Here is a 72,089-nt window from a genome sequence, read left to right as displayed (position 1 = left end):
GAAAAAAGAGAAATAGCGAATGTACATCTTATCAGCCCAGAGCCAAAAAAGCCTTTTCATATTCAAATGTATTGACATGAGAACAAGCTGAGATTTGACCATGCGTTGTTGTTCCAGAGACTCTTCAGAGACCGAAAACAAAATAATTTGACTTGTATTGTTAAAGAATATAATTATATTATAACTTGAATTATAATAAACATTATATTACACTCGCAGAGCATAATAATAATTGGAGAAGTGTGACTTTCGTCATTAAAATTGAATTTCTGAAACAGAATTTTATTTGTGTGCTACCCAGTGCCAAAAAAGCGGAGGGGTATGCCTTTATTTTTCACCGTTAGAAAACACGGCTAGAATTGTGGCACAGGTAATAGCAAACCAAATTGTGCAACAACTAAAATGTAATCTAATCAGAGAACTAAATTTACAAGGAGGGTGTGAAATGCTAAACAGGAGACAGAAGTACCACAGTTTTTTGCAGATCAAAAAATATCTGCACTAACTAAAATGTGTGAACGACACCATAAACAGGAAAATGCTAACCAGACAACCCAGAGATCTGGCTGTAATGAGAGAAAGCAATGAGCATTGCACATGCAGCAGACTGAAGGCTGAACTGAAAAAGTAGCTTCAGGTGTCACAACACACTGAGACAACAGCAACAATTCAGACGTGGTCAATGAAACTCGGTTTCATGTGACATCTGGAATTAAAATTGCAATTGACATGATAATGGAACAAGTAAAAGAATTCCACACGTCTGAATTTAATGTTTGTGAAATATTGGAATTGTCTGTGGTTCGCTCTTCTCTGTTTTTTGTCTCAGGCCTACTCCTGCAAATTCCTCAGAAGAAGGATGCCAGGAGGGGCAGGAGCCCACCTGGAGCAAATCCAGGGCAGCGGAATTGATAGAACATAACCTGAAACTCGGGAGATGGGTGAAAAGACACTTCAAGAGGCCATTCTTCTCACAATAGTACATCACTGCGTAAATATGGCCTCCCAGTTTAGAACTGGAACTAAATTTGCAACACAATGGTTATAGATTAGATTCCACCCATCTCCTAGAAGTGAACACTGAACACACACCTCCATCACTATACCCTCACAACTAAACACTACACAACATACGAAGACGTATCATCTTCACACAAACAGATCCAGATAGCTTCACACACATAGGTTGGTCATGACAGTCTAAAAGAGACACACATAGCATACACTATTCACAACACACTGCCAACTCATTGGACAACACTGAAATATACATATGAATGACTACAGTCACAAGTCAATGATGCAAAGCATAAAGCAGAGACAGACCTGCTATAAAATTTCAAAATGTTCAAACTTTCTGATTGTTATTAAGGTGGTTGGAAAATCAGAGGGCCCCTGATTTCTCAACTTACCACTAATAACAGAAATATCATAAAAACGGATAGATCTGAAGTGTGAGCACTTCAATCAATTACAAAATTTACAATTTAACCCTGTCATCGACTGTGACTTAGCCAGCTCTCTCTCTCTCACACACACACAAACACACTCTCTTTCTCACCAACACAAACACACATACACACACACACAACACTGTTGCTGAAACTTATGTTTATTTTAATTTCTGAAACTTATTTTGATTTCCTTTAAATAGTTCAGAAAAACATTTCTGAAACTTATTTTGATTTCTGCATTTCCATTGACTAATTCAATGAATGAACAATCTCCATTCTTATATGCTTAAACATGTTCCAAGTCACTTCTTAGATCTGCATAGGTGGCTTGCATTGGAGGATTCATAAACAAAGTGATTATTATATTGAATATTATTATTGCTGTTATTTATTTAGGTTACACCGACCTCTTGCTGCATTTCCTTTGAATAATTCAGATCAAGAATATTTAAATTCCACTACCATTTAACATCACAGTGGTAGTGAAGAATTGGATATTTAAAAATGAGACCATCCTACATGACCCTGAGAAACATTTGAGACCAGATGTACCATTCGCACTTGCTGACATGAACATGATATTTTATATTAGGCATGACATGATTTTGTTTTGTTGCATTATGTGTTCCCATGCATTTCCATACGACTTCAAGTTCATAAGTGCTCAATCGTGAAGTGGACATTTAAGATGCTTTTCAGGTGTCTCAAGCTTTTCACACAAAGCAGTGTGAACTAAGGAGAAGCCCTTTATCCACTGAGGTCTGCTCAGACAACCGCACCGCTGGAGGTGACAGGATTGGTCAAGAAGGGTCAGATCATCATCGTGGAGAAGGTGCCAGAGAAGCAGAAGTTTCTCCATGGAGGAATGACACATCAACTGAACAAGTTACAAAGGTCCAGATTGACTCTACGAACTTTGCTCGCATCACAGGAAGAGAACCTGAAAGCTTTCATCCACCTGCTGGACTCAAGCAACATACACCTGGTGAGACCAGGTGTTCTGCAGGTGAACACAGCCCTCTGCAAGCTTCTACAGATGCTAACATTGAAAAGACAATTTTTGGGTGACATCTCAAGAATGACAACAGACGTTTATCAGTGACTCCATAGGAGCTCATTTGAATTTGACCCACGGAGTCAAGGAGGGAAAACTGTAAGAATTGATAAAATTAGGAAATTCCAAACAGTCTGTTTTGGGGGTGACCAGGCCCTGAGAGGACAAAAGGACCTCTCTGGAGATTAGCATTTGAACTGGCTCTCATGCACCATCGAGACGAAAGTCTCACCTCCGAGTCATCTAATCTACATCTCTGTCCCTCTCCCCTCACCCCTCTCTCATGCTCAGATAACCAGCTGAAATCACCCAAGAAAATGTATAGTTTAATGTGAATGATTATCACAGAGTATTTTCATGTTTGGTATCATTTAAAATGTCACAGTGCGACTGGTACAGATATCTCATATCCAGATAGATAAAACAAAAGGTAATAGGGTTTTTAAGAGCTTATGGATAACTGATTTACAAAGGAAGGTGGTCTCTAAGCAAATGGTCCCACACCCACATGAAGATGTGACCACTGCATGCAAATTTCTATTGTTACATGTTTCCAGGTAAAAGGTTTGTCTATTTAAGGAATTGCAGCAGGGAGATCGGGGCCTTTTCTGTATTTCAGATCGGTCCGTTAGGCTGAGAGATATAAATCTCTCAGCCTAATGTATTTCTTAAATGTTGGGTATGCATCTCTTTTCTTTATTCCAGAGAATTTGATGTTTTGTATCGATTATCTTTGAATTGATTATGAAATTGGCATGATACATTTACCTGACATAATAAATTGTTACATTTGATTATTCTAACTGACTTTGATATTATTTCCATTGAAGAGATAAACGGAATAGTCAAATGTTCACTCACTTTTAGTGAGGCACAGATATTATTAAAACCTTTTCATTTATGGAGTCAGATGAATTAACGAGAGAATACATAACTAAATGTATTGTAAATTTAACCAACCAATACTTTGAATGAGTAAGGACAGAACACGTGATAACCTTCCCTGTGTTATTGGAAAACCTCCATTGGACCAATTTCACGGGCCTTACACTGGTGTTAATTGTATACTGCTCTGTTTCTGTATGTACAGTATATCGTTTGCATATTTATGCAATATCAATTATTTGTATTGCAATGTCTATTTCTAATATTCTTTCACAAGTGGGATAGCTTTATTTATTCTATTGAAATAAAAAAAAAAGGGATTTGAGGATTTTGGGTTAGGCTGGTTAGTGTTCAATCCTGGTGTTTGGAGTGAGAGACAAAGGTACTGACAACTAAATGTTGAAAGACTAAAACACACAGGAGTCATGTGTGGAGTAGGTTTAAAAGTATTTACTGATTAAAACTGTTACATTAAGTAGCAATTTGTACCAAAAAAAAAACAACAAAAAAAAACGAAACAGACAAACAGATTAAAATTCAGGGTGATAACTAATTTCTGTAATAATGTTTATACAATTTGTTTAGCTGTTTTCAGAGTCACTGCTGCTGTCGCTGCTCTCTAGTGTTTCAGCATGCTGTATCCTACTACATTTGGTTGCCAACCCCTAGCAACGGCATCCTATGTAGCATGAAGCAGTTCTTCTGACAACCTTTAACCAGAGATGGGCACAAATACATCAAAAAGTGTTTAATTAAAATACAAGTAATTTGTAATTTGAAAATACAAAAATATATTTTTTTACAGTCTTCTGTAGTGTAAGTGTGGCGTTAGGTACATGTAAGAGTCTAGAATATTGCAATATTATTGTTTAGTGCAGAAGATGCGCTTTTAACGTACATGTTGCCACATACTGTCATAATAAAAGATAATTGTGCATATAACACTATATTTGTATTACACAAAAACTAGTTTACGCTGCTGTGAGGGTGTTTCTAATAGCGCGGCTGTGACAAAGTTGACAACTTTCTTTCTTCCGACTGCCATTATCAATTTTTTTACTCTTTTTGAAAGTTGTGAAAATGCTGTTGTGGCGTTTTTCTTTTGCTATTTGAGCAAATTGGAACACAAAAAATATATTTAATGTAGTCTTTCATTCACTGCTATAGAAGTTAACCCAACTATGATGCCTTACACTTCTGAGAAACCCAGAAATGTGAACAGGGTCAATAGGATGTGTCACATCACGTGATTTACTTGCCAAAAACTGTGATAGGCAATTTGGTAGTCCTATTTGTATTTTATGTCTATGGTCCTAGGGATAGTTCACCCAAAAAGGAAAATTAGCCCATGATTTACTCACCCTGACGTCATCCTAGGTGTATATTACTTTCTTCTTTCAGAAGAATACAATCAGAGTTATATTAAAAAGTGTCCTGGCTCTTCCAAGCTTTATAATGACAGTCAATGGGTATATTTTTCATCAAAGTGCATCTATCCATCATAAAAGTGCATCTGTCCATCATAAAAGTGCATCTATCCATCATAAAAGTGCATCTGTCCATCATAAAAGTGCATCTGTCCATCATAAAAGTGCATCTGTCCATCATAAAAGTGCATCCATCCATCATAAAAGTGCATCTATCCATCATAAAAGTGCATCCATCCATCATAAAAGTGCATCTGTCCATCATAAAAGTGCATCTGTCCATCATAAAAGTGCATCTATCCATCATAAAAGTGCATCCATCCATCATAAAAGTGCATCTGTCCATCATAAAAGTGCATCTGTCCATCATAAAAGTGCATCTATCCATCATAAAAGTGCATCTGTCCATCATAAAAGTGCATCTGTCCATCATAAAAGTGCATCCATCCATCATAAAAGTGCATCTATCCATCATAAAAGTGCATCCATCCATCATAAAAGTGCATCCATCCATCATAAAAGTGCATCTGTCCATCATAAAAGTGCATCTATCCATCATAAAAGTGCATCTGTCCATCATAAAAGTGCATCTGTCCATCATAAAAGTGCATCTGTCCATCATAAAAGTGCATCTATCCATCATAAAAGTGCATCTGTCCATCATAAAAGGGCATCTGTCCATCATAAAAGGGCATCTGTCCATCATAAAAGTGCATCCATCCATCATAAAAGTGCATCTATCCATCATAAAAGTGCATCCATCCATCATAAAAGTGCATCTGTCCATGATAAAAGTGCATCTGTCCATCATAAAAGTGCATCTGTCCATCATAAAAGTGCGTCTATCCATCATAAAAGTGCATCTGTCCATCATAAAAGTGCATCTGTCCATCATAAAAGTGCATCTATCCATCATAAAAGTGCATCCATCCATCATAAAAGATGCACTTTTATGATGGACAGATGCACTTTTATGATGGACAGATGCACTTTTATGATGGATAGATGCACTTTTATGATGGACAGATGCACTTTTATGATGGATAGATGCACTTTGATGAAAAATATACCCATTGACTGTCATTATAAAGCTTGGAAGAGCCAGGACACTTTTTAATATAACTCTGATTGTATTCTTCTGAAAGAAGAAAGTAATATACACCTAGGATGACGTCAGGGTGAGTAAATCATGGGCTAATTTTCCTTTTTGGGTGAACTATCCCTAGGACCATAGACATAAAATACAAATAGGACTACCAAATTGCCTATCACAGTTTTTGGCAAGTAAATCACGTGATGTGACACATCCTATTGACCCTGTTCACATTTCTGGGTTTCTCAGAAGTGTAAGGCATCATAGTTGGGTTAACTTCTATAGCAGTGAATGAAAGACTACATTAAATATATTTTTTGTGTTCCAATTTGCTCAAATAGCAAAAGAAAAACGCCACAACAGCATTTTCACAACTTTCAAAAAGAGTAAAAAAATTGATAATGGCAGTCGGAAGAAAGAAAGTTGTCAACTTTGTCACAGCCGCGCTATTAGAAACACCCTCACAGCAGCGTAAACTAGTTTTTGTGTAATACAAATATAGTGTTATATGCACAATTATCTTTTATTATGACAGTATGTGGCAACATGTACGTTAAAAGCGCATCTTCTGCACTAAACAATAATATTGCAATATTCTAGACTCTTACATGTACCTAACGCCACACTTACACTACAGAAGACTGTAAAAAAATATATTTTTGTATTTTCAAATTACAAATTACTTGTATTTTAATTAAACACTTTTTGATGTATTTGTGCCCATCTCTGGTTAAAGGTTGTCAGAAGAACTGCTTCATGCTACATAGGATGCCGTTGCTAGGGGTTGGCAACCAAATGTAGTAGGACACAGCATGCTGAAACACTAGAGAGCAGCGAAAGCAGCAGTGACTCTGAAAACAGCTAAACAAATTGTATAAACATTATTACAGAAATTAGTTATCACCCTGAATTTTAATCTGTTTGTCTGTTTCGTTTTTTTTGTTGTTTTTTTTTTTGGTACAAATTGCTACTTAATGTAACAGTTTTAATCAGTAAATACTTTTAAACCTACTCCACACATGACTCCTGTGTGTTTTAGTCTTTCAACATTTAGTTGTCAGTACCTTTGTCTCTCACTCCAAACACCAGGATTGAACACTAACCAGCCTAACCCAAAATCCTCAAATCCCTTTTTTTTTATTTCAATAGAATAAATAAAGCTATCCCACTTGTGAAAGAATATTAGAAATAGACATTGCAATACAAATAATTGATATTGCATAAATATGCAAACGATATACTGTACATACAGAAACAGAGCAGTATACAATTAACACCAGTTAATGGCAAACTTCTTTCTTGGATCTTGTTTGAATTGACAGGCTATTATAGGCTTGAAATTGAATTCCCTCTAAATGTGTTATGGGCCATGAGGACTGTCTGGTTAGTAAAAAAAAAATCAAAATATGATTTCATCCAGGAAAAGTTAACTTTACATGGTAATTTGTTCATTGTAACAACAACAAAGGGAAAAGAATGCTACCGATTACAAATGGAATGTTCAATTTTTTTTTTTTTGCCTACCTATGAATGAAGAGGCATTGTTAACTCTTACATACTAATTACATGTACAATCAAGGCATCAGATGAAAGCTTATCTTCCACTCTTTCTAAAGGTGTGCTCAGTTTGTTTCTAGCATAAAGTATCAGGGAGATATGGCTCACGATTCATGAATATAATTAAACCGTTTTAGCATGTTTGGGTGATTCTGGGAGTTAAAGACGAATTTGAGGTAACATTGTTTTGACCCTAATTACAAGTTTCCAGCAGCTTGTTGACCGGGTTGGCCACCCAGGTTGTGATCCTCAGACATCATAGATTTCATTTTTATATGACAACCTTTTACAGCAGCCCATGTCTACTAAACCCCCTTTGCCCCCTAGGTATTAGTGGTGCTTTTCAAAGCAACACTATTGTTATTGCTCATACTAATTCCACACAAAGTTTGGCGCGTAACTCACCCCGCACCGTTTGTCACAGACCCCTGAGTGAGGTGTCAAATCGACCGGCTCATTGAGGAGAGGTGTGCTATGACTTTTCTAAGCGATCGGGTGTACGATGTTCGCACAGCGGACGAAAAAGCGGCCAAAAAAGTCCCATTGACTTTACATTGGAAGTTCTAAAAATATTTGAATCCCAACCGACGTTTTCACACACACAGACTCCAAAGGGCCTGACACCCCTGCGTCTCTCCCTCTCTCTCTCCCTCAGAGGATTTATATTATCAAGCAGCCAATAAGTTATGGCCTAAAATCTTCATAGCCACACCCTAGCAACCAGTTTCAGCACCCTAGCAACCACTAAGAGCTCCCTAGCAACCACCCTAAACCAAAAAAAAACATTTTTTTATTTTTTTAATATTTTTTAAAGCAATTTTACTCTCGTGGCCTTGCGATATCGCTCCATGCTTGTGCCTATTCGGCCATAGGCACGAGGCCGCAGGCCGAGTGCCGTACAGAAGGCACTCGTTATTAAAGATTTTAAGAACTCTATAAAAACTCCATAGTAACCATATTTGACAACTACCAACCACCTAGTAACACCATAGCAACTAACAAAAACAACTTAGCAACCACCCTGAACACCCTAGCAACGTCTAGAAATGCTCTAGTAACCACAAAAAACTCTAGCAAGCACCCAGAACACCCTAGCAACTGCCTAGCAACCACCTAGAACACCTAGCAACTGCCTAGCAACCACCCTGAACACCCTAGCAACTGCCTAGCAATGCCCTAGCATCCACCCAGAATACCATAGCAACTGCCTAGCAACACCATAGCAACCACCCAGAACACCCTAGCAACCACCTAGCAACGCCCTAGAAACCACCAAGAATACCCTAGCAACTGCCTAGCAACCACCAAGAATACCCTAGCAACTGCCTAGCAACCAACCAGAACACCTTAGCAACTGCCTAGCAACACCATAGCAACCACCCAGAACACCCTAGCAACCACCTGGCAAAAGCATCTTGCTAAAAACATGCTGGCAACATGCTAATCGAGCTAGCATCATGCTAGCAACATGCTAATCATGCTAGCAACATGCTAATCATGCTAGCATCATGCTAATCAAGCTAGCATCATGCTAGCAACATGCTAATCATGCTAGCATTATGCTAACAACATGCTAATAAAGCTAGCATCATGCTAACAACATGCTAATCAAGCTAGTATAATGTTAGCATCATGCTAATCAAGCTAGCATCATGCTAGCAACATGCTAATCATGCTAGCATTATGCTAGCAACATGCTAATCAAGCTAGCATCATGCTAGCAACATGCTAATCAAGCTAGCATAATGCTAACAACATGCTAATCATGTTAGCATCTAGCTAAAAACATGCTAGCAAAATGCTAATCATGCTAGCATCTTGTTAAAAGCATGCTAGCAACATGCTAATAATGCTAGCATCATCCAATCAACATGCTAATCATGCTAACAACATGCTAATCCTGCTAGCATCATTCTAACAACATGTTATTCATAGTAAATCATGCTGGAATGTGGTAAATCGTAATAAATCATCTTAGAAACATGGTAAATCGTGGTAAATAATGTTAAAATGTGGTATATCATGGTATCACAACATGTTAATTGTGTTAGCATCTGCCCAGTGGTGAATTTTGCCACTGTAAGCACCACTTCACATTTTCTTCAGGAAATGTACATTCTAGTTATTATTCTTATTTTTATTCTGGACAAAGTTTGGCGCGTAACTCGTCCCGCACCGTTTGTCTCAGACCCCTGAGTGAGGTGTCAAATCGACCGGCTCATTGAGGAGAGGTGTGCTATGACTTTTATAAGCGATCGGGGGTGCGATGTTTGCCCCAGGGGCGAAAAAGCGGCCAAAAAAGTCCCATAGACTTAACATTGCGACAAACTTTGACGACTCCTAGCTCAGAGCGAGGATTTCACATAAACTTGTGATTTGCCACATTTGAAGAGGCTGACAGGCTCTGTAAGAACATACCTCACAATGGGGTAAAAGTTGTAGCCCTGGGGGGCAGAAGCTGCCCAAAGTTGCCCCATTGACTTACTATGGGGAAGGAACGTCCTGTGAAACTCACATGCTTTTCCTACTATGGTAAATTGCATAGGGATTTTGTATTGAACATAGCTCCTGATCACAGTGTCATAGAGACAAGGGGGCGGGCTCATTTTACTCAGACGACCAATCAGTCTCTCAGGATCATTGTGAAGCTATCAAGCCACGCCCTAGCAACCATTTAGAGCCCCTTAGCAACAAGTTCCATAGACTTCCATTGAAAGAGTTCAAAGAGATATCTCCGGACTGAATTGTCATAGAAACATGGGGGTGGTCTCATTTGACTCGGGGCAGCAAACAGCCAATCATGAATCACCTCAACACTTCCTAGCCCCTCCCTAGCAACCATTGTCGAACACCTTAGCAACCAAAATCCAAAGAGGGATATCTTCCATTATGAATATCACAGAGGCATGGGAGTTGGTTTATATCATTCATAGTGACAAGAAGCTTTTGCAGTTTCATAATTGGCATCTGCCAAGCCACTCTATAGCAACCAAACAGAGTACCTTAGCAACCAAAATACAAAGAGGAATATCTGCCATTCTGAATGTCACAGAGAAATGGGAGATGGTTTATATCATTCATAGTGACAAGAAGCCTTTGCAGATTCATCATTGGCAACTGCCAAGCCACTCCCTAGCAACCAAACAGAGTACCCTAGCAACCGTTTAGCAAAACGAATATCTCTGTATCAGAACATCGTATAGAGATTGGAGTTGGTTTATATCATTCATACTGACAAGCAGCCTTTGAAGTTTCATGATTGGCAGCTGCCAAGCCACTCCCTAGCAACCAACAGAGTACCCTAGCAACCAAAATACAAAGAGGGATATCTTCCATTCTGAATGTCACAGAGGCATGGGAGTTGGTTTATATAATTCATAATGACAAGAAGCCTTTGCAGTTTCATCAGTGGCAGCTGCCAAGCCACTCCCTAGCAACCAAACAGAGTATCCTAGCAACCAAAATCCAAAGAGGGATATCTTCCATTCTGAATGTCACAGAGGCATGGGAGTTGGTTTATATCATTCATAGTGACAAGAAGCCTTTGGAATTGCATCATTGGCAGCTGCCAAGTAACTCCATAGCAACCAAACAGAGTACCCTAGCAACCAAAATCCAAAGAGGCATATCTTCCATCCTGAATGTCGCAGAGGCATGGGAGTTGGTTTATATCATTCATACTGACAAGCAGCCTTTGGAGTTTCATGATTGGCAGCTGACAAGCCACTCCCTAGCAACCAAACAGAGTACCCTAGCAACCAATATCCAAAGAGGGATATCTTCCATTCTGTATGTCGCAGAGGCATGAGAGTTGGATTATATCATTCATACTGACAAGCAGCCTTTGGAGTTTCATGATTGGCAGCTGCCACGCTACTCCCTAGTAACCAAACAGAGTACCCTAGCAACCGTTTAGCAAAACATATATCTCTGCATCAGAACATCGTATAGAGATGGGAGTTGGTTTATATCATTCATACTGACAAGAAGCCTTTGCAGTTTCATCATCAGCAGCTGCCAAGCAACTCCATAGCAACCAAACAGAGTACCCTAGCAACCATTTTACAAGACCTACATCTCTGCATCAGAATATTGTATAGAGATGGGGGTTGGCTCATTAGTTTCAGTTGTAAAACAGTCTGTAAATATCACCATGGTAACTGTGTATTCACACCCTAGCAACCATATTGCAACATATAGAAGCCATATTTCAGCTCCACAACATCGTACAGACATGGTTGTTGGCTCGTATGCAATCATGTACAACACCCTAGCAACCGAGTGGAGAGTTTTGCCACTGCAAGCACCATTTCACATTTTCTTCAGGAAATGTACATTCTAGTTCTTCTTATTATTATTCCGGACAAAAGTTTGGCGCGTAACTTGCCCCGCACCGTTTGTCACAGACCCCTGAGTGAGGTGTCAAATCGACTGGCTCATTGAGGAGAGGTGTGCTATGACTTTTATAAGCAATCGGGGGTGCGGTGTTCGCCCCAGGGGCGAAAAAGCGGCCGAAAAATCCCATTGACTTAACATTGCGCCGAACTTTGACCACTCGTAGCTCTGAGCGAGGATTTCGCAGAAACGTGTGATTTGCCACATTTGAAGAGGCTGACAGGCTCTGTAAGAACATACCTCACAATGGGGTAAAAGTTGCACCCCTGGGGGGCAGGAGATGCCCAAAGTTGCCCCATTGACTTACTATGGGGAAGGAACGTCCCGTGAAACACACATGCTTTTCCTACTATGGTAAATTGCATAGGGACTTTGTATTGAACGTAGCTCTGGATCACAGTGTCATAGAGACCAGGGGGAGGGCTCATTTTACTCAGACAACCAATCAGTCTCTCAGGATCATTGTGAAGCTATCAAGCCACGCCCTAGCAACCATTTAGAGCCCCTTAGCAACAACTTCCATAGACTTCCATTGAAAGAGTTCAAAGAGATATCTCCAGACTGAATTGTCATAGAAACGTGGGGGTCGTCTCATTTGACTCGGGGCAGCAAACAGCCAATCATGAATCACCTCAACACTTTCAAGCCCCTCCCTAGCAACCATTGTCGAGCACCTTAGCAACCAAAATCCAAAGAGGGATATCTTCCATTCTGAATGTCACAGAGGCATGGGAGTTGGTTTATATCATTCATAGTGACAAGAAGCCTTTGGAGTTTTATGATTGGCAGCTGACAAGCCACTCCCTAGCAACCAAACAGAGCACCCTAGCAACCGTCTGTCTGTCTGTCTGTCTGTCTGTCTGTCTGTCTGTCTATCTATCTATCTATCTATCTATCTATCTATCTATCTATCTATCTATCTATCTATCTATCTTCAAACCTTTTCTATCTATCTATCTATCTATCTATCTATCTATCTATCTATCTATCTATCTATCTATCTATCTTCAAACCTTTTCTATCTATCTATCTATCTATCTATCTATCTATCTATCTATCTATCTATCTATCTATCTATCTATCTATCTATCTATCTATCTATCTATCTATCTATCTTCAAACCTTTTCTATCTATCTATCTATCTATCTATCTATCTATCTATCTATCTATCTATCTATCTATCTATCTATCTATCTATCTATCTATCTATCTATCTATCTATCTATCTATCTATCTATCTATCTATCTATCTTCAAACCTTATCTATCTATCTATCTATCTATCTATCTATCTATCTATCTATCTATCTATCTATCTATCTATCTATCTATCTATCTATCTATCTATCTATCTATCTATCTTCAAACCTTATCTATCTATCTATGCTAGAATCAGTAAATCATACTTGAACATGGTAAATCATGGTATACTATAGTAAATCATAGTAAACTATGGTAAATCGTGGTAAATCATGGTAAACTATGGTAAATCATGCTAGAATCAGTAAATCATACTTGAACATGGTAAATCATGGTATACTATAGTAAATCATGGTAAACTATGGTAAATCGTGGTAAATCATGGTAAACTATGGTAAATCATGGTAAACTATGATAAATCATGCTAGAATCAGTAAATCATATTTGAACATGGTAAATCATGGTATATTATAGTAAATCATGGTAAACTATGGTAAATCGTGGTAAATCATGGTAAACTATGCTAAATTATGCTAGAATCAGTAAATCATACTTGAACATGGTAAATCATGGTATACTATAGTAAATCATGGTAAACTGTGGTAAATCGTGGTAAATCATGGTATACTATAGTAAATCATGGTAAACTATGGTAAATCGTGGTAAATCATGGTAAACTATGGTAAATCATGGTAAACCATGCTAGCAACATGGTAAAAAAAATTCTAGCATCATGCTAGCAACATGATAATCATGCTAGCATGGTAAACTATGGTAAATCATGGTAAACTATGGTAAATCGTGGTAAACTATGGTAAATCATGCTAGAATCATAGTAAATCATACTTGAACATGGTAAATCATGGTATACTATAGTAAATAATGGTAAACTATGGTAAATCATGGTAAACTATGGTAAATCATGCTAAACTATGGTAAATCATGCTAGAATCAGTAAATTATACTTGAACATGGCAAATCGTGGTATACTATAGTAAATCATGGTAAACTATAGTAAATCGTGGTAAATCATGGTAAACTATGGTAAATCATGCTAGAATCAATAAATCATACTTGAACATGGTAAATCATGGTATACTATAGTAAATCATGGTAAACTATGGTAAATCGTGGTAAATCATGGTAAACTATGGTAAATCATGCTAGAATCAGTAAATTATACTTGTACATGGTAAATCGTGGTATACTATAGTAAATCATGGTAAACTATGGTAAATCATGGTAAACTATGATAAATCATGCTAGAATCAGTAAATCATACTTGAACATGGTAAATCATGGTATACTATAGTAAATCATGGTAAACTATGGTAAATCGTGGTAAATAATGGTAAACTATGATAAATCATGCTAGAATCAGTAAATCATACTTGAACATGGTAAATCATGGTATACTATAGTAAATCATGGTAAACTATGGTAAATCGTAGTAAATCATGGTAAACTATGGTAAATCATGCTAGAATCAGTAAATTATACTTGAACATGGTAAATTGTGGTATACTATAGTAAATCATGGTAAACTATGGTAAACCGTGGTAAATCATGGTAAACTATGCTAAATCATGCTAGAATCAGTAAATCATACTTGAACATGGTAAATCATGGTATACTATAGTAAATCATGGTAAACTATGGTAAATCGTGGTAAATCATGGTATACTATAGTAAATCATGGTAAACTATGGTAAATCGTGGTAAATCATGGTAAACTATGGTAAATCATGGTAAACCATGCTAGAAACATGGTAAAAAAAATTCTAGCATCATGCTAGCAACATGATAATCATGCTAGCATGGTAAACTATGGTAAATCATGGTAAACTATGGTAAATCGTGGTAAACTATGGTAAATCATGCTAGAATCATAGTAAATCATACTTGAACATGGTAAATCATGGTATACTATAGTAAATAATGGTAAACTATGGTAAATCATGGTAAATCATGGTAAACTATGGTAAATCATGCTAAACTATGGTAAATCATGCTAGAATCAATAAATCATACTTGAACATGGTAAATCATGGTATACTATAGTAAATCATGGTAAACTATGGTAAATCGTGGTAAATCATGGTAAACTATGGTAAATCATGCTAGAATCAGTAAATTATACTTGAACATGGTAAATCGTGGTATACTATAGTAAATCATGGTAAACTATGGTAAATCGTGGTAAATCATGGTAAACTATGCTAAATCATGCTAGAATCAGTAAATATACTTGAATATGGTAAATCGATGTATACTATAGTAAATCATGGTAAACTATGGTAAATCGTGGTAAATCATGGTAAATTATGGTAAATCATGGTAATCTATGACAAATCATGCTAGAATCAGTAAATCATACTTGAACATGGTAAATCATGGTATACTATAGTAAATTATGGTAAACTATGGTAAACTATGGTAAATCGTGGTAAATCATGGTAAACTATGGTAAATCATGGTAAACTATGGTAAATCATGCTTGAATCAGTAAATCATACTTGAACATGGTAAATCATGGTATACTATAGTAAATCATGGTAAACTATGGTAAATCATGGTAAACTATATTTGGCTAAATCTATATTTTGAACTTATCTATCTATCTATCTATCTATCTATCTATCTATCTATCTATCTATCTATCTATCTATCTAACTTCAAACCTTTTCTATCTATCTATCTATCTATCTATCTATCTATCTATCTATCTATCTATCTATCTATCTTTTTAACTAACTAATCTATCTTTCTTTTTAACTAAATAATCCATCATTCTTTCTTTTTAACGAACTAATCCATCTTTCTTTCTAACTAATATATTTTTCTTTCTTTCATTCTAACCAATCTATCTTTCTTTCTTTCTAACTAATCTATATATCTTTCTTTCTAACTAATCTATCTTTCTATCTTTCTTTCTAACTAATCCATCTTTCTTTCTTTCTTTCTTTCTTTCTTTCTTTCTTTCTTTCTTTCTTTCTTTCTTTCTTTCTTTCTTAACTAATCAATCTTTTTTCTTTCTCTCTCACTAATCTATCTTTCTTTCTAACTAATTAGTCTTTCTTTCTTTCTTTCTTTCTTTCTTTCTTTCTTTCTTTCTTTCTTTCTTTCTTTCTTTCTTTCTTTCTTTCTTTCTTTCTAACTAATCCACCATTCATTCATTCTTTCTTTCTAACTAATATTTCTTCTTTCTTTCTAACTAATCAATCAATCTATCTTTCTTTCTAACTAATCTTTCTTTCTTTCTTTTTCTAACTAATCTTTCTTTCTAACTTATCTTTCTATCTAATCTTTCTAACTAATCTTTCTTTCCTTTCTAACAAATCTTTTTTTTCTTTCTTTCTAACTAATCTTTCTTTCTTTTTTCTTTCTTTCTTTCTAGCCAATCTTTCTTCTTTCTTTCTAGCTAATATTTCTTTTTTCTTTTTCTTTCTTTCTAACTAATCTTTCTTTTCTTTCTTGCTTACTTTTCTTTCTTTCTTTCTAACTTATCTTTCTTTCTTTCTACCTAATCTTTCTTTCTTTCTTTCTTTCTTTCTTTCTTTCTTTCTTTCTTTCTTTCTTTTTTCTTTCTTTCATTTTTTCGTTCTACCTAATCTTTTTCTTTTTCTTTCTTTCTTTCTTTCTTTCTTTCTTTCTTTCTTTCTTTCTTTCTTTCTTTCTTTCTTTCTTTCTACCTAATCTTTCTTTCTTTCTTTCTTTCTTTCTTTCTTTCTTTCTTTCTTTCTTTCTTTCTTTCTTGTTCTTTCTACCTAATCTTTCTTTCTTTCTGCCTAATCTTTCTTTCTTTCTGCCTAATCTTTCTTTCTTTCTTTCTACCTAATCTTTCTTTATTTTTTCTTTCTTTCTTTCTTTCTTTCTTTCTTTCTTTCTTTCTTTCTTTCTTTCTTTCTTTCTTTCTTTTTTTCTACCTAATCTTTCTTTATTTTTTCTTTCTTTCTTTCTTTCTACCTAATCTTTCTTTATTTTTTCTTTCATTCTTTCTTTCTACCTAATCTTTCTACCTAATCTTTCTTTCTTTCTTTCTTTCTTTCTTTCTTTCTTTCTTTCTTTCTTTCTTTCTTTCTTTCTTTCTTTCTTTCTTTCTTTCTAACTATTCTTTCTTTCTAACTAATTTATCAATCAAAATTTAAACTACTTTAAACTTCAAACTACTTCAAATTTCTAACTACTTCAAATTTCTAACTACTTTAAACTTCTAACTACTTTAAACTTCTTCAAACTCTCTGGTCCGGCTTTCTCAAGCCAACTTAAAGTTTGTCTCAACAAACTTTTTTTTCTAGTTAATAATAATAATAATAATAATAATAATAATAATAATAATAATAATAATAGCTAGATTAAAAAGTTTGTTGAGACAAACTTTAAGTTGGCTTGAGAAAGTTTGGACCAGAACGTTTGGAAAAAAATAAATTAGTTTTGAAGTTTAAATTTTAAATTAGTTTAAATTAGTTCAAGTTTAAATGAAAGTTTAAATTAGGTGGTTGCTAGGATGTTCTGGGTGGTTGCTATGGTGTTGCTAGGCAGTTGCTAGGGTATTCTGAGTGGTTGCTAGGGCGTTGATAGGTGGTTGCTTGGGTGTTCTGGGTGGTTGCTGTGCTGTTAGGCAGTTGCTAGGGTGTTCTGGGTGGTTGCCATGGTGTTGCTAGGCAGTTGCTAGGGTATTCTGAGTGGTTGCTAGGTGGTTGCTAGGGTTTTCTGGGTGGTTTTTAGGCAGTTGCTAGGGTATTCTGGGTGGTTGCTGTGCTGTTAGGCGGTTGCTAGGGTGTTCTGGGTGGTTGCTATGGTGTTGCTAGGTGCTTGCTAAGGAATTTTGGGTGGTTGCTAGGGTGTTCCTGGCGGTTGCCAGGGTGTTGCTAGGCGGTTATACACACACATACATACACTAACTCACTCACACACACACACACACACACACACACACACACACACACACACACAGACACGCACACACACAAGCTCACTAACTCACACACACACACAAACACACGCTCACACTCATTTCACCGAACAGACGAGTCAGCTGATATTATATATCTTTTTATTATTATTATTATTATTATTATTATTATTATTATTAAAACAAATAAAATAAATAAGGAGCAGTGTGAGGTCCAAAAAGGTAGTTTGCTGCCTGAGAGCAACATCATGCCATCTTGTTGTGGACAATTATCAGTTCATTTGTACATATGAGTTCATATTGAGTCTCTTATAATTTGAAATGAATATAGTAAAAGATAAGTGAAATATTTTATAATGAATATCTTTGTTTACTTTCTTAGAAACAATCACACTGGGCTTTAAATGTTGAAAATTGCAGCAAATTATGTGAAATAGGATGAAAACACTTTCATGATGTAGATTTTTATCTCATATTACAGAAAGAACGATTTTAATGTAACCCTTTTCGTCCGTGTGCTCCCCCAAATGTCTCTGCGTTGTGTTTGAATGATGGTTGAATGAGGAGGACACCAAGTTTGTGGTCGTCACAGCAGTGAAGCTTTATTCATTAGGCTGTATTTATTTGCATCAGCCACTCTGCAGCACACGGCGACATCTTTTCACAAGGAAAATAGAACTAAATTAAACAACAGCTCCACCCATGCGAGGAAGGGCTGACACAGTGAAACACTCGTAGAACACAGCTCTCCCCCAAGGCCGGGAGAAACATCTTACATCTTCCCCACATTAATAAAATAAAAAAGGATGGAAAATATGCAGATTCTGCCAGATTTGAATGACATTAGATTACTTGTTTATTCAATCCTCATGTAAAACAAGCTTTATTAAACAAACAAGCTATTTCAAATGCATCCACTTTATCAGCAACAGGGATTGTGATGTTGACTGCAGATCGTTGGTCGACAGCTTGTGTGTTTCAGGGTCCTAATGTTCTCCAGATTCAGGGTCTGTTAACACACATTAAGGAAACTTTTTAAAGGTCAGGACTCATTTTCCAAAAGGGCCTATTAACTTTATTAACTTACTACTACTAACCCTAACCCTAACTTAAAGAAGCTCTGGCCTTTTGTGATTCTGTTTCTCCAACCATTTCTCCAGTTCCATCGAGTCGAGGCCTGTTATACTGAGAGCCGAAGCGCTGAGGAACAGAAAACACCTTTGACCAGCAGCATTTGAGTTTTTATGGAACAACACTTTATGATATAAAAGGCTGTATATTTCATTCACTGATATGTTGTAGAATTACATTAGACACACTTTAGATGTCATGTGGTGATTTCACTTTAATCACTGTCTGTCTTCTATGTGTGACTGTGTGAACGAACACAATAACAGTGAGAACAATCTCCATCAGAACTGATCTGGAAAATATGATATTCAAGTAGATGAACAGAGCTGTGACAACTTGAATAAATTAGTAGCTAAATATCTTAGACTGGATCTCTCTTTTCTTTATCTGTGTATTTCTGTGTAGAGTTTTGTCTCCTCCTCCCTCGTCTCTTCTTTCAAACACAGGAAGTGTGTGTTTTAACACTCAGCGCTGTTAAAACAGTCTATTAATGTGACAGTATGGGCTCCGGTGCACTGCCTCTCATCTGTGAGTATAACATCATATTCTTTACTATCTTCTGTTTTCTGTTCCTAATGCATTGTATTCAGCTGAAGATGGGATATAATAATGATTGTTGTGTATGAATCCACAGTCTCACTGCTTATTGTATTATTTATTGATCAGATCATATGTGATGATGTTACGTGTTGATCAGATAAAGAGGTTTATGATGCATTTATCTGTGTGATGATGCGTGTGAAAGATGGAGGCAATGTGTGCATGTATTTTTGCTTTGATGTTATAACATCTTTCTTCCTATTTCACGTAGTTGAGATAACCCATACAGAAAAAAAAAAATATTGAAATATATTTTAAAGTGTCAAAAATATATGTGGCATATATTCCAAATACACTGAAATATATTTGCATTGTTTTTCACTTATATTTATCATTTTGAAATATATTCTGAAATATAACAAAAATATATGATGTTAAGTGTGAAATACATTTACATTTATAACATGTAATGTAAAATATATGACAAAATATATGGTCATTAAATGTTTAGCTTGCTAAAGAAGGGTCGAAAATGTATTTTGATCATAGTAATTCCTCTACTTTTCCCCTATACACAACAGTAGGCTACCATATTTCACTACTGTATTATGACACACGGCTATAATAAATACTGTACTTACATTTAAATGACTGCAATGTAAAATGACAGATAGTTGCTTTCCTAGGACTATTAGGCCATATTAGGTGGCACGTACCTAACACTAAGTGCAATTATTAGATTTATTGTTGTGTTTTATTGACATCTTTCCTGAAGTCATTTAAATATTGAAAATATGCACAATATTTATGATGCAAGTATAACAGTGACACTCCAACAGTGAAGTGTTTGTTTGTGAAAATGTTAACTTTTTAAATTTCAAAATATATTTCAACTGAAACAATTTGCAAAAGTTAAAACATATATGAACATATATGTTGTTAGTAAATATATTGACATATAAATATATTCACATAGGCTATTTAACTAAAATATATTTATTGGGCCAATTTCGAATATTTGCATATATTCCAAAACTATATTTCAAATATATTTCTTTTGTGTATGGGATCAGATGTATTTGTGTTGATGTGAGTTAGTGTTGAATGATGCTGTATCTTTAAATAATCTCTCCATCAGAGACTCAGAGAGTTTGAGAACAGAGACCGAACACACACTCATCTTCTCTATCACTTCTCTTTCTCTCTGACTCTCTCTTATTGAGAAATAACTGCAAAATTAATTTGGACAATTAAATTTCATTGTCATTCTATGGACAAACAGTTTATCAAACAAAGTAGAGCTTTTCTCAGAGCTAACTTCTCTTTTCTGAGACACGTTTCAGTTTTTTTTAACCAGTTCGCCTGAACTTCATATTTAGTTGTTGTGTGAAGTCAGTTCACACGTGTGTCAGAATAACCACAGGTTTCCAGAACAAGTTCATGACGTCGACATATGAACATGTTCCACCAATGCTTGACAATCAGGAAGTATCTCAGACTTTTGTTGTCCTTTTAATCATATTTATTTATTCATATTTTGCAAAGCTAATACATTTTATTTTGACAAATGTCTTGATTGAAAACTGTGCTTGAGCTTTATTTATTTAAATAGCAAATATACTGATACATGTTTAATGTGGTTTAAGGGCTTTTTCACACTAGTTTGTTTGAGAGACTGCAAGCAGTCAACACATTAACATACTGTGGTCAGAATATGGTTTGTTTTTGGGTCCTTTTAGGAGGAACTGAGATCATTTAGTGTTGACGTATGCATTATTTCTGCCGAGGCGAGAGCTCTTGAAGAGCTGAAACACACGAGGTGTGAAAATACTCTTAGACCAGAAGCACAAGTTCACTTGCAGCAGCTTTTCTTTCTGGTTGTGGTTAATTTCAGCTGTAGGCTAACACTATATCCACATTATTTTACTATAAAGTCACAATTAGGGGTGTGCATGAATATTCAAAACTGTTATTACTTTTCAAAAAAGAAAACACAAACATACAAAAAAGGAAAATTCGAAGTGAATCCTTGATAATTACCAAGCACCAAAAAAATTAAATTAAAAGTAAGTAAATTAAAGTGTATATGTGAAACACTAAGTGTCCAAATTATTTTTGCAGCCACTATAAAGTCACAATGAAGCTGATGGTGCTGACGTCAAACAGGAAGTGATGTCGTGTGTCTCAAGCACTTTGTCCTGATTTGGTTCTGAAGCTTGTTTTGCTCCAGTGAAGAATCAGTGATGTGAAAAAAATAAAAATACAAAACTTAAAAAAACAAACACAAAACAAGAGAACAAGAAGAACTATGAAGACAGTTACAGAAATACACTGATATCACATTTATTGATGAGTATAATGTCATATAATGTTGTATGTTGTGAAGCTCAGTGGTTCAAACTTCTGCTTTATTGTTGAGCATCAGTGAATCAGTGAATCAAACAGTGAATCAGTGAATCGACTCTCGTATCAGTTCACGAGTCCTGTGACGTCATCGTGTGTGACGATGTTAAATGGTCACTTTGTAAAGATGAGATGAGAGTAATGGCGGCAGATGTGTTGGGTGGTTTGTCAGGCTCCACTCCAATACTTTCTACTAACTCCTTTTTTCAAATAGTTACTGGTTTAAGAACAAAACAAAGAAACCAGTTAAATAATAATTATAGAGATGAAGGAAATGTTTGCGTACTTCTTCTGTTGTTGCCACTTGGACAACACCTAAGCGCAAACAAACAGTTGTCCCAGGCTGACAACCATCAGTCAGTAAATACGAATGGATTACCGAGATTAAACTTCTTTGGACATGGATACTTTGTCATCTACTCGATCACCAAACAATCTGATCACCCCCGTCGCGGCATGCCGAGCAAACAAAACATTGCCATTTGCTCGAACATCAAACAAATTGAGCAAAAACATAAAAAAGGAAAAAACATACAGACATCACTCGGTATTCTGTTGGACCGGAACCACCTTTATTAGCATATATCCATTTATGGAAAGCAGGTCACATTCACGTGACACAAGCGAGCAGTATGAGGGCACACATTACAAACTTTAACACCCCCACTTGTTCTCATACTGTTTAGATTATCATTATAACAACATAACACATGAACAGTCTTGTATTTCTCTTGTGCTACATTTACATGCCAAACATAAGACTTTTGAACTTTTCAAGTTTAAACTTTGTTACTGGTTTAGTCATAACATCAGCCACCATTTCTTCAGTGGGGCAATACTCAATTGTCACTTTACCATCACTGAGTGCTGATCGAATGAAATGATACTTTATATCTACATGCTTGCATCTTTGTCGACACACTGGGTTCTTTGACAGAGCAATAGCACCTTGGTTATCTTCAAAGATTTGTACTGGCTCAAACAGACAACCATTTTCCATGCCATTCAACAACTGTACAAGATACATGCTTTCCTGTGTGGCTGCTGCTAGTGCCATGTATTCGGCTTCACATGTAGACAAAGCAACTGTGGACTGTTTCTTTGACTTCCAGGAAATTAGAGGACCATTTTGAGTAAGACTAAAACAGTATCCTGTCGTACTCCGCCTGTCATTTAGATCTGATGCCCAATCAGCATCACTGTATGCCACAAGTTTGAGATTTTCCTCTCTTTTCTTATAACATAGTTCATGATCAATTGTACCTTTTAAGTACCTCATCACGTTTCACTGTAGACCAGTGTTGTTCATTTGGATCAGACAGATATTGCGACAATTTACTGATAATCCAACTTAGATCAGGTCTGGTACATGTCATCAGATAGATTAAACTACCCACTGCCTCACGATACCTTTTAGGATCAACAGGATCATCATCACTGTTGTAGTCAAGCTTTTGCTCACATGGTGTTGACCTGGGTTTACAGTCTGACATATTGAATCTCTCTAGTACCTTTAAAATGTACCTTTTCTGATTCATTTTTACGTACCCTTCAGTCTGATGAAAATCAATTCCTAGAAAATATTTTAATTTTCCCAGATCTTTCATTTTGAATCTCGCTGTCAGCATCTCTTTCACACAATTCAGTGAATCATTGTTACTAGCAGCAATGATCAGATCATCAACCCAGATAACAACAATCACTCTCTCCTTTTCAGTATGTTTACTGTACACACAGTGGTCAGCTGAATTCTGAACAAAATCATTTTCACTGAGGTAGTCGTGTAAAATTTTGTTCCAATTTCTACCTGACTGTTTTAGCCCATACAGTGACTTGTTCAGTTTACAGACTAGTTTCTCACCTATATCTGACTTCACTTCAAATCCTTCTGGCTGTTCCATGTAAATCTCAAAGTCAATTGGGGCATGCAGATAGGCCGTTTTTACATCCATCTGGTGGAGTTCAAGATCATTTTGTGCTGCTATTTGCATCAAGGCACGTACTGAAGTGATATTTGCTGTTGGTGAGAAAGTCTCTTTGTAATCTACCCCCATCACTTGACTATAGCCTTTAGCAACATATCTGGCCTTGTACGTTTCAGTCTCATCTGCATTGTTTTTGACAGCATAGACCCATCTACCCCCCACTGCATGTTTACCTTCAGGTAGCGTAGTTAGAGTAAATGTGTCATTTTCCTCAAGGGAATTAATTTCCTCTTTCATGGCCCTAGCCCACATCTGTGACTCACTTGAACTCATAGCATCCTTGAATGTTTGTGGTACACCACACACTCTGTAACAGAAGTCCACATTAGTCAGAATCTGGTCATCACATTCCACATCAGAAACATAATCAGACAAATATTGAGGAGCTCTCCTGTTTCTCTGAGGATAACGCATACTGTGATCAACTACCTCTGTCTGAGCACATTGCTGATTTTTAGTCTCATTTTGAGGTTTATGAGTCTCTTCTGGGATCTGATCAGTCACATTTTCTTTTGACTGGGAGGATACATATCTTTGCCCATGGAAATCATCATCTGACATTGAAATGTCAGTCTGTGTCTGGTGTTCTGTAACACACTTTGTTACAAATCTCACAAGCCTGTGCTTGAGAACTTTTCCTGTGTCTGGATAATAGACCAGGTATGCAGGGCTGTTTTTGTCATACCCTACAAAGATCCCTTTTTCACATCGTGCATCTAATTTCTTTTTGTCCTGCTTGTATGCATAACATGCTGAACCAAAAACTCTCATTTTTGAAAGATCAGGTTTTCTCCCTGTCAGTGCATAGTATGGGGTTTGCCGTATTCTGCCATTGTAGCACCTGTTGCGAATTACTGCAGCAGTCATTACAGCATACGTCCACAACATCTTGGGTAGATTGCTCTCTAAGATCATACATCTTGCCATTTCAAATAGCGTTCTCCAATTTCTCTCAGCAGTCCCATTTTGATGGGGTGAGTAAGGTGCTGAGGTCTCATGTCGAATACAGTTCTTACTTAATAGAGACTGAAACTCTTTTGCCATAAATTCTGTGCCATTGTCTGATCTAACACACTTTATAGTCCCATAAGGGGCTGAATCAGCGAGGAACTTTTCAGTAGCTTTCACAGTGTCACTCTTAGCTTTTAGAAAATACACGAACACTGAACCCGAGTAGTCATCAGTAAATGCTAGTGCATACTTGAAACCGTCTTTAGCTACTGGGTCGATAGGACCAGCTAGATCTGTGTGCACTAGTTCAAGTGCAGCCTTAGCTCGTGTGTCAGGTTCCCTGTTTCTGCCCTGAACAAATTTACCTTGTGTGCAAACCTCACAGTTTAGGTTAGATTTGTCAGTCTTATTCTTACCCTTGATTTTCATTCCCTCAACTACATCTTGCAATTTGGAAACATCATCATAATTGCAGTGGCCGAGGATCTGATGCCAGGTTTGAATGTCATAACATCCGTTACAACTATCATTGTCCTCGTTGACAGTGTTCAGATAGTACAGTCTGTTGTATTCTTGAATGTGAAATTTAGTACCGCTCTTGTGAATGAGTTCATCACATCCTTGTTGAAAGTTGATCGAAGCTCCATTCGTCGTTGCAGCTTTAACAGAAAAGATGTCCTGCGGGTACGATGGAATGTACAACGCGCTCCTCAGCGTCGTCTTCACCTGTTGTCCCTCGTTGTCAATCAGACACACCTCCGCATCTCCTCGTTTCAACGCCACTCCGCTCGCTCTGGTCCCGTCAGCCAACTCAATGTAGTGTTTCTCCGGCTGGAATTTGTCATCAAACTTTTTGAATTTTTCAATGTCTGTAATAATGTGCGATGTCGCACCAGTGTCGACCATTAGTCCCTTTCGTTGCACACTGTAGAATTGGCAGTCACTCGCTCTAAAGACAAATCGTCCCCTTGGAATTATAAGGTTCTATCTGACATTTTTGTCAAAATTGAGTTATTCACATATTCTTATTCTGTGACAACTTATTTACATTATGTGATGTTTTTTTTAAAGTTGTGTACATTTTGGGACTTTTTATTGAAAAAACAAAAAGGTTCTATCTACAAAGTCGAACTCTAACTTGGCTCTATAAGGTTCTATCTGCGTGAGCCAATCAGCACTTCGAATGGACAGAAGAGGACCAATCAAAAAATGAGTCATAGAGAGTATAAGTCTGTGTTTTAAAAAATGAGTCACAGAGAGTATTATAGTTCTGTGTTTTAAAAAATGAGTTTTTGAGACCTTGAAAAAATGAAAAAAATTGACCTTTTTTGTGATTATATAGTCAGTGAATCATTTTTCAATGATTATTAAACTTTATGAATTAATTTGCTGATGCATGTCTATTTTCTTGCAGTTTTTAAAGTCTTAAAATGTCTTAATTTTTACAATTTAAGCCTTAAAGGTGAAAAAGTCAACAATTTAATTGATGGGGTCTTAATTACAACAATAAACGTTAGCATGTTATTTCAGCCATACTGATGTCTCTAGAGAGAAAGCCATTTTACCTGGCCCACTTTAGGTGGAATAAAGTCCTGCTCAGATGTATTACAGTAGCTGCTTTTTGTCTAAACAAAAGAAAGATTAAAGTAACAATTTCTGCAATAATGTGTTTAATTACCCACCAAATTGGTACCAAAAATTAACATCTGCACTGGACAAAATATTTAGACCTACCTTGCTTAATTTGAAATGTCCTAAATACATGGAAAGTGCTAAAAATATTAAATAAATGTCATAGAAAGGATCAAATTTTACTTTCTAACACGTTGAGACATTGTTACAACATTAATAATTTTATATTTAGTGTTCAAATAATGTTTTGGCAGATAGAACCTTATAATTCTAAGCGAAAAGTGTTTTTTTAGAATTAGAAGGTTCTATCTGCATTTATTCCAAAAATCCCCATTTACAAATTTGAGAGGATTTTGATATTGTATATTTAGAATACATTTAGGGTCCCTGTTATTTTCATGTTTGAAAGAAACTTGTTCCCCATATACATTTTCCTATATGTAATGCAAAAACTTTGAAGCTCAATATCTCAAAACTGCTCAGAACGCAGATAGAACCTTATAATTCCAAGGGGACGAAATGTGTGTTCGTCGTTGTCCTCTTTGTCAGCGGCTTGTTTAACATTGTCTCTCTTTTTGCGTCTGCAATTTTCATCTTTGTGCGTCGAGCTTTTACAGTAATTGCACCACAGTCTTTTGTGATTTTGGTTCGGGCAAGCACGGGCCTTGTGCCCCTTTTGACCGCAGTTATAGCACGTAAAGTCAGAGTCTGCTGACGTTAGTCGTTCTCTTCCCCTCTGTTGCGGAGCTGAGGCACTCGCTCTCATCACGTTATCATCACTCGCGCTGGTGTGGAACTTTTCCGTACTTTCAAAACTCCTCAGCTTGGTTTTGAACTCTGCAAACGTTATGTTTTCATCACTTTGTGTGATATGGATGGCGAACGGTTTAAACGAGTCTGGCAAACCTTTCAAAATCATCGCAATTAACAGTCCATCACTGAAACTCTCTTCGGCATTTCTCAGAGCTGTGATTGCGGTTTCTGCTCGAATAATATAATCCGTGATGCTCTCATTTGCCATTTTCTGCAGCGACGTTAACTCTGTGTACAGGCTGATTATTCGCGGTTTTCCTTTACCAGCATAATAACCTCTCAAAATCTGCAGAGCTTTCCTACCGTCGTCCGCTGCATCTCTCATTACAAGAGACAAACTTTTGTCATCCAAGTATTGAATAAGCTCAGCATATGCTTCCTCGTTTTTATCGTCATCATCCTCTTCCTCATCACGCGCGGGAGGCTCTGATAAAATGGTGTCCTTTAGGCCTAGCAAACGCAGGTGGCCTAGAAATTTTGTCTCCCAAAGTTCGTAACTTTTCTCATCTCCGTCGAAATACAATCTACTCCATCGGTTACCTACTTCTCTTCTGGGCCCATAACCTGTTGGCGCAGTCATTTTCGTGAATAATAACCGGTTATTCTAGTAATTTTACGGAGGAAAAAACCTTTATTAGACCGGAACCACCTTTATTAGCATATATCCATTTATGGAAAGCAGGTCACATTCACGTGACACAAGCGAGCAGTATGAGGGCACACATTACAAACTTTAACATCACCCATCGCGGCACGCTGAGAAAGCGGGATTACCAGAGAGGATGCAATTGGCGTGATTTCGGTGTTCTCTTGACTTTGATTTTGCTGTCTGGGGACGTACAATTGAATGCAGGCCCATTTGCTGTTGGCCTTTGCCCGGAGGGTGCACCGGCGGGTGGATTGCGCGTGCAGCGGCTGACCTCCGGACGGACGGACGTCTTCCCCGAGGTAACAGGAATTCCATACGGAGACAGTATCCAATCCACAGGCGTAACTATAGAGCTGGTAAGTCCCGCCCCTTCCGTAAAACCCCGCTGGACCTCAAAGTTGAAAAACCGTCAATGCAAGTGAATGGGAGAAAATAATTATTTTCTGATCCCGTTTGAATTGTGCCATGAATTGAACATATGTTGTCTGTGAATTTTTTATATAACTTTTCATGTTACGAGTTTGACAGTATATGGTATGATTCTTCGGCTAGCAGTTGTGGAAAAGACATAACGAGAAAGACTACATGTCGCTTATGTGACGTCACCCCATAAAGTTGACTTACCCGTGGTTTTCACCAACCTCAACGATTTTGTCCTCTCCCTGAAAGAAGGCGGTGAAGTGCATCAAAGACACAGCCATGTTTAGCGGGATCCGTGAGCTAGTGTCCGTGTGTGAGTGGTGTTGACGTTTCAAACGCGTCGAAAGCAGCGAGAGTTGTAGTCCACAAAGTGCTCTCACACAAAGTCTAAACGCATCAAACTTCTACCCGCTAAATTCTAGCATTATTCTTTACATGAAAAGTTATATAAAAAATTCACAGACAACATATGTTCACATTCATGGCAAAATTCAAACGGGACCAGAAAATAATTATTTTCTCCCATTCACTTGCATTGACGATTTTTCAACCTAGAGGTCCAGCGGGGTTAGCGGAAGGGGCGGGACTTACCAGCTCTATCGGTAAGCAGGGTAAACGGTTGCTTACGGGCCCGGACCAATCAGGGGCCCGCCCGCGTTACTGGAAGATATTGATTGACAGCCGGGTCCCCCTATCGCATTTGACTACTTTTAGTCTGATCGCATTTTATTTTTTTGCGAATAGATTTGAATAAATAATGACAACAACATATTTGACTGATCATTAAATAAATGTTTGAAACGAACAATGATGAATTTGGTGTAATTTGTTTCCAATTGGGACTGAGGAATCCCCGGGTGAACATGCGCATTGCGTGCAAAACAGTAAAAAACGTTGAACTTGAGACCGATATGGAGTCGTCAAATTTTAAACACAAAAGTGGCTTTCAAAAGCGCAAACGAAAAGAGGAATTTGATAAATTAATTAATAAATTAACAAAAATAGGAATAGGAAGCTTCTTTAAAAAGATGACACAGGGGGAGATCGAGATTGAGATAGAGCAAGAGAGTGAAGCGAGTAAAGCACCTGAAACGACCGTTGGTATATGATATCTTAAGGATATGATCGACAACTTCGCACAGAGGAAAGCCTGGAAAATGCAGCTATAATGTAAGCGAGCATCTCTTTTTATGTATTTGGACCTAGGCCTATGTGTATATAGCAGTGACAGTAACAGTAACATTGTGTTATTATGGGGGGAGTACTAGGCCTATTCTATGTTAGAGACACTCTGAAATGTAATGAAATCAAACTGGATACACCATTAGAATGTTTGGCTTTAAATGTTGAATTATCCCCTAAGATGAATTTTAACATTATAGTACTGTATAACCCACCATCACATGATGTCTCATTTTATGAAAATTTAGACAAAATTTTTAAATATGTAAATACTCGCACCGAATCTGTTTTTCTTGGTGATTTTAATATTAACTGGCTAGAGAAAAAAACTAAAGAGACTGTTGTCAAAACACAGTCTTCATCAGATGATTAAAGGTCCAACAAGGATCACACGAGCGAGTAAAACTATGATAGATCTGATAGTTACTAACAGACCAGAAGAAGAGAATCATTAGAACTTATAATTTACTAACAGGGCTCTCTGATCACAATATGACCATGGTTGTACGCAGGGGCGGCGCTAGGGCTGGGCTAAGGGGGCTTAAGCCCCGAATGTTTATAGTAAAGCCCCGAATATTTTGTTACCTTGTCTTTCTCATAGAGCAAAACAATTAATCAGATAAACAAATGTGAATGAGACTACAGCTGCCGCGATTACCTAATCAAGAAAAGTGCATATTACAGTTTTATATATATTTTTCCCTTTGCATTAAAGGTACTCACGACGTGCTTTTCCAGCGTTGAGCATTGTAGCCAATCACAGACATGTCTGTTGAACGCATTGGCCAATCAGAGACGTGCAAATGAGTCGCTGTGCTGAAGCTGTGTTTTGCGCGAGCTCACCGAGTTCTACACTTTCACAAACCTGTCATTATTATTGGCAATAAACTTAAGATGCAAATAAGAGATTCACTGCAAAATATTTGATATTCTTGATGCTGCTCTGATGCACTCCATTAGGCCTACGCACCGCTCTGTTTGTTGTTAGGAAGACTAAAAGTTCAGCGGTCTAGCTCATCATTGTCAAAATGATTAAAGAAGTGAACGAATGCCTGGTAAAATGTAAGTGGATAAACATTTAACATTTTAATTTATTACATTTTGCCTTTTTGAATTGAAAATATGCTATAATGTCCTTTATTCATTTAGAGACAATGCATGCATAATTAAAAATAAAATATTATTTGCAAATAGTTAAAATTATTTCACTAATACAATAAGCCTTTCTTTCTTTTTCTTTATTCCCTTAAATCGCTTTTATAATTAATTAATTCCTTTAAATAAAAATAAACAATTTTAGTTTGGGCTAAAGCCCCGAATATCCACTGACCTTAGAACCGCCCCTGGTTGTACGGAAACTCACTAAACAGTGTTTACCCAAATTTACGAACGAAAGTAAACAAGGGAACTTGGGTATACCCAAAAATAAGTTGACACAAGTTAAAAATGATTTAGATCATTTAGATTGGATTTGGAATAATGTTTTACAATCGAATGATTTAGAAAATTGTTGTAACTCTCTGATGAAAAACCTTACAAATCTGGTTGTGAAATATAGTAAGACATTCAAAGGCACGCAACGAAAAGCCTCCTTACCATGGCTGAACAATGTGAACCACAACATACTCTTGAATAAACTTACCACCTTCAACTTCTCTGAACATGCTATCGGCTGGTTTGCATCATATCGGCTGGAGCATAGAGAGCAACGTGTTAAAATAAACACCGAACTCTCAACATCATTACAATCCACAATGGGTATTCCACAGGGCTCCATTTTGGGGCCTCTGCTCTTTAGTCTATATATAAATGACTTACCTACATGCTGTCAGCCAGCCAACTGCCAAATGTATGCTGACGATACAGTAATTTATGCTTCAGCTAGGACACCAACTATAGTAGCAGAGACCCTGACCAAGGAAATGGAGGGTAGGCTATATCCCAATGGCTTAAAGAAAATCATCCGACGCTTAACGTCAAAAAGACGGTATCTATGTGCTTCTCAATTAGAGGAAAAGCTAAATGTACTATTCAAATAGATCAAGAAGCCGTTGAGGAATTTAAATTTTTAGGTATTATTCTGGATTCCCAACTCAAATTCAATATACACATTAACAAACTCTGTAAGACTGTTCGGACAAACCTAAACTGTTTTAGAATGATTAGGCATCATATACCTGTCAAAGCAGCTTTGCTGTTTTTTCATGCTATGATACTTTCTCATTTATCTTATTGTGTTACTGTATGGGGCCAAGCCTCTCAGACAACAGTCAAACCCATCATGTCATTATACAAACAAGCACTGAAAATAATGGATCAGAAACCAATTATGCGGCATCACTGTTTGATTGTACAGAAATACAAGCTTTTAAATTTTGACAGTTTTATTAAGTTCTCTTTTCTTAAGCTGATTTTTAAATGCACAAATAATCTAGCTCCAGCCGTACTCTGTCCTTTTGTGACAAAAATAAACACAAGGAGAGTTGCCACTAGGAGAGCAGCCGGTGGCAACTGCATAGCAGAGGGGCGCAAAACCACTTTTGGCCAGTCAAGTTTTTCGGAATGATTTACCAACGGAAATAAAAACAGAAACCGACCTGAAAACATTTAATAGAAAGGTGCAACACTGGCTGAAAGAAAATCAAATATGTGGACATTGAGTCATTTTTGTTGTAATGTATTGTCTGTGCTGGATGTGATGTGTTGTTTTGTGTAATGTGGTCGGGATTGTGTAAAATTGTTAATGTTAGTGTTTATAAGGTATTTGTTGCATGATTGTGTAATTTACACTATGTAGTTTTTTACAAATTATATATTTGGTATATGTTTTTAGAAAGGCCTGACCAGGGACTGGGGTTGCAAATTAGCCTATTGGCTAGAAACCTTTTATGCAACACATTTACACATTTTGTTATGGCTTTGCCTATGATAATTATGTATGTAATAATGTGCGCTGCATTGTCCCTGATAAATAAATAATACAAAAAAAAAAATGCTGGACAATAATCCATCAGTTCTCCTGAATGAGCATCACAAAAGAAAAACACTTCCAGTTTATGTAGAATAAACTCTAGACATGTTTCAGTGTGTGATTTACATTGTGTTGAATGAATGGAAAAGCTTCATATCTGTTTCTTCTGCTTTTAGTGCTGATGTCCCTCGTTCACTCTGGACTCAGTCAAGGTATTGTCCGTTACTGCAGTACATTTTAGTTTATAACTAATGTGAATTGTGTTGTAGTCGTTTATTTGTCTTCATGTCTACATCAGGATCCCTCATTTGTCTGTTTGCTGATGTTTTATGTCCATGTTTTGCATATTTCACAGAATCATCTGACTGTAGTTCCTTATGCTGCAAAACATTACAGAAATCTGCTATTTATTCAATCAAACAGTCTTCAGTTGTAAAGTAGTTCAGTCAGACATTGATTTCAAAAGATCATAATCCACTGTATAAAACAGAAATGAGTTTTGCACAGTGAGTTTTATTTGCATGTTTCTGAGTTTTTGCTGCAATTGTAATTATTGACTGTGTGCCATTAAGATCTTGAGCACCAATGCTTAGCTTTATTCATTCAGTGTGGTTTGGTTGAAGGGCTGGAAGAGAAAAGGGCTTGAGAACAGACAGACAGAAGTTAGTTCAGTTCAGATCTTTAAACACTCAGACTGTAAACAGCATCATCTACTGGTCAGAACTGGAAGATCAATAATACAAGGACATGCGGACTGGATACAAATATCAGCTTCATTTAGTTTTTACCAACACATACATTTTTGACGTAATCATTACAATTTACAAGCAAACTAGATTTTTAATTTAAGTGTTTTTCTCCTGATGAAGTTTTGAGTTCATGACAGTGATCTTGATACTGCGATGCTTTTCAATATTTACTTCTGTGTTTCTCAGTGAAACCTGTAGTGAAGGTGAAGCCAGATCAGCCTGTGTTCATAGGAGAGAGAGTCACTCTCACATGTGACATACAGGGAGGAGGAGACATTCAGTGGATATACAGCTGGATTAGAGATGGAGACACTGTCTATCCATATACTCCAACAGCAGAGTTCAGTTTCATAGCTGATGTGTCTCTCAGTGGTAAATACAGTTGTGGAGGAGGGACATCATACTCATGGACAGACATCAGTGATGCTGTTACACTGACTGTATCAGGTGAGTCTTCATATTCACATCTGTTTATTGATTATTTAAAGTAATATTTCAACACTTACATTCTTCAGCCACATCTTTTCTCCTAATAGGACTGAAAAATGAACTTTTTAGTCATTCAGTAACTGCACACATCTTGTGTGTGTGTGTGTCTGTGTGTGTGTGTTGCATGTTTTGTGGAGGTTTTGGTGTATTATAAAATCATGCAAATTGTGACTTTCCAGTGTTATAGGCGTCTCGATCTTTAATTTATGTGTGTCTCCGTCTTTGATTTAGTCACTGTCACTATGGTTACAGGAGATATTCATGAGTGTCATGAGAATAGAAAAGGACTTGAGCGATTGAGTTCAGTTCTGAAGTCAGAGAGAATGACGAGACTTACAGATTATTAGTGTTGAAGTCAAAACCACAAACCCAGACCAGAGTGTTTTCACAGATTACACATTTTTGTTCTAAGAACATTTTAAAACATTTTGTTTTGGTGATGGAAACTTTAAAGTGTCCATTTTTCTCAGTGCTAGTGGAGGTTTTTTTTTTTTTTTTGGAAGGTTAGCAGCATGATGTTCCTAATTTGTATTAACAACTCAAAAGTCCTCCTCAAAAAACCTTTACTAATTAATCCAACAGGGAAAGTTATAGTGACGTGATACACAGCAAAATCCTCAGTGTTGAAAGAAATGTCTAAATGGGTCCAAGAGTGTTATAGATGAAGAAACTACAGTTTTTGTGCTAATTTTGAGAACATTATTAAAGATCAGATAACATTGAACAAATATTTTATTAAAGTTACTGGAATTTTTGTTCATAACTTTGAGAGATCCTTAACGTTAGCCAAAGTTATGATAACGTTCCCCGTTAGCTGGTTATGGTTGTGGTAAAAGTATATTCATCATAAAAGCTCAACACAAAATGCACACATCCAGCGGGCAAAACAAACTCAGTGAGGATCTCAACCACAGAAACTGCCAAAGGGAAGAGAAAGCTGCACACCACAACTCCAATAATAGAAACATGTATTTCATGTTCTCAATGGCCATTAGACTCCACACTTCACCTGTGCTGAAAACATGAAATAAATATATTTACATTATTTTTTAAACTTTGTTACAAACTGTGGTTTGCCAACTTTCTCTTCCTTTTTGCAAAAGTATATTTATCATCATATGACCAAGACCAGTGTAATGTATTTCTGTCACAGAATGGCTCCATGAACTAAATCCCTCTGGAAACCGTTGGTCAAATGCTTTGCTCAAGGACACAATAGTGATGGTTAACAGTTCATTCACTGCAGGGTTTATACCAGCAACATTCCCATTTACAACCAGTGTTAACAACCGAAGGTCCTTCTGAACAATCAGTTTTATTCCCTGAAAGAGATGTTTGAGTCTTTATGTTTCTGTGTTTCTTCTCAGGTTTACCCACATCTGCAGTGACTGTGACACCAGACAGACCTGTATTCACTGGAGAAACAGTCAATCTGAAGTGTGTGATAAAGTCTGATCACAGTGACTGGAGATATGAGTGGTATAAAGACAGTGTAATATTACAGAAGTCTGATTATCGTTACACTGTAAACAGAGACACTCTCACTATCAGAGGAGCTACTGAGTCTGATCAGGGTTGGTACGGGTGTAAAGGACAGAGATATGGAAGACCAAACTCATCAACATCAAGCTCTCTTTCTCTCTCTGTGAAGGGTGAGTTCAACATCATTGTCCTCATAAACTCTCTCTCCTATTTATGATCACAAATACAATTGAGCCTCGGATCGTTCACACTAATAATGCGGTTCTCACTCCTCTTTTGAAGGGTTAATTCTGCTTAATTCTCTCACAGATTGACGTGTTCTTGTGTTCAAAACAGATTGAGAAAGACAGAACTGAACGCAGAGCTCTTAAAACCTACTGTAATAGTTAAAGTATTTAAACACCATCATAAAAACACTGCGCTCATTATACATGATATTAACTAAAATACTTCCAAAAACATATTATTGTATTTAATTTATTAAATTGCTGCCTGCACTTACTGGAAATCTGTGAATCTTTGCACAAATGCTGTGCTTCAGACTGACTGAGCGATACAGTTCATCTCTATTTTGAGGCTTTCAGTCTGTTTAATTCTTTGTGTTCAAACTTGAAGGAGCAAAACTGAATGAAACTGAATGCAGAGATCTGAAAATACATGTTAAAGCTGAAGTATTTTACTTGAAGTGTGATCTAATAACAGATAAAGACGTCTGTCTGACGCATGTGAACACAGACCTGAGAAACAGCTGAAAAATTACAGTGTTATTGGCCGCGTTATTTAAAAGTATTTGTACATATTTCCATAGATATATTTCTGTGCACTTACTGAAGTTTTTATACAAATGCAGCTTTTCTTTGATTTTCAGGTGATCCTGTCGTCGTTCTGTCTCTGATTATGAATGTTGAAATTTTGTGTTGGATGAAATTAATCTTAGTTAATATATTAAAAAAATCTAAAGAAGAAAAATATACAGATTTGGAACGACATGAGGGAGATTAAATTATGACAGTATTATTATTTTCAGGTGAGATAATGAAAGTTAATTATTATTAATATAAATAATATATTATTTTTAATATATTTATAATGTGCTGATTGCTATAATAATGAGATGGTGAACTTTTAGAGTTCAAAAAGGACACAAAAACACCATAAATGTATCATAAAATAAGTCCAATTACTCAGAAATCATGACTAAGAAGAGTATTTTAGTCTCCATCATCCTGTCCAGAGACACAGTTTAGAAATAAAACACACAGTCTCTGTTTACTGACAGTTTCCAGTCATCTCTGATCACTGATGTTCTGCAGAAGAAAATAAACTAAATAAGCTCTAAAAGTTCTCAGAGGAATTTGAATGAAACTATTTAGTTGACATTAAATATTGACATATTTGTCTTTCTTCTCAGATTTACCCACATCTACAGTGACTGTGACACCAGACAGTCGTGTATTCACTGGAGAAACAGTCAATCTGAAGTGTGTGATAGAGACTTACAGTGACTGGATCTGGAGAACTGACCGGACATATAGTCCAAATTACTGGTCAGATCCCTGGAGATCTGAGTGGTATAAAGGCAGTGTAAAGTTACAGACGTCTGATCGTTACACTGTAAACAGAGACACTCTCACTATCAGAGGAGCTACTGAGTCTGATCAGGGTCAGTACTGGTGTAAAGGACAGAGAGATAGAAGACCAAACTCATCAACATCAAGCTCTGCTGTTTCTCTCTCTGTGAAGGGTGAGTTCAACATCATTGTCCTTCTAAAAACTTTCACTACAATCTTTCCACTGATGTCTGTGAGAATGGGATGCGCTCGACAATCTTGTGCGTCTCGTAAGAGCAATATAGACGTGACTATATTTCGTTTAATATTCCAATAATTAGACATTTACTTCGGATGACATTCTATTGTATTTTATTTATTTTTTTAACCAGCTTTTGTATCCCCATTATACTCTCTGTTGTCAGGTTCTTTGGACACAAACACTGAACACACTGTACACACTCTACACACTCTGCATTGTATCGGTTGTTGGTATTGGAGCATTTTTATGAGTATGAATATGAGAGCGCAGTATCGGCCGACACCAATACTGGTGTGGGGTGTCAAACTCATTTTCACTGAGGGCCACTTCAGCATTATGGCTGCCCTCAAAGGGCCGGTTGTAACTGTAAGACTTTTAAAATGTTAATATATTGTCTCTTTATTTGATTATTACATTGTATATGCATTTGCAGGGGTGTTTCTAGGTTTTAAAAACATCAGGGGATGAGCCCGAAACATCAGGGGCTGGGTAATAATGATTTGATACAGAGAATAATTAGGGGTGGTTAATCTGTCTGATTTCCCGATTCGATTCGATTACGATTATTGAAGTCCCGATTCGATTACAGTCGATTTTCGATTATTAACGATTCTCGATTAGCGATTATTGATTTTCCATTTCACAACAGTAAACGAAAATACACTACAAAGTGATAGCAGTATTAAAAAAAGTCAGCTGCTGAATTACTTAACTCTTTTATTGAGTAACAACAACTCAAAGCACTTTCTGTGTCATGTAGTTATAACTTCAGAATTATTTGTATGTAGCTTATGTTCTGTAGAACACAGAAATTAATACATCACATTGTGTTGTGACTCATCAAGTTGAACTAAACAATAACAAATAAATGAAAGGCTTATTTCCTTTAGGAAGTAGATCAGAACCAACATACTGTAGAAATTGGACAATTTTCTTTTAGAAAGACAAGGTGTTCAGGTGGAGGAAGACTGCAGGTTGCAGTCGAAACATGTCAAGGTAAAGAAAAAGTTTTTTCTCCACCTGAACACCTTGTCTTTCTAGAAGAAAATTGTCCAATTTAATCATTAAGAAGACAAAATGAACATTTTTGAACAACTTACTGTAGCTTCAATTAGTATAAAGCCACTCTTATACACAACTAAATAATAAAGAGTTATGACTTGAAATGTTTGCTGTATACTACAATCAAAAACATCTTATACAAAAAAGTGAATGAACATCTGCAGAGAGCACAGTCAAAATGTAACTTTTTGTGACTGAAATTGCACATATTGCAGTATAACGTACGTATAACAGATCGGTTTACACAGTGTACTGATGTGAAAACTAAACAATACAGAAAGCAGCTCTCATACAAAAATACTAAATAGGTAACAATGAAATTGCCAATTGTACATACGTTAGCTTTTAACGAAGAAGTGCCGTTCGAATTTGGCGCTCAGCCATCATGCGTCTGTTATGTATGTGCGCGTCTCTGTTATGTGCACGCCACAGACTGTCCGCGCACTGCACGTCCGCTTATAGTTCCGCCTTTTGCATTCCGTCAATATTACGTTATTAGAAAATATATATATATATATATATATAAAAAAAAAATATATTTTTTTTTTTTTAGAAAATCGATTTTTTGACATTTGTGAATCGATTCAGAATCGTCCACGTCCGCATCGCGATGCATCGAAGAATCGATTTTTTCCCCCACCCCTAAGAATAATGTATTATTGTATATGGGGCAGACTGGCTCAAAAATTCAGCCCTGGCACTGTAGCCACACCAGCACACATTACCACACAGTCATGCGTATTCAAATGTGAGGTAGTTAGGGGGATTCGGGGACATGCTCCCCCGATAAAATTTGGATTTCTCGGACCTACATATGTGCATTTTAAGGTGTTTAAAGGCCAAAAAATTTGGATAACAATAGCTTTAAAAGCATGTCAGTGGGCAGTAGCATAAATTATTTGTCAAGATAACAGATTCTTAAAAATGAGAATGAGGATAAATATTGCAATGAATGATCCACACTACAAAATGGAAATGCAGAATGTTTCTGCTTATTGTTGACAAAACACAATCACATATTCCAAACAGGAATGGCCTTAAATGAGAAATCTTTCAAGGATTATTTTGCATAGATGTTACAATTCAATCAAAAACCAGTGCAATCTTTTTGTGTCCAGAGGGAGCAATTTATATTAGCATTAAAGATTGGTTTCAGCAACTTGTTTCTTTCCTGAGTTAATCAATGTTTTTGGCAATAATCAGTTTAAAGTTCAATTGTTCACTCATAAAGACAGTCACTTGTCGCCTGCAAGTGGCGCAAACACAGACAAGCGGAGTGATACAAATGGTGAAAAGGATAATACTGGTACATATTATATTAAATATTATGTAATATTTAATATATTTAAATAAATATATTATTATATTAAAATAATATAAAATATCAGTATATTATTCTTCAATCAGTTCTATGCAGCAGAATCAGATTTAACAGATTTATTTTTTGACCAATTGTCAAAATAAAGTATAGTCCTACAAAGCTATTTTTATCAGAGCATGAGCAGAGCAGGGAGAACGAGAGGATCGTGATTCGTGTAATTTTACCAGTGTTGCCCAGCACGGCTATACACACCATGTTACAGCACAGTAGTGCTATTGCAAAAAGAAACAAGTCCAGAGAAATTTCATGTCGGCACTTTTTTTTTTTGCGGACTTTGCCTTTCCGGTGAGGGTGAGCGTGAGCAGAGCTCGCAACACACACACACACACACACACACACACACACACACACACACACACACACACACACACACGGAGGTTGCTTGCGGAACATTGAGCAGAACGCGCTGTGAACACGGAGCGGAGAGCACAGCGCACACACACAGCGGAACGCGCTTAGAAGTTATGCATCTTCGGAAGCGGACTCGCACGCAAAGTCATAAAACACGCTGAGCCAGAGTCGAGCCAGAGTCAAACCATCGCCGAACACGGAGGGGCGCGGCGGCTTTTTATCTTTCGGCCAAAAAACGAAAATGTTATTTTCGGCCGAAAATTTTCGGCAGCCTAAATTTCGTTGCATTCCTAATTTTAAGACACCCATGCTCTCGCGGGCCATATAAAATAATGTCGCGGGCCTTGTGTTTGACACATGTGGGTTAAATAAATGTTCAGTGATATCATCCAAAGATTTTTTCACTATATTGTTGATATGACAACTAGTAAATACACTAAGGCCACATCCACACCAAACCAGAGTTTTCCCAATCCAATCTTTTTTCCCTCGTTCTAAAAAAAAAAATACCATAAACACGACGTCCTCTAAAGAAATATTTGCGTACGCACGAAACCACTGAAACCGACTCAAAACGCTGTAGTTCACATTCCAGACCAGTGTGTGGCGCTGTAATTCTGCCACAGAGATACACTAAAACGGAGAAGACTTGGAGCATGTGCATAAACCTTGTGTGCTGTATACAATAATAATAGGCTCAGTAGTTTCTTCTTTATTTTATTTATTTATTTATTTATTTTTACTAATAGCTTTATTGAACAATATAAACAACCATAAATGGCCTGGCACAAAATATAAAATGACTTAATCAGACAACAGACAAGCATCATAAGAAATAAAATATAAAGAAAAAATATAAAGAAATAAAACAAAAATACATTCAAGTGAATAGTAAATAAAGAAATAAGAGGCTCAGCAGCTTCTGCAACACGAACACGTGGGGTGATGACATCATCGTTTCACAAAATACACGGATTGGCTGTACACACGAAAACGCAAGTGTGTCGCTTTCAGATTTATCCACTCTGGGACCCGGTTTCAAAAAATAGCGGTTTCAGGCTCCCAAAAGGCCGGATCCGTAAGATTTACGTAGTCTATACAGATGAACGCGTCTCCGTGTGTACGGGCTCTAAGTTTCGTCATGCTGGCATGTGTGGAAAGTTTTAAACCGTGTGTATTACAACTAGCTCTGCGTTAGTTTGTGCGTTAGTTTGTGCCTCGCTCACCCCATCCTCCAGACATGTTCCAGACATGTTCAGACATGTTCAGTTCATTCATGAGCTGCTGCCCTTCAGATTATCCCCTTCCGGAACAAAAATATATGGGAATATACTGCAAAATATAATGCAATATATTACATAATACATGTCCATATATGGGAAACTAGTGCTTATATTTTTCAATACACTGCAATATATGCATTGACCATATGGTGATATATTAATACCAGTAGCGGGCGCTGCATTTCACACCTAACCTTCAGTGGTGTCCCAGCTGAATTAATCCACCTCTTAATACACTTTTAATAGTGTATCGCACTGACTCTATAATGGCTGTGAAATTGCTGTTTTATTTTGCACCGGCAGTTATAGGGTTAATGCGGTGAGTTCGGAGAAGGCCGGATAGTATGGAAGCTTATGGGTAGCAATATTCAATTTGAAATGCAATATGTAAAATGGCAATGCATTTCTGTATTTAAATGTTAATTTTCCCATACATTTGTGCAACGTTTGGTGCAAAATGAAAATGAAAATTCAATTATAAAATTTACATTTGCCATTTCATACACTAGTTTTAATATGTACATTGAATACATATTTTAATGCTTTTAATAAGTTGCAAAATTAATATTAAAGGGGACGTATCATGCTAAATCCACTTTTTTAGCCCTTAAATGCATTTTGTTGTATAATTGGAGTGTTTAGAAGTACAGAAAATTTGAAATTATTCTCTTCAGGTGCTTCGTTGATATCTTTATATTCTGTTTTGGTCATATTTTTCAACCTGTTCCGATTTTGCTGTTATCTATGACGTTTTTTGAACTATTACGTCACAGTATTTGCAGCGGAACTGCCACATAAGGAAATTGACTTCCGGCCCACCACTTCGAGCAATCCGCCATTTTTATTTCTCGCTGCAGTTTTGTAGTCCAAGCTAAAGGATGCAGAAGTTACGAGAGGGTAAGTTAAAATGTTCGGTTGTTGGATGTAGTAACCCACACGCTTCATTACACCGTCTAATCTAGATGAACTGCCGCGCTTGTGACAGGGCCATAGACTGTAACAAATAGGACAGGGCACATGTTTAACTGAAAGAACGAGCAGAGAGAGAGAGACCCCGGTCGCGCGCGCACACTCTCTCTCTTCGGAGCAAGGCGAAAGTGTAAACAAGACTTTACCGTCTCCAAACTAGACGCTGTCTTGCTCTCTCTCCCTCGCACATATTAATCAAAATAAATCGACACGGTGGTAAAAGGTCGGAAGACCAAAGTTTCATGTGTAAATACAGTAACACACCATTGCGATACATCCATATGAAGACGTTGTTCTGCAGGTTCGTCGTCTTCATTTTCATCTCGCTCCGGCTCCAACTCTGGCTCGAACATGTAAGGCTGGCTGGACAAGTCTTCCATTGTTGACATTTTGTTAATAACGTGTGAATAAAACGTTTCTGTGCCACTAGATAATCTTATCTCTGCTATCAAACTACAAAAATGGCCGAACGGGGTGGAGTTGAACCGAGTGTCACCGCTACAACCTGGGGAGGGGGCGGGGTATGAAGTGTCTCAATTGTATTTAAAGAGACCGCACCAAAACGAGTTGCTCTCAGACGCACATCAGAAAAGGGGTAGAAAAGGGGCCTGTGGAGCTATAATAATGAGGAATTCAGACCCAAGCATTGCAGTTCCGCTTTATATAGACTACAAATGTATGATTTATATGTAAAAAGGAACAATTTAAAAGCATGATATGTCTCCTTTAAAATGTATTGCAGAAATGATTAGATATGTTTAACATGTTCAAGCAAAAACTGTGGCAAAATTGTAATTTAAATGTTATTTTTTCTTAATTGCATTTACACTCACAGTTAAGACACTTGCGATTGCATTTCCATTAAGTGTCACGCAATGAATGTAGCAAAATTCAATGTGCAATTTGAAAATGCATTCTGAGCCGATCACGTGCCCGTTCCGCCCTGTCAATCACTGCGTGAAGGCAGGGCAACAGGTAAACATACGCCGCTATGGTGCGTATTTTGAGGTGTTGGAAGGAAATTGGCCCCGCCACCAACCCAATGCATTGTCATTTTGCATATTACATTTCAAATTGAATATTGCTACCCATAAGCTTCCATAGAATAGAGAAACGAGCGAGTGAGTTTGGCTTGAGCGTTTGTGTTCAGTTGTTCTGTTGTTCTTCAGACATTACAATAGTATTAATGTTTGGAAAAAAATAAATAAATTAAGAAGAATATCATATTCAGCTCTGAAAAAAAAAACGGGGAGAAAAATAAGCATTATACTCACCAAAACTACTGATTATTTTTACATATTTTTTAGATACTAGTATTGATTAGGCCAGTGATTCTCAACCGGTGGGCCGTGGGCCTCGGAGTGCCATCTGGTGGGCTGTGTAGGCAGTGGTAGACTACCCCCAAATTAATTTTTATTTTATTTTTTAATTGACAAATCTTGTTATTTTCTAATTATCTGATTGTTCTTATGTATGTTCTTATGTTCTTATATGATCCAAAACACTCAAGTTAAGTTAAGATGCATTATTTAAAAGCTCATTTATGTTTAAATATCACAACACCAATCACGTCACAACGTCAGATTGACCGCTTGTTCGATCAGATGCAGTAACATTACATTACTGTAATGTGGATCGTGTTCTGAAAAGCAGATGTGGGAGTGCAAGCAAAAGCTTCGAAGTGTGTGGTGAGAAAATACAACGCTGAATAGGCTACATATTAGGCTTTATAAGGGCAGGTACTGAGACTAATATATATTACAAAAGTTTATGGTTTATCAGTTTATGGCGAGCAATATTTTAATTTTTAATGCGTTAAATACACGTGAAATATGCGTTAAATACGTGTTGTTTGCGCGTGACAAATCAGTGCGTTAAATACACGTTTAATACATGTGAAATATACCTGTTATACCTGTCCTGACCAACAAGCTCTAATTATAATCCTGTAAGTCTTAAATACTTATATATAAAGTCTTAAATACCATATTAAATACTTTAAGTCTTTAAATTCATTGAAATTGATAATATCACCTGTGTACCTACTGTTTGTCTGATGAGTGCCCAATCTCTGAACAAAAAGGTTTCAATAAGCGCCGCCTGCTTGCGACAGCTGTAAATGTTAGCAGAACAAAAGCTCATGTTGTTTTCCAAAGACAGATATTGATAACAATGATCTGTATCTTAATCCTGCATTGATTACTTACCTCCAGTGTAACTGATTTCCCCACACAAATGTCAATGTTTTGATGTTAAAGTCCGCGTGAACCGGAAGTTGCAAACGACTTTTCTCCAGTGTTGTGACGTATTTCCCAGTGAAAAGGAATATTGAATAGAGGGCAGGGTTTTACTCTAGCGCTCCTCCTCTCCATCTCTCACTCATAACAGACTGACGGTTTGAGGGGAGTGGTTAAGCGTTTCCCAACCCAAGCCGTCAAACCTATTTCATCAGAGAAGGAACGCCATTCCAGACCGGAAGTAACTTTTCAGACTTTGATTAAAGATTATGACGGCAAACAATTTTTTTCTGTGTATTAACTTGCACGGATTAATTTTTCACCACAAGACTAGTAATATGCGCTAACAAAGTAAATAAGGTCAATTTTGATTTCAGTTGGACTGTAAAGCTAGAATTTCCACTAATGTGTTTATTTACAAAAAGGCATGAGTGGAGAAAAACAAGGCAATTTTATTTTTGTCAAAATTTTCATAAAACTGCTATTTAAATATATTATTTCTATAGGCTATACCAAAAAAATACAAAAAAGGATAAAATAAATAGGCTGAATAAGCTGATCTATAGCATGTAAACGGTGGTAGCCTCGTCTATGAACGGTACACCCCCCTAAGCTCACAGAAATGGTTAGACCCAAGTCTTCAGCAGCCAATGACACTGACCCGTTCAAACTCATTTTTCCTGTGTATTTCACGCGTTTTTTAAATACGTGTTAAATATGCGTTGTAGACGTGTTAAAATTCACGTGTTTTTGGCCCTTTTGGCTTTCCATAGTCCGATAGTCTGGTGTTAAATCCCCTTAAGCTGAAGGCGCAGTGTGTTGAATGTGGAGAAAGTTTGTCAAATGAGGCGCTAAAACCATCAAAGCTGCAGAGACATTTGAACTCAAAACACCCGAGCTGTGTTGGGAAGCCAAAAGAATATTGTTTTAAACATGTTAATATCGCTAATTGTATTTGATAAATTATACTTACAGTATGTAAATTGGGTTGAATGAACTTTGTTGAACATTTCTGCTAATGAATAGAGAGAATGTTCCCCTCTTGTGTGTCTGACCTGTTGTTACAGGTGTGTTAGCCTGTTATTGTTACTGAGTAAACCTGACAAGTCTTTTTATATAAGGCCAGTTTTCAGCTATAGCTGACTTGAGTTACAGTGGCATAACAGATTAACAGCAGAGTATATCATTGCACTTTCTGAATTCTCTGTTATTCTGTGTTCATACTATCATATTTGGAAAGGTGATCCTCAGAATGTTTTTAATCAGTCATTAATGGGCCATGAGTTGCAGAAGGTTGAGAACCGCAGTATTAGATTACATTTAGTACTAGTGCTTATTCTTTAGCTAGTGTGAGCAAGTGTTCACCTCTCTGTGGTGGAGTTTGAGAGGGATTGACTCATGACGGTCAAGGGAACACTGTGGTGACTAGTACAGATTACTAATCTGGATTGCTCAGATTACTAATCTGGATTGCTCAGATAATCCACGGTATATGAAAACCCACAGAAGAATACTGACTGTCATGGGGAAATCTCACAGTCAAAATAAGATACACCGGTGTTTTGCCAGATGAGAAGTTTATTTACTATTTTAATTCATTTTACTCTAATTCATTTTATAACTGTATCATTTATCTCTTTTAATTCCTTTTATAACTGTTTTAATCTCCCCTGCTTTTATTTTGTGATTATTTTTATTCATCTCTATGTAAAGCACTTTGAATTGCCATGGTGTATGAAATGTGCTTTATAAATAAACCTGCCTTGCCTAGTACTCATTCTTTAGCTAGTGCTTATTAGGTACTAGTGCACGTGATAGTATGTCACAAAGTTGCACGAGTAAATATATCTACAATATTGTATTACACATGCAAATGACATCTATGAAAAGTTTCAGTCTGGATTCAGGCCGCATCATAGCACTGAAACTGCGCTCGTTAAAATCACAAATGATTTACTTTTAGCTTCTGTCCAAGGCTGTATCTCAATAGTTTTACTTGATCTTAGTGCTGCGTTCGATACTATAGATCACACAATACTCTTAGATCGACTACAAAATTATACTGGTGTTCAAGGACAAGCATTAAGCTGGTTCAGATCATACTTATCTGACCGCTACCATTTTGTCTATTTAAATGAAGAAAAATCGATTATAACTTCAGTAAACTATGGAGTGCCGCAGGGATCTCACATTTAGCTCCAAAACTCTGGAATAGTCTTCCTGATACTGTTCGTTGCTCAGACTCGCTCTCCCAGTTTAAAACTAGATTAAAGACGCATCTCTTCAGCCAGGCATTCATATAATATTCTTAATCTCACAGTTTCAAACTACAATCCGGCCTCTAGTTCATAAATGCCAGAGGAGAACTGGCCCCCGACTGAGCCTGGGTTCTCCCAAGGTTTTTTTTTCTCCATTAGGTCACTTGATGAAGTTTTAGGACACCATTAGGTCACTTGATGGAGTTTTTTCGGTTCCTTGCCACTGTTGCCTTTGGCTTGCTCAGTTGGGGATATTTTGGGGATATTTAATTTTATTTTATCAATCAATAAATTTCACTAGAAACAAACCTTGTTGTATTATTTTAATTTAATACTGTGAAGCTGCTTTGATACAATCTGTATTGTGAAAAGCGCTATACATATATACTTGACTTGACTTGACATGCAGTACCATATCTGATCACATATACATCAACAGTGCTATGCATAAGTTTAGACACCCATACTAAAGTTGACTAAAAAGAGGAATAAAAAATCATATTTTGGAAATTGAACGTAATGCCTTAATTAAAAAAAATTAGGAAAAATCCAACCTTTAAGGACACCAATTTTCTTTGTGAATGAATAATGTATCGTAAATAAATAAATATTCTTCCTTAAAATACAGGGTGCATAAGTTTGGACACCCCTATGTTAAATTCCCATAGAGCCAGGCAGATTTTTATTTTTAAAGGCCAGTTACTTCATGGATCCAGGATACTATGCATCCTGATAAAGTTCCCTTGGCCTTTGGAATTAAAACAGCCCCACATCATCACATAGCCTTCACCATACCTAGAGATTGGCATGGTTTTATTTCAGTTAGCCTAATAGCTGGTTTGATTTGCATTGAGAGTTGATCTTATGGAAAGTACTCCATGCCAATCTCTAATATCTCTGTATATTGAGAATAATAGAGGGCCTAACACAGATCCCTGCGACACTCCATAGTTTACTGGAGTTATGACAGATTTTTCTCCATTCAAATAGACAAAATGGTAGCGGTCAGATAAGTATGATCTGAACCAGCTTAATGCTTGTCCATGAACACCAGTATAATTTTGTAGTCGATCTAAGAGTATTGTGTGATCTAGAGTATATCAACCTAAAATTTGGAACACAACTTGGCTTTGATTTTCTTGCAGTTTTGAAGTAAAACATGTTTTGTAAAAATATATATTTTATATAAATAATATTTTTTACATTATACATTTTCATAAACTCAAACTTCTATAACTTTTTTTTCTGTTTCACTTTTATGATTTTCACTTCTACAATAATCTTCCAAATGTCTTCTTTAAAACAAGAGCAGTCATAGGTCTATATTTCTAATCATTCTTGAATTACAACTATTTAAGTTTGGATAGTGATGTTCATGTCTATGTGATAAAGAGGGGTGACAGTGAAGGAGTAATGTGGAGCTCAACTCTTTTCTTATGCACTTCTGTATCAGCCTCATCTGTTCCAACAAGAGGACTGAAGCAGTTATTTAAATTATTTAAAAATGCTCATTTATCTGACTCTTGAGGCTCTGAATCTGTTGTTGTTCTCCTGCAGATCTAGAGCCGAAGCCTGAACTCACATCAGATCCTGCAGGAGCTGCACTGACTGGAAACACAGTGACTTTGACCTGTCGCATGGATCCGTCCACTGGAAACTGGGACTCTTACTGGTACAAACACACACTGAACCCTGAGACAGAGAAGACAGAAACAAACTCCTACAGCCTGAAGATTGATTCAGTGTCTGATGGAGGCCAGTACTGGTGTAGAGCTGGAAGAGGGAAACCAGTCTATTACACACAATACAGTGATGCACTGTGGGTAAATGTTACAGGTGAGAGAGACTGTAGTGTGTGATGCAACAAATACAGATCAGAGACAATATCTACACAACTTCTGAAACTATAAATGCAATAATCTGTGTTTGTTCAGTGATGGCTAAAGCTGTGGTGACGGTACGACCTGATGAACGAGTGTTTAGAGGAGAAACAGTCACTCTCAGATGTGATATAAAGTGGGGAGGAGACGCTGAGTGGACATACAGATGGGAAATAGAGGGAACCAACAACCAATATAAAAACACTGTCAGCCGAACCTCAACACAAGAGTTGAACATCAGCAGTGTTGATCTCTCTCACAGCGGTAAATACACCTGTACAGGACAGATACACACTCAAAGCTCTCAGCGCAGTGATGCTGTTACACTGACTGTCTCAGGTGAGTGTGTGTTTGTTGTGATCAACTTCTCCATCAGTTTCTCTACGGCTCTGTAACTCGTGATGTTTTGTTCAGCTGAAGCTCAGGCATCAGTGCGAGTGTCTCCACAGCCGTGGCTGACTGAAGGAGAATCAGTGACTCTGACCTGTGAGGTTTCAGGCTCCTCTAAAGGCTGGACGTTCAGCTGGTTCAGAGATCATGATCATCTGTCAGACAGCAGCAGAGGAGCTGGAGGATCTTACACTCTCAGTCCTGCTGCTCTACAGCACACAGGAGTTTATACGTGCAGAGCAGAGAGAGGACGACCAGCCTATTACACACACAACAGCAGCTCACACACACTGTGGATCACTGGTGAGGGTTTATGCTTGTGCTCATCCGGATCTGTGTTTCACTGCAGTCTCTGTGCTGTCAGTTTTGATGGAGATTTTCCTCTTTTCAGGAGTTTCTGCTTCAGTGTCTCTGGTCATCAATCCCAGCAGAAGTCAACACTTCTCATCGGACTCTCTCTCTCTGAGCTGTGAGGATCAGAGTAACTCTGCTGGATGGACAGTGAGAAGATACACAGACAAAGACACACAAACTTGTGCAAATCAAACAGGATCTCGATGTGTAATCGACTCTCTCAGCTCATCTGACACTGGAGTGTACTGGTGTGAGTCTGAATCTGGAGAGAAACGGCATCCTCGAAACATCACTGTACATGGTGAGTCCAATCACTCTTACAACTATATAACATAAAAAGAAAACAAAAAAACAACAACAATCTGTTCAGATTAAAAATTATTATAATTGAGAATTCAGTCATGTGATTATGCATTAAACTAACTAAAAATATCCGATTTTTACCCCCCAGCACATTGAATATCAAGATTTCAACTCTATAATAAAATAAAATATACTACATTATCATTAAGTATTGGATTATATAATAACACTTATATTTTATAATAACCCTTTTCTATGTGAATATAATGTAATTTATTCCTGTGATCAAAGCTGAATGATCCTTCAGAAATCACTCTAATATGATGATTTGATGCTCAAGAAACATTTATGATTATTATCAATGTTGAAAACAGTTGTGCTGCTTCATATTTATGTGGAAAACATTTATTTTTTCTTTGATGAATAGAAAGTTTGAATAACAATTTATTTGAAATATAAATCTTTTGTAACATTATAAATGTCTTTTTTGATCAATGCATTTGATAATGCATCCTCGCTGAATAAAAATATCAGTTTCTCAGATTAACGGTAGTGAACATTTTGACCCTCCAGATCTTATTAATAATTGAAGTATGGCTCTGATTAACACAGCCTGTATCGTCACTAGCATCTGTTGATGTATTTCTTGTGTTTGTAGACGGTGAGGTGATTCTGGAGAGTTCTGTTGATCCTGTGATTGAGGGAGAGACTCTGACTCTACACTGTTTACATCGATCTACAAACTCCCCGATCCTCAGCGCTGATTTCTATAAAGACGGATCACTGATCCAGAATCAGACGACAGGAGAGATGAGCATCACTACTGTCTCAAAGTCACATGAGGGTTTCTACTCCTGTAAAACAGAGAAAGGACAGTCACTCCACAGCTGGATCTCAGTCACGGAAGGCTTGAACGGTGAGATGATTTAATGAGAAACGCCACACCATTATTATATACTATTATATATTATAGTCTCTGGCTCATATTTCTGCTGGAGCAAACTCAGTTATTGACATCAGTGTTTATTGTTTCACATAAACGAAAGCATAACCATCAAATCACATGCAAAATATACTTGTCATGTACTGGTCGGAGACACGAAGGTTGAGGATCCAAACACAGTATTTATTAGTGATGTTACGTTCTGTGCCGAGGCTTCGGAGTGTGTGTCGAGAAATCCTGGAAGCTTTCAGTGAAGCTCGTATCGAGGCTTGTATCGCTTTCGACCAATGACGTCATTGATGACTGGTTCAGGAAGCGGTTCAATCTTGGCACAATATTTTGACAGATATATAAACTCATGGTTTAAACCCAGCCAGGGCCGTCGCTAGTGGGGTGAAAGGTGGTGACAATTATAGGGGCCCCACAAAATCCTGCAGTTATACTATATAGTCCCCTGTTGTATGAATAATTCTAATATTTATATTAGTTGTATGCCTGAGATTTAAATGAAAACCACAAAATCATGCAATTTGGTTAAAAAAAAATTCCAAATATTCTCTTACCTCCCTATAAATGGTTTAGTCCGATCTAAAGTATTTATTAATTATTCAGTCAGTGACAAACATCATGGACCCAATAAAATTGTAAGTCCCACCCCAGCCTTGAACAGAACCAATCAGAGTTGAGGCGGCAGTGCCTGAAGTTAACCATGAACTTGGTGGAAGAGCAGGAGATTGACTGACAAAATGTCGGGGAAAAGAAAACATGAATCAGGGAACCAGAAACGCCATGAAAAGAAGGAGAGTGAGGCCAGGAGAGCTGTTGTATGCCAGTCGATCAAGACGTTCTTAAAGACATGTTGTAGCCTATTATTATTTTGCTGGGATTAAGAAAACTACCGTCTACAGCCTGCCGGGTCCTTTCACTTTTCATTATTGGTGCACACCACAATCGACCGAATGATTACGTGGTCAAAAATTCCTGTCTTTTTACACTGTTGTAAATAGAGTTAAAATATTGACACGAGTCACGACGCACTGCATTATGCACCTGACCTGCCGGCTGATGATGTATTTATCACATCAATAAAACACGAATACACACTGCACTTAAATGAATACATTATCTTTATTTAATAATATTATCTTTATTAAAAAATAAGACAATAAATTTGTTTTTTGTTTTTTATTCGAATGCATTCTTGTCAATTTATAAATGTTTACTTTTTGATTTATGAATTATAACTGACTGATGGGGAAAAAAAAAAAAAAACATTATTTTGCTGTTACTTTTAAAAAATTGGTTTTATTATTATTTGACAATTTCTTTTTATTAGTTGTAATTTTTATATACATTTAACTTTTAAAATAAAGGTTTTACAACAACATCACCTTCTTCTGTTATATGTGGGCCTCCATGCTCATCTATTGTACAGTATATGATATATTGGTGGAGGGTGGTGGGGGCCCACATCAATATTTTTTCAGGGGGCCCCGAATCCTCTAGCTACGGCCCTGAACCCAGCCACTTTCCAGTTTTAGAATAATAATATTGGCCCTTCTGCGTATTATGACCAAATAATTGATTCACACACATTTGGAAACCCCTTTTTTGTTATAGAAACAAGAATAAGCCACCTTTTTCTTGCTTCTATTAGGAGTCGAAGTGTCTTTTGCGTCAAAAATACACGGCCAGTCCGTTAAAGTGTTGCACATTTTCACAAACACAAAAAGGCAAAAACATGAAACATCTTTTAAATTCTTTCGGCCAATTCCTCCAAACAGCGCTCAAGTATGTAATGTCTCCAATTCCTGTGGAATCTTACAAGTTTTGAATCTGTATAATATCTTCCTTAGATTTTGATTTAGACAATTTCCTCATATTTGACAGCCAGACGGTGAGATAACTGTTTCTCCTTCCTCTCTTCAATCCCTTTAGCTAAAACAGCATATACTTGTATGAATACATGAGGAGGAGTGGCTTTAAAGCTAACTTAAAGTAAAATATACAAGGACAACTTTGAGTAAATGCAGTACAGGATAACTTCAAGTAAATTCTTGAATAATACAGCACTACACATAAAACAGAATAAAAGATGAGAATAATAATAATACAAATTGAAAACATATTAAATTGGCTCTTACAACATTTATTACACAGTTATGTAATACACTCATTATATACCATCATAAAATACACATTGTATTCATATAAATAGATTAGTCTATGTGGGAATATATATTTTTTAATTATTTCTAAGCCTTAACTGGCGCAAAATACAGTGTATCACAGACAGGGCAGGACTTAAACTGAGGCTGACAAACTCTCCTACAAATGAACTCAACTAGAACATCATTATGGAGTAGCACAAAATACACAACGTTTTCTGTAGTGGCTGGGCCGGATCAGCACCGAATGTAACGGTTCAGCAAAGACGACGGTTTGGCCAGTCGGTGGAAAAGTGGCTTTTGATGGAGCAAAAACGACAATGAGACGGGAGAGAGCGCTCGCATAATTTAGTGGAACATTAATAGAAACTGTCATCCTCTGAAAAGAAAATGAGGTGTGAACATGAGAATTAAATGTAGCCACGTGATCACAAATTAATCAGAGCAGACGCGATTCAATAAGTGTATCCTTCTTATATGTAAAATTATTATAAATACCAGTTTATGCTATTTAATTATGGCCTCTAAGATGGCTGGCCCGTTTATAGCCCTCGCTCGTACTGGCTCGACAGTGGAAATGTGGCTAATAATTTCTGACTGGCATTTAACTGCACAAATCAAACAAACATAAACGTGTAAAGGTAGAGACCAGTCAAGCTCAATGGTAAGTCCGGCCTTGATCACAGATCACATCAGGTCACCTGAAATGGGTCTGCTTGTTTTACACTCTTTGACCACCAGGTGGTGTGAGCAAATGAAGCCTCGAGAAATGAACCCTTTAGTGAACCACTGGGCTGAAAAGCTTCAATGTTTCATGAGGCTTCATCTCACCACTGTAAGAAATTGTAGTCTGCCTCGACCCAGATTCCACTCCTGAATATATTTTAGAATGAGCTCATCCCCAAAATGGCTTAATTATCATAGAGATTAAGGCAGTCATGTTATATTGTTTCTTGACCATTTGGGTTGATCACATCCTGAGCAAATGGTAGTCAGTTGTAGAATGGGACTGGGTGTGGGACACAGAGAACCTTCTCAGACAATGGGGTGTCTCAACTTCATTAACATACAGACAGCCGTCACATAGACTGTGCGAACTGTGCAACCGCACAGGGCCTCGTGCCACTAGGGGGCCTCGCAATCCTGCTGTTTTTTTTTTTTGTTTTGGGTTTTTTTTGTCCCCACCACTTTTTAAAACATCTCGCGGCACAAATGTACCATTTCTACAAATAAATAAAACATCTCCAGTTAACTGGCAGAGCATTAATTTCATTCGTTTTTTAAATAAGAGACGATCTAGCGCTGAAATGTGTTTTTTTAAATCAAGTGATCAAAGTGCTCGTTGCTGCTGCGATCAGTGGCGCGGATACAAGTCAAGTCAAGTATATTTGTATAGCGCTTTTCACAATACAGATTGCATCAAAGCAGCTTCACAGTAATACATTAAAATAATACAACAAGGTTTGTTTCTAGTGGAATTTATTGATTGATAAAATTAAAATTAAATATCTCCAAAATATCCCCAACTGAGCAAGCCAAAGGCAACAGTGGCAAGGAACCGAAAAACTCCATCAAGTGACCTAATGGTGTCCTAAAACTCCATCAGGTGACCTAATGGAGAAAAAAAAACCTTGGGAGAACCCAGGCTCAGTCGGGGGCCAGTTCTCCTCTTGCGTTTATGAACTAGAGACCGGATTTAACTGTAAGATTAAAAATATTATATGAATGCCTGGCTGAAGAGATGCGTCTTTAATCTAGTTTTAAACTGGGAGAGTGAGTCTGAGCAACGAACAATATCAGGAAGGCTATTCCAGAGTTTTGGAGCTAAATGTGAAAATGCTCTCCCTCCTTTGGTGGATCTGGATATCCTAGGTGTTATACAGTGTTTTCTTGTGTGGCTCACGCTAGACTTGTAGTCAAGACCGCCTAAACCGAGACCAAGACACTACCAAGACCAGAGGGTATCGAGACCAAGACAAGACCAAGACCAAGACAGAATAAGTCAAGACCAAGACCAAGTCGAGACCGGAGGAAAAAAAACAGACTAGTGTTGAAGCTAAGCTATAACTTGTATGAATTCAAGAACAGCAGCATACTAGGGTTCAGCCGCAGTTGGCAGAACAATACAGAAACAGACCATGTCATGTGTGTGACTGTGAGCTCACTGTAAATGTTTTTGCAGACTGGGTGAGATCAACTATGTGAGCAATTATTGCATGACGGCTGTTACTGCACTATTAGAGGATTGAGACTCCCTTAACTTAGGGCTGTAGTCAAGACCACCTTTGTCAAGTCCAAGACAAGTCCAAGACCAGGACTAGTCGAGTCCAAGTCAAGACCGAGTCCAAAGAGGTTCGAGTCCGAGTCAAGACCGAGTCCAAAAAGGTTCGAGTCCGAGTCAAGACCGAGTCCAGGACAGGAAAAAAAAAAGTCTGCTAAAAAATATAGGCTAGCCTATAGAAATTAAATCATTATGTAATAATGAAATAATGAATAATTTTAATTTTATTTAAAATAATTGACTAATTCAAAGAACAACAAAAAAATAATAATTATATAGCCTAGGCCTAACACATTCGTTTCGACTGTCTGATCAGCCTTACATTCTGTTCCTGTCAATCATATACACACGATGTCAACCAATTAAACTGCATGAGGGAAGACCGAGACAACTCACAGACACACACACACACACACACACAAGAGATGCGGATAAACCGCGGATCGGGCGGATGACGTGACGAAAAATAATATTTTAATTAAATTCGGGCGGGTGGCGGCTGAAGCAATCAAATGAAAAAAGTTTGCCACTAAGCAAACCTGCAAGTTATGAGCTGGGTTATTTTGTTTCGATTTTAGCTATATTTTAAAACAGCCAGTCATTGCGCCTACCACTCGTGGAGGCAAAGAAAGAAAGGTAAGAAAAAAAGTCGGAAAACTTTGCCCATTAATTAGATGTGCAAGGCAAGCAGGCTAGTTTTCGGGGTGTTATGGACAATTAAAAATGTGAATATTCACGTTGCACTAGCGGTGGACTTTCAGCGAGTTTATTTAAACATTTATTTTTTATAGAGCTGTTTGTGAGTCAAAAGAGCCGGCTCTTTCAGTGAGCTGAGTGAAACGAGCCGGCTCACGAAAAAGAGCCGAAATACTTATTAGGTGGCCAGTGTTTCACTTTCCCTCCAATAATATATTGTTTTAATATCACGGCGACGTATGTGTGATTACTGGGAACATAATAAAGAAACCTAGACTCGGTCAAGACCAAAAGCCATATTTGGCAAGACCAGTGGCCGAGACCGAGACAAGTCCGAGTCCGAATACCAGCGAGTCCGAGACAAGTCCGAGACCATAGAAAAGCGGTCTTGAGTCCGGACTCGAGTCCAAGTCCGGACTCGAGTACTACAGCCCTACCTTAACTTATTGTGTACTGTTGAAGACTGACATGACATTGACTGGTTCATCTGACAAAACATCAAACACCTCCAACACCATCTTGCTCCTCCAACAAGTGTCTAAAGAATGAGAAATATTTAACCAATTGAAATTATACTTAATGTGTAGATGAAATCGTAACAGCAAATTAAAGATGCACAATTATAAACTTGGATTAGGCCTAATGTTTAGTTAACACAACATAGATATGCAGATGATATTTTAAAGATAATTTATTTAGTCTAACACCATCTTAAATACAATATACTGTAATCAAACAACACACACACACACACACACACACACACACACACACACACACACAGATATCAAAGACACAAATTCATCTAAGCAAATGCTATCTCTATCTGTCTAAATGTCTATCTCTGCCGATTTCGGAGTCTCAGACTCCAAATGAATCCATTCTGCAACTTTTAAATACATAATTAAATTTTTAAAAACGAAATTATAGGCTTAAGTGCAGGATCCGAAAGTTTGTCGTTTTGTCGCTATGGTTACACACACAACACACACACACACCGTTTGGCGGTGCGCTCAAAGTCATCTGTCAGTTGTGCAGTTACCCAAAATCTCCTGAATGAAGTTAAAACCCATCATGTCACTGATATGTGTTTTTTAAACCAAGTGATCAAAGTGCTTGTTGCCGCTGCGATCAGTGGCCGCGGATACAGTGTTTTCTCGTGTGGCTCGAGCACACACCGCACTGTCATCAATCGGGCGCGCGCTTCAATCCGTTCCGTTGCGGATAATATGTTGCATTATCGAACGTTGTGTCGTCGTGGATATTGTAGTATTGTATTTCTAAATCCCCCGACCACTATGTCGGTCTGAGACATCGAGACCTAGACAAGACCGAGAGATCCGAGACCAAGACAAGACCAAGACCAAAGACCGTCGAGGCCGTGACAAGACCGAGACCACGTAAAAGTGGTCTCGAGACCGGTCTCGAGACCAAGACCGGTCTCGAGACATACATCACTAGCTCACGCACACGCCGCACTGTCTTCACTCGGACGCATGCTTCAATCCGTTGCGCATACTCTATTCTGGTGAAATCACAAAACATCATGCGCACAAACGTGTCCCTGCTTGATATACAACCACTGATAAACATAATCGGTTTTGATGAGAGAAAAAAAACTATGCGAGTGCGGATTGGAACCCAGAACCTCTGACACGCTTGGCGAAAGTTCTACCACTGGACCATTCAGACACACGTTGGTTATATAGTCGGATCTATGTATGTATTCACACGATAATTCTTACTTGATGTAAAGCCACTCGTTGCACATAGCAAAAAGTCATAGCTGTGCATGATTATGCTGTATTATTCAACTTGATAAAAACGTATTGCAGCGAGATTATGCGTGCAATAGAACTAGAACAGCTACGTCCGTGTGACTGTTATTCATGCGCAATTGAGCATCCACTTCAAAGAGCAGGGCCTCGCATTTCAAGTTCGCACAGGGCCTCGCACCCCACCAGTGACAGCACTGCATACAGACCACAGCTGTCACAACAGGAGCAACTTCATTTACATTAAGAGTTGTAAACTATAACAGGATAAAAGTTTTAAGATTTGGATGTTCTGGGTTCATTCTATCGCTGGTGAACCCAAGGTGCTTTGTGTACCTTGCCACTGCTATACTGTAATAAACTTCATTTTTGAGATCTTTGACATCCACATCATTTTTTCTTACACCACCACTACTCAGTGGTTCAGGAAGCCTCACTTTGCCATAACTACAAACAATAACCGAGTTAAGGGCTGAGGCGAACAGAGAAATCCAACTGAACAAGCAGAGAATCAGGAAATCCAGGAAACAAAGTTTTAGAAATGCAGTCAAGACATATGCAACACTTAGCGATGAATGACTGAATTGACCAGGCTTATAAAGCGTGAGCTAACAAGGTTAATGAGACACAGCTGAAAACAATGAGTGCTGATGAGTTCGGGCAAAGGATTATGGGTAATGAAGTCCATGACAGAGTGGCACTGGTCTGGGATTGAGTGTCCTCTGGTGTTTATCAAGGGCTCTCCAGCTGGTGATCGTGACAATACTGAGATTTAGTGAAATCAACACCTATAAACAACATCCCGCAACTTTTTTTATTAATTATTAATTATTTTTGTTTTTTATTTATTTACTCACCCTCATATCATCCAAACATGTATAACTTTATTCTTCTGTGGAACATAAAATAAGTTATTTGGAAAAATGTATCTGTTTTTGTCCATACAATGTAACTGAAAAAAATCCTTCAAAATATCTATTATTATAGTAAGGATAGTATGATCTCTGTAAAATATCAGTCTTTAAATGCAAGATATTTAAAGTGTACCTAAAATATACTTGCAATAGTTTCACTTTAGCACAATCAGATATACTTAAATTTAGAAATCTATTTTTTGTTCCACACAAGAAAGAAATTCAAAATGAATGTCAGTAAATTTCGGCAGATTATGAATTTTTGAATGAACTATTCCTTTAATACAGAGCTCTGAAAGGGAAATGGTGGTGGAATAAGATGAGACAGGAGGAAAAATATTTTTGTTTTATATTCACTCACAAACTTTGTTGCAGAATAATGTGCTTGTGTTTCTGTTTTTCAGGTCAGATTTCTGTCCTCAAAATCCTCAGTTTTCTTCTGGCCGCTTCTCCGTATCTGCTAGCGACAGTCGTGCTGCTTTACAAATGTTACAGAGCGAGAGGTAAAACTACTGTCTGACACACACACACACACACACACACACACACACACACACACACACACACACACACACACAACTCTCTCTCTCTCTCTCTCCCTCTCTCTCTCTCTCTTTCTCTCTCTCTCTCTCTCTCTCTCTCTCTCTCTCTCTCTCTCTCTCTCTCTTCTCACTGACAGATCTGCCTTCACTGCCTGTCTTTTATATAATATAAATCTATATTTTAAACAGATAATGGACATTCATGAAAGCAATAACTGCAGTGGAAAAAAAACATAAGACATGTCCGTTTAAATGTTGAAAATGTTTTTTGTGTGTATTTCACAGTTTCAACTGAAGATCAAAGTCAGTTCACAGTAGCAGAGGAAGAAACTCCAACCTGATATTAATGAGCTGCAATAAACGAGCCTGACGAAATACTGAAGTGACTTATAAAAGACAGCGTGACAGTCTCCTATTGGCTGAAATCTGAAAACATTCCCAGCCAATCAGTGATCTTCCCTCTGAACAGAAGAAATTCCAGATCCATTGTTATCTGAAGATTGGAGTGAAAACTTAATAGAAAGGAATCCCAACTCAATGTTTCTTACAGAGGTGGAAGAAAAAGAAATAATAGAAATTGTAAACAATTTTAAATACAAAACATCTGCTGATTGCAATGAAGTTGATATGAAAATTGTGAAAAAGGTAATTGAGGGGATCTCTAAACCAATAACATATATCTGTAATCTGTCATTTCACACCGGTAAATTCCCAAACAAAATGAAAATGGCGAAAGTTGTTCCGTTGTACAAAACGGAACACAAGTTCACAAGTTCACAAATTACAGGCCTATTTCTTTATTACCACAATTTTCCAAAATTCTAGAAAAACTATTTTCCAATAGATTAGACAAATTTTTAGATAAACAAAAAATACTTTCTGACAATCAATACGGATTTAGATCAGATAGTTCAACATCACTGGCATTAATTGATTCAATTGAGGAAATCACAAACGCTTTAGAACACAAACAGTATACAGTTGGAGTTTTCATCGATCTTAAAAAAGCTTTTGACACGATCATAACATATTAATTAATAAATTGGAACGGTATGGGATCAGGGGCGTAGTATTGCACTGGGTGAAAAGTTATTTAAGAGATAGGAAACAATTTGTGAAGTTGGGGGAATACACATCGTCTTGCTTGGACATTACTTGTGGCGTCCCCCAGGGGTCAGTTCTGGGTCCAAAATTATTTCTATTATATATAAATGATATATGCAAAGTTACAAAGACAGTAAAACTAGTTCTATTTGCAGATGATACAAATATTTTTTGTTCTGGGGGGAATTTACAGGAGCTAGTGGAGACTATTACTTCAGCAATGTATAAATTAAAAAGATGGTTTGATAGAAATAAATTATTAATAAAACCAACTTCATGTTATTTGGTAACTGTAAAGAGAGTATACAAGTCCGGATACAGGTAGATGGGGTGGACATAGAACGGGTTAATGAAAATAAGTTTCTTGGGGTGATAATAGATGACAAAATATGTTGGACATCTCACATAAAATATGTACACAATAAACTTTCAAGAAGTATTTTAATATTGAACAAAGCGAAACATGTTCTGAACTACAAATCACTTCACATTCTTTACTGTGCGCTGATATTACCATATCTAAACTACTGTGCAGAGGTTTGGGGTAATACTTATGGATGCAGACTATTATCTGTATTTATGTTGCAAAAAAGAGCCATAAGGATGATTCATGGTGCCGGTTATAGAGATCACACAAATGTATTATTTTTAAAATCAAAGATATTGAAATTTACTGATCTGGTTTATATTCAAACAGCACAAATAATGTATAAAGCAAAAACTAACCTACTCCCTGGCAATATTCAACAACTGTTTTTTAATAGAGAAGGGAGATATAATATTAGGGGTGAGTGCAACTTTAAACAATTATATGTCCGTACAACATTAAAAAGTTTTTGTTTTTCGATATGTGGAGTGAAGGTGTGGAACAGATTAAGTTCAGTATTTAAACAATGTCCAAGTATGACTCAGTTTAAAAAGCGCTGTAAAAATATGGTATTTGCAAGGTACAGAGAGGAAGAAGGTCATTGATTAGGTGACAGTTAATTTATATATTTTCATTTTTTTATTTTATTTTTATTATTATTATTTTTATGCAATTTATTATTTATGATGTATATAAACCAGCCCGTTCTCACGGGAAAACGTACAAATTCTACGAGGTGGCTTATTCGTACGAATTCATACGACCTGACTCGTACGAATTAGTACGATTTTTGCAAAATCGTACATATTTTACGAATTGGCCAATTCGTATGAATTCATACGAATGACCTACCCCTGACCCCGCCCCTAAACCTACCCATCACGTGGGTTTAGACAAATCGTACAAATTCGTACGAGTGAGGTCGTACGAATTAGTACGAATTAGCCAACTTTTTATCATTCGTACGAATTCGTACGAATTGGTCGTGAGATAGCGTTGCAATAAACATAGGTAAATATGTATGGTTTTTTTTGTGTGTGTGTGTGTGTGTGTGGAGACAAATAGATCAAGATGTTCGGCCAACCGGTTAATTATTAAAAAGTAGTGGAGAAGGGGTAGGATTGAATAAGCTTATGCTTCTTCCTATTCCTTTTCGGACATTTATAAGTTAAAATTGTTTTCTTGTTTTTTTTACAAAAATCATATAAATAAATAAAATCATTATTACTATGATTGTTTTTTTTGTTTTTGTTTTTTGTTGTTGTTGTTGTTGGTTTTTTTTGTAGTTTTGTAGTTTTTTTGTAGTTTTTTTTGTAGTTTTTTTAAGTCTCTTTTACATGTTCGAAATAAAGCTTTTTCATTCATTCATTCATTCATTCAACACCAAACCCCCCTTCTGCTGCTGACACTCAAACACGTCACGCTGTAGCAGAGCCGATCCTGACCTCCCTGGGGCCCTAAGCAAAAAAAATAATTTAAGGGGCCCTCCTACCTGACCCAGACTAAAGAAACAATAAGTAAAATTTACTTTTTTTTATTTCACATGCATATTTTTTAAGTTAATTTCACATATGGCATTAAGTATACGTTACTTAACTAGGTAAAAGTATTTTAACTTTGCTAGTAAAAGGTTGGGTAGTAGGCTATACATTTAGTTGAAATTTCCTTTGCATTACATTTCACTCAAACAATATAATATTAAATTATACCACACATTTATGGTATGTGCTTTACTTGGGAAATCCATGTACTTTATACTACAGATATTTTGCGAGACACCATATAAACACGTCAGGTGTTAAGCATAATGTGAATGCAGAGACCTCAATACTTGTAGACAATACACAATGCCAATAACATTTGATAGAAAATTAACTCCAAATGTCACAAAATGGCAAGTTACTAATCCTGACAACAAAAGCAATGGTAAAACTGTATATACAGCTGGAAAACAGTGAAGAATTAACCTTGTTAATTAATCAGCAGTGCATGATTGGAACCCCAATATCAGAATTTGTATTTTATTACGTAGATATTTACGCTTTTGTTTACTTTCTGTGTAATAATATTATAAAGGTAATATAATAAAGGTAATTCCTGATATCAGAAATAGACAGTGTTACTAGTAAAATATTAAGTATTCACACTTCAAATAGAACAAATTGAATTCTTGAAATCACATATGCATCCTGTGCTGTGAATGAATAAAACTAGCTAAAATTGCCACAGCATGTCACTGTGTTTTAAATGATAACAGCAATACTTAATACTTGAAGGTTATTATTTACTGAGGGATGTGCATCCATATTGACCAGTATGTTCAGTCGATCAACATCTTAATTGCAATATAGACTATAAAGCCAATACATTGTTTTCCATCTGGCATTATTGCAGAGTTGTAACTTAACCTTGACTTGGAGAGTAGATGATCATTGTCTTGTTTTTAAAAGTATGTGTGAGGATTGTCATCCCGCTATGGATGTTTATTTTGGAAAGTGCGCATTTCATTTCGTGCACGCGCATATGAACGCACGTTAACACGCGACGCTGTTATCTTTTCCCAGCTGCAGTTTATAAACAAGCAAACTCAGTCTACCTGATTGCTGTTCCCACAATTCACTCGCATAGTGTTTTTTTCCCCTCTTTCTTCGTGACCAGAAGGATAGTTCCGCTTCATTTTCTCATTTCTCAACGATGTTGTCAACTTTGAATGACGCGCTTTGACACGAGGGGGAGGCGGGGCCTTGAGTAATTTGCGGGGCCCTACGCAGCTTGCGTAGTGTGCGTATAGGGCGGATCGGCTCTGCCAGCAACATTCCCATTTACAACCGAAGGTCCTTCTGAACAATCAGTTTTATTCCCTGAAAGAGATGTTTGAGTCTTTATGTTTCTGTGTTTCTTCTCAGATTTACCCACATCTGCAGTGACTGTGACACCAGACAGTCCTGTATTCACTGGAGAAACAGTCAATCTGAAGTGTGTGATAAACTCTGATCACAGTTACTGGAGATATGAGTGGTATAAAGGCAGTGTAAAGTTACAGACGTCTGATCGTTACGCTGTAAACAGAGACACTCTCACTATCAGAGGAGCTACTGAGTCTGATCAGGGTCAGTACAGGTGTAAAGGACAGAGAGATGGAAGACCAAACTCATCAACATCAAGCTCTCTTTCTCTCTCTGTGAAGGGTGAGTTCAACATCATTGTCCTCTTAAACTCTCTCTATTTATGATCACAAATACAATCGAGAGTCTTTGACTGGGATGTTACGTTCACACTAATAATGCGGTTCTCACTCCTCTTTTGAAGGGTTAATTCTGCTTAACTCTCTCACAGATTGACGTGTTCTTGTGTTCAAAACAGATTGAGTAAGACAGAGCTGAATGTAGAGCTCTTAAAACCTAGTGTAATAGTTAAAGGATTTAAACGCCATCATAAAAACACTGCGCTCATTACACATGATATGAACCAGCAGCTAAAATGATTTATTATATTATTATATTTAATTATTGTATTGCTGCCTGCACTTACTGGAAATCTGTGAATCTTTGCACAAATGCTGTGCTTCAGACTGACTGAGCGTTACAGTCCATCTCTCTTTTGAGGCTTTCAATCTGTTTAATTCTTTGTGTTCAAACTTGAAGGAGCAAAACTGAATGAAACTGAATGCAGAGATCTGAAAATACATGTTAAAGCTGAAGTATTTTACTTGAAGTGTGATCTAATAACAGATAAAGACGTCTGTCTGACGCATGTGAACACAGACCTGAGAAACAGCGAAAAGAAGAGCTGTGTTATTGGCCGTTATACACTTTAATTTAAAAATATTTGTACATATTTCCATAAATATTTTTGTGCACTTACTGAAGTTTTTATACAAATGCAGCTTTGCTTTGATTTTCAGATGATCCTGTCGTCGTTCTGTCTCTGATTATGAATGTTGAAACTTTGAGTGTTGGATGAAATTAATCTTAATTCTAATGTTTGAAAGACAGTCGATCAACTTTCATTATCTCACATGAAAGTAATAATACTGTCATAATTTAATCTCCCTCATGTCGTTCTGAATCTATATATTTTTCTTCTTTAGATTTTTTAAAAATATATTTATAATGTGCTGATCGCTATAATAATGAGATGGTGAACTTTTAGAGTTTAAAAAGGACACAAAAGCACCATAAATGTATCATAAAATAAGTCAAATGACTCTATATGACAGAAATCATGACTAAGAAGAGTATTTTAGTCTCCATCATCCTGTCCAGAGACACAGTTTAGAAATAAAACACACAGTCTCTGTTTACTGACAGTTTACAGTCATCTCTGATCACTGATGTTCTGCAGAAGAAAAATAAAAGACTGTCACTGTCAAAACTCTGAACACTGTGACCAGAAACAGAGACAGAAAGTTCAGACTGTCCAGTTATTTCACAGCAGAAATACAGGATCATTTACTGAGTTTAACAGAGGAAAATAAACTACAGATGTTCGACAGAAATCACTCAAAACACAAAGGAACAGGTTTAATAATCACTGCATTTACTAGAAATAAAGTGAGTTTATAGAGAATCTTTAAGCTCTAAAAGTTCTCAAAGGAATTTGAATGAAACTATTTATTTGACATTAAATATTGACATATTTGTCTTTCTTCTCAGATTCCCCCACATCTACAGTGACTGTGACACCAGACAGTCGTGTATTCACTGGAGAAACAATCAATCTGAAGTGTGTGATAGAGACTCACAGTGACTGGATCAGGAGAATTTACCGGACACAGAGTTCATTTTACTGGTCAGATCCCTGGAGATCTGAGTGGTATAAAGGCAGTGTAAAGTTACAGACGTCTGATCGTTACACTGTAAACAGAGACACTCTCACTATCACAAGAGTAATTACATCTGATCAGGGTCAGTACTGGTGTAAAGGACAGAGAGATGGAAGACCAAACTCATCAACATCAAGCTCTGCTGTTTCTCTCTCTGTGAAGGGTGAGTTCAACATCATTGTCCTCATAAAAACTTTCACTACAAACTTTCCACTGATGTCTGTGAAAAAGGGATGCGCTCAACAAGCTTGTGCGTCTCGTAACAGTATATATATAGACGTGACTATTCGTTTAATATTCCACTGATTAGACATTTACTTCAGATGGCTTTCTATTGTATCTTTTTTTCTTTTTTAACCAGCTTTTGTATCCCCATTATACCCTCTGTTTTCAGTTACTTTGTCTGGACACAAACACTGTACACACTCTACACACTGCACACACACTGCATTAGTATCGGTTGTTGGTATTGGAGCATTTTTATGAGTATGAATATGAGAGCGCAGTATCGGCCGACACCAATACTGGTGTTAATATAGACCTTTCTCTCTCGTGGTTATGGGCTCCAGAAAGGCCGCTGTGAGTAAGTTCAGTCACTCAGAGCTCATGGTGAACAACACACACACATTCTCAATCTCACAGATCATCAAATCCTGGAGTCACCGGCTGTGTCTCATCTCGAAGGCTGAATCCTCCGGAGGTCACATCTATCTGCCGCAAACGTCATGAGGCTCTTCATCTCAGTAAACTGACCATTACATTCCCATGAGGAAACTACAACAATTTACACTTCACTAGCAATAACGCTCAGTTTTATAATGGAGACTGTCCTGAAATAAGACGTTCTTTATGACGTATGCGGCCGATAAATGTGACGTCAAGAGGACGCAGCTTCGACACGAGACACAGATCCATGAAAACAGACGCTAAGAAGCAGAGAGTCGTTCAGATTGTACTATCATTATTATTTTAAACTCTTTTAATCTTTAAACAGTTTTTTATTACTGATTAAACTATTGAGAAGAATATTACTGTGAACAAGAATTATAGTTTTTGATGGTTTCAATAAGTTAAAAAAGAAAGATTGTCTGAACTAAAACAGTCTGTGCTTGCAAAGATTATATGGCTGAATAAGTTTATTTTTTATGTCTGGCTTTTATTTAACATGTTATATGATGATAACTTTGTAGATTTTTTTGTGTTTGCTCATTTCACAGAGAGACCCAAACCTGTAGTGAAGGTGAAGCCTGATGTTCGTGTGTTCAGAGGAGAGAGAGTCACTCTCACATGTGACATACAGGAGACAGGAGTCTGGAGGTACAGCTGGTATAAAGACACAAGACAAGAAAACAGAGCAAGAACAGACCAGGGGCCTGTACCATGAAGCCGGATTAGGTGGCTAGCCAGCTATGTTTCAGCTTAGTTTCCGCCAACCCTGGGTTTTAGGTACTATGAAAGTAGCTCGGCTTTAATCGGTGTTCGTTGCCATGGTATCTTATGCTGCACGGCTAACCTGCTCCGGGGCAGGTTATGTTCTGGATTCAAGATCTCAGACCGAAGTTTGACCAATCAGCTGAGAGCAAAGAAACATATAGGTGACGTAACTTATTCCCGGTGTCTGTTGCAATGACTTCACCTTTTCTTCCAAATCCGGTGGACATCTCAGCGCAAATTGTTTGACGAGCACTTCGTAGAGAAAGAGTTTTTAACCAGACAAAATCCCCTTGCCTTAACTGATAGTTACTTGTATGAAAGATACAGATTTTCCGCGGAAGGAATGTCTTATCTTTGCGAACTTCTTGAGCCGCACATAAAGAATTTAACACGTCGAATTCATGCACTTACTGTACCGCAAATTGTATTGCGTTGCATTTATTTTATTTTTTTTGCAAGTGGTACATTCTTGCACGGTGGGTGACGCACAGAAGCTAGGGGAAAAAATATGTTTGTCGAACCATTCGCAAGGTGGTCCTCGCTCTGCAGGAGTACATGAAAAGTTTCATTAATAGTGTTCCCCGGACATATCGACCATGTCCATAAAAGAGGGCTTTTATAAAATTGCCGGTAAGATATATTGATAGGGTGACATCACATGAACACTTTTTTTTTTCTCAAAAAGCAAATTTCACAAATGTACTATACAATATAATACATGTTAAGAATTATTTTGAATCTTTTTTTATTATTCTTCTGATAATCTTATGATAGGATTCCCAAGTCATTGCAACATGTATGCAGTCTATTGCTCCAATCTCCACTGCTCTAGGGGAACATGAGGCAGATTATGTTAATAGGAAGTCCTATCACAGCCTTAATGTTCAGGTAGAGATGATGTGAATATGTGAGATGATTATTTTCTGTGAGATGAATCTTTAAATTAATAGTAACTTTAACAGATATAACAATGATCTACTAAGCATTTCATCTGCAGACGACTTGTGGTCATGAACATATGATCAAGTTTGGATGCCAAATGGCCTGGCTCCAGTGCTTGTCTTACAAATTTTCCATGAGTCCGTGTTGTGTCAGCGCTTTGAGGAAAGCAAGTTAAATTTGGTACAGTACAAAACACTGTTCATTTAAACTGAGATAGAAAAACCTACACAATAACCCCCTATCATGACCCTCAGATAGAGCCACAGCATTGCTTCAATGTGGCCCTCAGTAAAACCAGAGTGAAGATAGAGATGACCTTTGGCATCCTAAAGGCACATTTCAACTGTGTTCGGCACTTCAGAGTCACCAGAGCGGGCATCACAGATAGTGGCTGCATGTGCCATTCTGCACAATATAGCCACCAGTAGAAAGGAGCGAGAAACACAAAACCAGCTTCTCCCTGATGAAACTGACCCGATCACACTTGACCACCCAGCTGGTGCAGATGTAGATGCAATCACCATACAATATTACACTTAATAAAAGCACATTGAAACTGCAGATAGGTCTCAAACTGTTTTATTGGTTTTGTGGGATGGGAGGGAGAAAGAGAGCAAGAGAAAGTTGCATTAATAAATATTCATATAAGTGTTACTTGGTTAAATAAGTTATACTAATATATATATATATATATATACACACACTGAGATCAGTTTTATCCAGCTGTTTGATTTTGTTTGGAGCCTCCTCAGCTCACAGTCAGTTCAAGACTCCTTTAGTGTGCAGTCTAGTTCAAGACTCCTTTAGTGTGCAGTCTAGTTCAAGACTCCTTTAGTGTGCAGTCTAGTTCAAGACTCCTTTTGTACAGGGCCCTGACTGAGTCTGTTTCCACCTGAAACATAATTCCACCACAAACATGATCATTACAAGTTTTCTGGAGGCTCATCAAAATCACAAAAAGTTCCTTGACTTCCTACAAACACAGGACTGACTGTAATTTATGTCAAGGGTTTTAAATCCTTACACATTTCTTCTGAAGCCCATTGAGGTAGAGGCCTCAGTTTCTGGGTCAGGTTGTGAAAAATCCTACAATAAAAGAGATGTGAAAGGGCCAGTCCCTTTTTTATGCCACACATTCAAATGTTTGCCATAATAAAAAGCCCAGTGCATTTACATCAGCAACTGTCTGAGAACACACAGACACAGTGTCTTCATCATTTGCTTCACCCTAATAAATAAAAGTAGGCCAATGTAAAGCATAACTGTTGTAAAGCAGGTTATGTTTGGTGTTCTGTCATGCTGCATACTGACCTGTGTGTGTGTGTGTGTGTGTGTGTGCTAGCTTCAACAGGGACACTGTATTTCCCTGCAGAACATACAGTCAGCCATATTTAAAACTTAAAAAAAAAGTAGTAATGTATTGCACACGTACCCAGTGTTACTTGCTTAGAGGAGCCAGCACCAGGGTCAGATTGTACAGCACCTGTAATCCCATCCATAATTGGCCATCCCTTATTGCCTTCTCAGAGCCAACTCCTCCACCACAGTGTATTCTGGTTTTCTGAATTTAATTCTTTATTTCTGTTTGCTACAAACAAGTGTGATAAAATGTTCACAAAAGTAATAAAAGGTTGTGGTAAATACTCTTTGAATTAACTCCTTGAAATAACCACTTTGAATTATATTTTTATATTTTGTCTTTATCTGCTGCCAAGAACATTTGGAGTTGGGGTTGCATCTAAAAATCTAAAAATCAATGAATATTAATCTTTCTTAGTACATACATGCACATTTTTTATATTTTATAAAAATAATCTATAGGCTATATTACACATATAGGCTACACATACATATATAGCCTACATACATCATTTTACATAAATATAGAACGTATTTGTTTAACTTACACATTAACCATCAGCAATCTTTCTCCAACAGTCTTCTCTTGCTTTGGCAGCAGAGACCGTATTGTTTCGAGCTTGAAATACATATTTAAATTAATCGTAATTATGAATGATTATCTCTTGCTCCTCCGCGGAAAAATATATCGCTCTCGCTCTACCCACGATTGGTTGTTCAGTGTCGACGTCACTCTTTTATGTGCACGCGCGCGTGGAGTAATCATAGCTTAAGGATCAAAGCCTGAGTTGACAAAGAAAGTTGATGAGCTGCATCATGGTACCAATAAAGCCTGATTGCATCGGTTTGGTTTTGTCAACTCAAAACTAATCCTGTAACCCCGAGTTTGTTCAGTTACCTTCATGGTACAGGCCTAGGGTTGCCAACTCTCTGAAATGAAAATAAGGAACGGGGGGACACGCCCCCGTGACACGCCCCCGGACACGCCCCCCAATGAATAATTTTTTAAAAAATAACTCCTGAAATGATGACTTCTGGTGAATATTGTGGAAACTAATTGATATATTTAGATAAATATATTTAATACATTGTAGCATATTATAATACAACTTATAGGCCTATAGAATAGCAAAGTAGGCCTAATCAATATACAAGACTGAACCACATAAGTTAGATGTGAAATATAGCCTAAAGCCTATCATGATCATTTTGCCAACAATGAACCATGCATGGATTTGTTTAGTTTATAATACATTTTATTTTTAACTTAAACAAATACAACATCTAACATTCAAAACTTCTGTAGCCTTGTGCAAACTTATTCAATAGAATTAGACTTCTAGAATGTTCTTTCCAGTGCAAAAAAAATATATTTTTAATTTAATTAGACAACATTTTAAGGAGGTGTAGTGCAAATATATTTATATAATTATACTTCCATTATAGTTAACTTTCTTTCAAGTGCAAAACAATAATATAAAAACATAAATAAAAAAGCTAATAAAGAAAATCTAAAATATTGCACAAATACTGCATTCAAGCAATACAACACCTGTACGTATGCACATGGAAAATCTCACAGAAATAAATAAACCTCCAGACTAAGCACATTGTGCAGCTATTTTTTCCATGTGTACTTTTTTGATTTCTTTACAATGTTAGGCTAAACCTGTACTATCTCTTTTAATATAATCACTTTCTTATGAACTAATTTGAGTTTTAAAATTACATAGCCTACCATATCAGCTGGAGACGTCTGACGGACAAGGAACCTTGACATCGCTCGGCCGTGTATTCATTGTCCCTCACGCATTCCAGCCACGGGTAGTCATTTTCCCATTCAATTCTATATTTTTGTGCTCTTTTCTTTTTCGCCGGCTGCTCGGAGGAAGTCATTTTTACATTTTACACTTGTCGTCATCGTTGCTACGATACGTGACTCACAATGACTGAAACGACCAAATAAAAGGGCATTTTCTGATGATGTTCCAAGATGTTAAAAACGCTACGCTGATCATAGACAATCCGGGGGAGAAATTAATATCTACCGCACCGTCGGGGTTTTTTTTCACTGCACTGAATTGATTCTCAAAAATACGGAACAAAGTGCGTTCCGTATCAGTTCAATACGGAACAAGATTTTTATGTGTCAAATACGGAACGATTCCGTATTATACGGAACGGTTGGCAACCCTATACAGGCCCCAGATCTATATAATCACATCTGTGGATCCGTCTCATGCTGGTCTGTACAGCTGTAGAGGAACTCAGACTGAAACCCCACAGAACTCAGAGATCAGTGATGGAGTTACACTGACAGTATCAGGTGAGTGTGTTCATCATTTCATCACATCACTTTAACCTGAAGACATTGAGAAGATAAGCAGGTAATTTGCGCTTATGTTGTCTCACACTCAGTCAGATTATGTTAGTTAAGAGTTTGTAATCATCTCTATATACAGTGACAGGCTGATTATGATCTCAGATCTTTTCAGAGTTCATTATCGGTGCTGCGTTCCAGTCCACTTTTAGACACGCACTTGCGAACTTCCCTGAGCACTTCTCCTCGGGGGAATCCTTGCCGCCATTTTGAGGTGTGTTCCACTTTGTGAAGTTTATATGGACAGACCCTCTTTCCCTCGATTTTGACCGTGGGAGCGAGTCTCCTTCATATGTACACATCATGCACCTATATGTCCCACAATGCAGTACGATTGTGACGTCACCACATATCTCGTCTAATCATCACCACAACAAACAACTCTATGATGTATTAATTCAATTTTTTTAATTGAAAACAACTCAAACACCATATATACAATTGGATGCTGCATTAAACAAATTCTTAAAGGGAAAACAAATTTAAATAATAAATAAATTCCACAGCTGATTCCAAGTGATCAAGGGCTTAGGACGTTCCAGTTCAGCCCACCGCAGTTTCCGCCAGTAGTGGGCACTCGTGCACTGTAAGCAATGACGTATATCCGAGTGAACGAGACGGAGGGAAGTTAGCCAGTGAAGGGGATAACAATTTTGGATTAGAACGCAGCCCTAGAGAGCGGGGAACAGCCTAATACCTTTT

At 37.2% G+C, this 72,089-nt stretch overlaps 1 protein-coding gene across 1 annotated transcript; it reads left to right on the top strand.

Moving 5' to 3' along the window:
• The first annotated feature begins 19,590 nt into the window (after nucleotides 1-19,590).
• On the top strand, nucleotides 19,591-59,689 carry LOC308687129 (Fc receptor-like protein 5). The gene is made up of 12 exons (XM_081359393.1): nucleotides 19,591-19,639; nucleotides 32,834-32,869; nucleotides 33,593-33,853; nucleotides 35,263-35,547; nucleotides 36,789-37,121; nucleotides 48,288-48,566; nucleotides 48,665-48,949; nucleotides 49,025-49,303; nucleotides 49,392-49,655; nucleotides 50,316-50,573; nucleotides 58,839-58,937; nucleotides 59,262-59,689. The coding sequence occupies exons 1-12, from the start codon at nucleotides 19,612-19,614 to the stop codon at nucleotides 59,315-59,317; spliced, it is 2,463 nt and encodes an 820-aa protein (XP_081215519.1). The 5' UTR covers nucleotides 19,591-19,611; the 3' UTR covers nucleotides 59,318-59,689.
• The last annotated feature ends 12,400 nt before the right edge of the window (nucleotides 59,690-72,089 follow it).

Source organism: Scardinius erythrophthalmus (assembly GCF_964197995.2).
Source record: "Scardinius erythrophthalmus genome assembly, chromosome: 2".
Taxonomy (NCBI): domain Eukaryota; kingdom Metazoa; phylum Chordata; class Actinopteri; order Cypriniformes; family Leuciscidae; genus Scardinius; species Scardinius erythrophthalmus.
Note: the sequence above shows the minus strand (reverse complement) of the source record. Positions and strands in the feature narration are given on the sequence as shown.

Coding starts and splice junctions, on each gene's coding strand:
- LOC308687129 (XM_081359393.1), top strand. CDS start 19,612: ATGGGCTCCGGTGCACTGCCTCTCATCT. Junction 32,870..33,592: donor TCACTCTGGACTCAGTCAAG/GTATTGTCCGTT, acceptor TGTGTTTCTCAG/TGAAACCTGTAGTGAAGGTG. Junction 48,567..48,664: donor ACTGTGGGTAAATGTTACAG/GTGAGAGAGACT, acceptor GTGTTTGTTCAG/TGATGGCTAAAGCTGTGGTG.